Source organism: Staurois parvus, unplaced genomic scaffold (assembly GCF_062004578.1).
Source record: "Staurois parvus isolate SC_StPar_1 unplaced genomic scaffold, SC_StPar_1.0 ptg000030l, whole genome shotgun sequence".
Taxonomy (NCBI): Eukaryota; Metazoa; Chordata; class Amphibia; order Anura; family Ranidae; genus Staurois; species Staurois parvus.
This window is the reverse complement of record NW_028317826.1, coordinates 1,284,567-1,356,655: the sequence shown is the minus strand read 5'-3', so window position 1 is coordinate 1,356,655 and position 72,089 is coordinate 1,284,567.

Below are 72,089 nucleotides of genomic sequence, written 5' to 3'. Positions count from 1 at the left end.
TTTTGTTGCCCATATTTGCCCACTGATCAGCATTGTAGTCTCCATTGGACAACAAAGGGGCACAATTGGACAATAGGGATGAATGTTGTCACCTGATAGCAGGAACTGGTTGAATGAAGACCTGCATACCCAGGTATTATGTTAGCAAAAGTGGTATATTTAAAAATGAGTAAAAATTACTTTTTAAGTCTCATTAATATGTTAAAAACTATGCAAGATTTTATTTATGTGCCATTCATAGCCCCTGCGTGGGCACACCTTTTGCTCTATTGGCGTTAGAGCCCTGTTTTTTCTATTTTTTTTATGTGCAATTGATAGCCCCTGCATCGGCATGATTTGTTGCTCCTGTCTTAAACTGTTAAAAATTAATAAAAAAACATTGAAATACAAAAACTATGCAAGATTTTATTGATTGGGTTGGGGGGGGGGGGCTTGTTGAGAGAAGACAGATGACTCATTATAGTTTAAGAACCATGAACTATCTCTCCTTTATCTTGTTGACTGGTCTGTTGGTCATGTTGGGGCAGGTTTGGAAGCCAATTGAGTACCCAGATGAAAGACCCAAAAAATCAATTTCAATCCAATCCAAAATTAAATATCTATCTGGCTTTCTATCTATCTATCTATCTATCTATCTATCTATCTATCTAGAAAGGAACTATATTTAAGGGCTTGGTAGCCCACTTTTATTTAAAAGAAAGCAACAGTTCACACACAAATGATTTCCAGTGTATAGGGGACCTTCTTTAAGTTCAACAGAAATCCATGCATTGGAAAATGCCAAGCCATCTGGCTCACAAGCTCACTCAGCTTCACTTGCAATACCTCTCCTAGATATCCTATCCTTTAGACACAGCGCCCTGCTGTAAGGCCGACCCCTGGCGTATGGATGGGGGTTTTCCCAACACCCCGATAGCAGCTGACCTGACTCCTGGAACTGAGACCTCTGTCTGTGGCTTCCAGCTGGGTCCTCTGACCCTTCAATGAGACCTTCCATCTCCCCCACTGGGAGCGGTCTCCAACTGGGAGCTCTAAGCTATTCTCAGACCTGAGTATGTAAGGACACCTCACAGCTGTGCACTCCAGATTATAGGTGTTTAGCAAAACCTGGACACAGGATTGATTTTTCCGATCCAGAGCTGCAGAATCCAGAGAAAGCCAAGTCCATAGCTTTCTCTGCCCAGAAACATTATTCTGGGATGTCGCATTCACTCTAAATGAGAATCCTTTGTCAAATGATTCCATCTTCTCTCCTCCTGTCACAATATATATACTGTATATATATATATATATATATATATATATATATACAGTGCTATGGCTTGTCATGGTGTCGAAAGGGGTATATGTCACACATTGTTGTCAATGGTGCAAGTTGAGGGCTCCAGGATGGCTATTCTGAGTGGAGAAAACTGGTTTTACTTTTTTCTCCAGGTTTGGTAAATCCTGGATAGTGTTTTGGTTCTGGGGTTCTGGAGTCACTTTCTACTGGAGATCAGCAGTCTTCTTTCTCTTGGAGACAAGCTGCTACTTCGGCAAGTGATTGGAGAGACACTAGGAGAGGGTCTAACCTGGCCTCATAGAAAGGTGGTCAGGTCTGTCCAAGCGGTGGTCTGAAAGAGATACATTGTATGTGTAACTGGGCAGGAGCCTGTGCAGTCGAAGGTGGTCCGAGTTACGGTAGCCAAGATGGGCTATCATTATTCCTTTAAAATATATTTTCTGTCATGGTGATGCTAAAAACCCCTGTAAAGGTAACCATTTGAGTTTCTTTTTTAAAATTTGCTTTTAAATAGAAGTGGGCCAAAAGCCTTGAAATTGTACTTCCCAGGCTGCTCTAACATTTGTAGAAAAGCACTACATTAGAGCAAAACCCTCACAATATATAATCAGATCCCAAAGACACATTTCTATAGGCCATAGGTCTCGAAACTTTAAACAAGGTGCCAGCTTATTGTCCTTCAAGTTTTAAGAAGATGGTCTGTGGCCAGCAAAAGTAGAAAAATGTCTTGCTGTCAATGGGAGTAAATGGGAGTAAAAGGGAGTAACAGTGTTCCCTCATTGGTATTGGGGAGGAATAGTGCCCCATTGCTAATGTCAGTGAGAAGAATAGTGCTTCATCATTGGTGTCAGTGGGACGAAAAGTGCCCCATCATTGGTGTCAGTGGAAGGAATAGTGCCCCATCGCTGGTGTCAGCGGGAGAAATAGTACCTCATCATTGGAGTCAGTGGGAGGAATAGTGTCCCATCATTGGTGTCAGTGGGAGGAAGAGTGCCCATATATTGCTGTCATTTGGACAAATAATGCTCCATCCTTGGTGTCAGTGGAATGAATGGCGCCCCATCATTGGTGTCAATGGGACAAATAATGCCCCATCGTTGGTATCAGTGGAAGGAATAGTGCCCCACCGCTGGTGTCAGTGGGAGAAATAATGCCCCATCATTGTAGTCAGTGGGAGGAATAGTGCCCCATCAATGGAGTCAGTGGGAGGAATAGTGCCCCATCATTGGTGACAGTGGGAGGAATAGTGCCCCATCATTGGTGACAGTGGGAGGAACAGTGCCCAAACATTGGTGTCATTTGGACATATAATGCTCCATCATTGGTGTCAGTGGAATGAATGGTGCCCCATCATTGGTGTCAATGGGACAAATAACGCCCCATTGTTGGTGTCAGTTGGACAAATAGTGCTCCATCGGTGACATCAGTGGGACAAATTATGCCCCATCGCTGACATCAGTGGGACAAATAGTGCCCCATTGTTGTTGTCAATGGGAGGTATAGTGCCCTGTTGTTGGTGTCAGTGGGGGAATAATGCCCCAAGGGCCAGATAAAAGCAAGCAAAAGGCTACATCCAGCCCCTGGGATTTTGACCACTGCTCCAGGCTTTTGTAGTACCTTTTGGTACATGGTAATGCAACAAGCAAATATGAAGAGGACCGAAGTACAACTGATGAACACTTTAAATTGGTACCTTTGTTTTGACCACACCTGGCCATATTGGGCAATATAATAGGTTCTCTTTATAGCAGGAACAATATGCATTATGTATTAACATTTCCTGCAGAGAAAGGTAGTAATAACATTTTATTTTCGCAGGGAAAAGCAGACAGCAATAAAATCCATGTCAGAATATAAAAACCTTTCCCTCTATGCTTGTGGTCCTTTTCTATTACATTCTGTCCTAACAGGAGAGTAAGCAATGGTTTGTGTCAAAGTGCCCAGAGCCTGTTGGTACAAGCCCTAACCTTTAACAGCTTTCTATCCAAATCATAATCAAAGTAGTTGATGGAGTTGGACTTTATACTTATAACAAGCAGTAAACGGGCTTTAAAATAAGCCATTCCTGAACTCTTTAGCATGTACTGCAAAGTAATTCATCCTCAAAGATCCTGAAAGATCAGATATTTTAAAGGTGGGTGTCATAAGTTTCTAACAGCTTAGAAACATTTGTTGTGTGTTTACATTATAGGGCCAGCAGCCTGCCAAAATTCTGCTCTGCATAGATAATAAAGGGAAGAGGAGCTGTGATTTTAATGCCCCTGTTGGGAACTTTGAAAATTAATTTCTCTGCAATGCTTATAGCTATAGAGATGATTGAGGACTTGTTTTAAAACAGAGTTAATATTTTTATGTATATACTTTGTCCAAAATATATGAATTATATGAACACAGGTTCATTTTACCATTTATATTAACATCTCCATTCCCCCAGATCTAACACTTAAAGCATAGCTCCAGGCTCCTCCCAAAACATGAAAAGTGAGCAGCTACAAATACTGTAGCAGCTGACTTTTAAAATAAGGACACGTACCTGTCCAGGGATCCAGCGATGTCCTCACCCGAGCCCATTCTTCAATCGGCTTCAGTTGCAGGTGCCGGGAGTAAGGGAAACCAGAAGTGAAGCCTTGTGGCTTCACAGCTGGTCTCCTACTACTCATGCACAAAGTGTTCTGTGCTTTGTAAATGGTCCCGCAGTCTTCTGGGACCTGTGAAGTGTCCCCAAAGGCTGCAGGGGAAGGATAGGGGGCAAGCTTCCAGCTGAGATCTCTGTGATGCATCTGACCAGAAGTGGGAGCGGGTACCTGTCAAGACCACGCACCTGCTCCCCCACAAAAAGTGTCAAATATGGCAGTGAAGAGGGGGGGGGGGGCAAACAAGCGGAACGTCCCTTTTTTTAGTGAAGTTTCACTTGAAATACTCTTGACTTGACCCCAATCTGTACACTTATTCCTAACATTAACCCTTATATTGCTCTGGGAGTCTCTGTAGCAGTCCTGTGCAAAGCTTGTACAACTCAAGACAACAGTGCAGTAAAAATCATTCCATGTAAAATTATTATATTATTATTATACAGGATTTATATAGTACCAACGGTTTGCTCAGCGCTTTACAATTTAACGGGAAACAATACAGCAACAATACAGTTCAATACAAGAGGGAAAGGAGGGCCTGATCCTTGGAGCTTACAATCTAGGAGGTGAAATGCTAAGAGGAGGAGAATTGGTTTGACATTGGAACAGTTACTCAGATTTCTTGTCGTCAGTTTAGGTCACATAGGCATTATAAAAGTAAATTTGGATTCATAGAACAGGCTCTAGGCTTTCTAAAATTGTAATAAGATCCTGCTATTAGCCCATTTTTCATACAAATGATGTTTAGTAGAGTAATTCTTTAAGGTAAGAAATTGCAAATTCTCTGCTGCGGTAATCTGATATGGTATTCCAAAGAACACTCTTTTCATGCAAGCTGTCTGTTCTCCAATAATATTGGCTTAAAAGAGATTAATGAAGACTATTAAAGCCTCATTTAAATACTGTAATAGTTTTTACCTTTCAGATGCTAACAGTCATTACATAAATATGGAGCTTGTTTCTAAGCCTATATGACATTTTGCTGCCTAAAATCACAGCCACAGAGCAGTAAATACTGGAGTTTATTTTTTTTCTGGGGTGGTCTGATATGGTTGACTTGAATGTAATAATTCATATATCTTAATAACAGCCAAATCTGAATCTGCAAATTTGCTGTGGTGGTTCTCAGGCTCGGTCACTGTGAAAATCCTGTCTTAGTTCATTAAAAATGTATTTTTCTATTTCTTTGTTCTGCAGTTTTACTTCCCTGTGATATAACTCATCAATCAAGTAAATCAAAGCTTTACATTTATTTAGGATATAAAGTCAGGCTACCAATAGGAGAGCCAGGCAATGCAAAATGGAACGATAAATCTTATGTACAAATTATGCCGATTGTGGCAAATATGATATTGTGATTATATATATAGCATAAAAGAAAGAAGCTAGGAGGAAGGAAGGAAGGAAAGACAAACAAGGGAGAGAAAGAGAGAGGAAAGAAAGAAAGAAAGAAAGAAAGAAAGAAAGAAAGAAAGAAAGAAAGAAAGAAAGAAAGAAAGAAAGAAAGAAAGAAAGAAAGAAAAAGAAAGTAAGCATGAGGAGGAAAGAATGTGAAAAGGAACACATGGAAGAAAAAGAGGAAGGCAGTAACGCTAGGATCGCAACAGGCAACCCATTGTTTCTATTTGAGTTTTAATGAAACATAAAAAATTTCCCTCAGCATCATCAAAGATTGCTAAAGCATGGGGGAAAGACAATATGGGGACTATACCTGAACAAACAATTACATCTTGCAGTGCAGGAGTAGCCCCACTGCTGGGGACAATTTTAAAATTTCCTGGATTTGGGCTTTAGGCATGAAACCCAGATTTGAAACAACAAAGTGATCCTGCAGAGATTCTGCTGCAACATAAACAGCTATGGACATTGACACAGGTTGGTTTTGGAGACAACAAACTGATACAGCACCCTCCTTTTAGGGCATTTTGGAAAATTAATGGTGGAAGACACTCGTTAAATGAGAAGCATGGAGATCCTTGAGGGAAACCCAGGTACAATCTTCTGGACTGCAATCTTTCAATGGAACAAGGTTGCCCTCTGCCCTGTACAGTAGAAATTTTAACTCTCTTGAGCATCAATGCAGACAGGACCTAGTCATGTGGAACTGTAGGAGAACTGGTGTTGGTAGGAAAACATGAAATGAATTGTTGATATAGAGAGACAGAGGTAATTAAAGTGTATAGCTGACTGTGTTAATCTGGACCAATATACTAAAAGGGACTGAAAAGAGGGGGAGGAACTTAGAGGAAGACATTCTTCAGATGAATGCACTTCCTTGTGAGCCAAACTTTATATCCAGGGAAAAAATGTAGAGCCACCCTACCCTTTTCATAAGACCATTTTTTGTAAGGATCTGAAGTTCACTAAATGGTTAAACAAACCTTTTGCCACTATACATTATGAGTGTGGGCCACCAGTTATTACGAGTAGAGATGAGCGAATTATTAAAAAATTCGATTCGGCTGATTCGCCGAATTTGCGGAATAAATTTGATTCGATGCGAATTTATTCGCTGCGAATTTAACTTATTAAAAGGGTTTCTAGGCTTCAGAGAGTCTTTATATTAGTGCAGAACACTGTACCTTTAATTTAAATGCCCTTGGAGTCTGCTGGGGAAGAGAAATAATACTGTCAGTCAGTATGACATGCAGATGAGTGCCGTCGATCTTAGAATCACCGCACACTTCACTCATTTGGGCAGTCACGGGGCCAAAACCAGAGTGTGGAGCCACAGTGTGGCGGTGGAGGCAGCAGCAATGGGAGGCCATACAGCACCCTATGACAAAAATGGAACCCACCAGCAGTGTGAGGAGACCTGAAAGTGGCACATGGCAGAGTGTGGCGATGGGAGGCCGTACAGGGACCCATGACACACTCTGGACCTGGCAGCAGCATGAGGAGGCGGTACAGGGGCCCATGGCAGAGTGGCGAAGCGTAAGCAGCTAAAATTGAAGGCCATACAGAGGCCTATGTTAAAAAGTCCCCCCAGCAGCAGTGTGGGGAGACGACTATCAAGAGTCCAATGGCAGAGTGGCGGAGCAGAAGCAGCTTCAATTGAAGGCCATACACAGGCCTAGGTTAAAAAGTCCCCCCAGCAGCAGCGTGGGGAGACGACTATCAAGAGTCCAATGGCAGAGTGGCGGAGCGGAAGCAGCTTCAATTGAAGGCCAATAGTGGTTGTGAAGCAGAAAGTCAGTTTATTGTACACAATCGGTCAATTGCAGCTTGCCGTTGGCTGGAAACTGTACGTTTGTGTCACTGGAATGCACTAATCACCCAAAAAATATTACCGCCAGCCGGCGTGTAAATGGATTTAACTCTTTGAACGTACAATAGTGGTTGTGAAGCAGAAAGTCAGTTTATTTTGCACAATCGGCAAACTGCAGCACCAACTGTGCACGACAGCCACCAAAAAAAAAAAGGGTGTATGTCACTTTAAATTTTCGATTCTTTGATAGCTGTGGCCCTAAGTAACGATTCTGTGTCCCTGAGTAACAATTCTGTGTCCCTGAGTAACGATTCTCGAAAAAAAGAAGAAAAAGAAGAAGAGGAAGAGGATGAAGAAGAAGAAGAGGAAGAAGAGGATGAAAAAGAAGAGGATGAGGAAGAGGAAGAAGAAGAAGAGGATGAGGATGAAGAAGAAGAAGATGAGGATGAAGAAGAAGAAGAAGAAGAGGAGGATGAGGATGAAGAAGAAGAGGATGAGGATGAGGAAGAAGAAGAAGAAGAAGAAGAAGAAGAGGATGAGGAAGAAGAAGAAGAAGAAGAAGAGGGTGAGGAAGAAGAAGAAGAAGAAGAGGATGAGGATGAAGAAGAAGAAGAAGAAGAAGAGGATGAGGATGAAGAAGAAGAAGAGGATGAGGATGAGGAGGAAGAAGAAGAAGAAGAAGAGGATGCAGATGAGGATGAAGAAGAAGAAGAAGAAGAAGAAGAAGAGGATGAGGATGAAGAAGAGGATGAGGATGAAGAAGAGGATGATGGTGAGGATGAGGATCATGAAGAAGAAGAAGATGAGGATGATGAATAAGAAGAAGAAGAAGAAGAAGAAGAGGAGGATGAGGATGAAGAAGAAGAAGAAGAGGATGATGATGAAGAAGAGGATGAGGATGAAGAAGAAGAGGATGAGGATGAAGAAGAAGAAGAAAAAGAAGAGGATGAGGAAGAAGAAGAAGAAGAAGAAGAAGAGGATGAGGATGAAGAAGAAGAAGAAGAAGAAGAGGATGAGGATGAAGAAGAAGAAGAAGAAGAAGAAGAGGATGAGGATGAAGAAGAAGAAGAAGAAGAAGAGGATGAGGATGAAGAAGAAGAAGAAGAAGAAGAAGAAGAAGAAGAAGAAGAAGATGAGGATGAAGAAGAAGAAGAGGATGAGGAAGAAGAAGAAGAAGAAGAAGAAGAAGAAGAAGATGAGGATGAAGAAGAAGAAGAAGAAGAGGATGAGGATGAGGAAGAAGAAGAAGAGGATGAGGATGAGGAAGAAGAAGAAGAGGATGAGGATGATGAAGAAGAGGATGATGGTGAGGAAGAAGAAGAAGAAGAAGAAGAAGAGGATGAGGATGATGAAGAAGAAGAAGAGGAGGATGAGGATGAAGAAGAAGAGGATGAGGATGATGAAGAAGAAGAGGACGAGGATGAAGAAGAAGAGGATGAGGATGAAGAAGAAGAGAATGAGGATGAAGAAGAGGATGAGGATGAAGAAGAAGAAGAAGAAGAGGAAGAGGATGAGGATGAAGAAGAAGAATAAGAAGAAGAGGATGAGGATGAAGAAGAAGAAGAAGTAGGATGAAAATAAGAAGAATTCCAGTCCAGCAAAAAGTGTATCTGCAGAGAGCTCCGCTATTTCTGACAGTTCTCTGACAGTTCCTTCACATTTACAGTGGTTGAAACATTGTATCTATTTGTTTCCGAATAAAAACATCTGTATCCTAAATGGAAACAAATAGATACAATGTTTCAACCGCTGTAAATGTGAAGGAACTGTCAGAGAACTGTCAGAAATAGCGGAGCTCTCTGCAGGGACACTTTTTGCCGGCTGTAGAAGGGATGAAAATCGGCCGATTGGGGAAAATTCGATTCGCGCATCTGAAGTTTGCTAATTTTCGGATTCGGCGCGAATCGAATTTTTCCTAATATTCAAAACGAATTCCACTTCGTCATGTTCGATTCGCTCATCTCTAATTACGAGAAACAAACGAGAAATAAACTTTGTGCATTTGCTAGTGCTTAGCCACCTAAAAACAATGATCCCAATGTAGGATTTTCTACCAAAGACCCTTGCATACATAAGATCAAACAGAAATGTATGTGCAACTATGAGCTGATGCCCTAACTTCCCCTTGCAGCAAACCAGCACCTAAAAAGTGTTTCACACCAATCTAAACATTATTTCCAAAAGTCTATATCAGTGTGAGTGGCACGAGTTAAACTGAGATTCTGTTCACAGCACTGTATTAAGTATATTACCATTGAGGATTACAGAAGACTGTTGTTTCTTTCTGATGCCACTGATCTTCCTTTAATGCAAGTGGTTTTAATTGCGCTGAGGACCTTTTTAATAAAGTTTGCGGTGAGCCCTATGTTAATTCTCCATTTCCCAAGTTCTTGCTGTGTTTGGAGTGAACTTCTGAGTTTAACGTTATGTACTTAAAAACGTGCTGGTTATGATCAGTCTGATTGGTTGGATGTTATGGACACTTCGTTTATGTTTTTTTCTTTCTTTGTATGATATACTCAAAACAATTTTTTTATTTTTTTTTATATTTCAGTCATTTCACATCTAATTATTTTCCAGTGACGATATGTTTACAGGAACAGACACATACATTATTAGAGTTTACCACTTTATTATTTTGGTAACACTGTATGATTTACTACCCTGTAAAGGAAAGATGTCTATACCTACCTATTTTGAGGGAGCTCTGGTCTTGTCACATGATCTCTCCAGCAGTGGGCTTCAGTGAAGAGGAGAGATTGCAGACAATGGCTACAATGCCTATGCGGCGACGTCACCCATAGGCTTACTACAGGGCATTCATTGTCCCTCCTCTTCACTGGGAGTCAATCATATGACTGTAAAGCCCTCAGAATAGGTAAGTATAGACATCTTTCCTTTAAAGGGTGTAACAAACCCAACCAGGACTGGGGATTTTGGAGGGGACTGCAAATTAGCCTTTTGCCTACTGACCATGGGCCCTGTCATCTGAGGGGGCTCTCTCCTTTGGAAGGTGTAAGCCTTAGGGGGCCGTTAACTTCATATTCAGGTCCATGTGTCCCCCAAACACGCTGACTCTGAAAAGTGGAGGACCAGGACACAGATTTAGGGTTTCTGTGCCCAAACCAGCATTGACTGCTTCAACCCCCCCCCCCCCCAGATTCAGAGACTCTTAGCAGATGCTAATATAATCAGCTCAAAGCAGCCTGATGCTGAAGTCTCTTACTGTAATCTGTTTATTGATGTGTGCCATGTTTCCCATTGTGTATTTGTCCTATTGTTAATGGAGTTAATTGAGTCATCAGTATTGTTTGGTCCTCCTGGAGGTAACTACATGATGGGATTAGTTTTGTGTCAAATTGACCTCATTACCTAATCAGTGTGGGATGTTTATTTTTGTTAATGTTTGTTTTTATTGTTCAAATGGGGACTGCCCCTATTTGTGAAGTGTATTAAAACCTGTATTTGTGTTCAATAAACAGTTCCAGTTTTGTACCTAAGCTTGAGTCGCCTAGTCTTGGGTGCAATGCCCAGCTATAATACCTTGGTCCTGTGTCCCAGTGTCAAGGAAGCAGTTCTCTGACAGTATCATCCAATTGGGGTGATCATCACACTGGGAAGTTAGAATAGGCTTAGAATGGGGATAGGAACAGGTTTAGGTATAGTTAGTATTTTACTGGAATTCCACTTAGCTAGTGGTACTCATCCCCTATGGAGTTCTTTTCATTTGGCAAGAATGTTTTGTTAAAGAATTCCACTTCCAGAAAGAATAGCCAAGAGGTGTTGGGTAGAACAGAATGGAGGCAGATATAAATTACTTCTTCAAGAGTTCAAAGGCCTGAACTGCTTCTAGGGGCCAAATTCTGCAACTGTTTTTCTTCTTAGTTTTGGTGGTGATAGGAAATACTAATGTGGAGTAAAAATTTGTGAAACAGTACATTTTAGGATTGCAGAAACCTTTGCTGGGTTTATGAGTAAACCCTGTGCAAAGACTAAATAACCCATGAAGGGTATAACTGTGAGCTTGAAGAGGCATTCTTGAAGTTATCGTAAAGTCCATTTTTATAACAGATAACATTCTTCTTTGACATGCTCACAATAGGAGGACAGATCTGGAAAGAAAATTAGTATGTCATCTAAGTATACCATGACAATGACGTGCAGAGGGTCTCTAAAGACATCATTGATACCATTTTGGAAATGTCAGGGGCATTGCAGAGACCAAATTCATGACTTGTAATGGACATCTGTAGTATGGAAGGCATCGCCTTTTTTATTGCAGATTGGGTTGTAGATGCCCCACATGTCCAGTTTGAAAAAAAATGGATGCCCCTTACAGGTGATCAAAAAACTCAAGGACCAACACCAAAGTATATTTATTTTGTACTGTGATCTTGTTCAGACCCTGGTAAATATTACAGAGGTGGAGAGAGTTTATCTGCGAAATAGTCAGCTATAGCCTACCATTCATCCAACTGGAAAATTATTGTAAAAGAGTGATACATCTCTTAAAACCTATATATATATATATATATATATATAGTGACAGTGTGAGGTTCTGACTCTATGTGAATTTATGTGCAAAGGGAGGACACAGGATTCTCAAGCTTATGGTTTGAGAAGCTCCAGAGTGTGTTTTAACAGTGGAGAAAACTGTGTATTGAGTTTTCTCCAGGTTCTGTAATCTTTTGTCTGGGCTTTGCCAGACACATGCATCCTGTGCGAGTACACAGGTGTGTAGGGCCATTATCAGCAAGGTCTAAGAACAGCTCATGGCAGTTGTTGCCATATAGAGACAGAGCCCTATTAGCAGAGTCTGGTATTTCTGCCAAATGCCCCATCCCTTGTTAGGGGGACTTCCTTCCCAAGGACTGGGAAAGTCAGGATGGCTATGCAGGTCTGGGAGACCAAGAAAGAGTTTGGGAGGCCGAGAAAGCCAAGGCAGCTAGTGAATCCAAGGGGCTGGAGGAAATGTAGAAGTTCTAAGGGAGTGAACAAACCCAGGAGGGCTGGATAACCCTATTTGAGTCCAGGAGTGGGTCCGTGCAGTGAGGTACTGCACATTGAAACTGAGTGATCCTTAAGAGCCAGGTAGCTCGGCATTTTCATTGTTTGTATTTTGGATGAAGCTGAAACCACCTGCATGGGGATATTGTAAGGCCCCTTTCACATGAACTTTCCAATCGGGTCCGCCTGTCTGTTTTTCAGGTAAACCAGTTTGGAACCTCCATTCTCCTCTAAGGAGCAACAGGTATAAATGGATGTGTCCATTTATACCCACCTACATCCAATCTGATCCATTCTGACAAAAACAGACAGATAAGGATTTGTTCCCCTTCCATCTAGTGGATTGGATCAAATGGCAGTGGGGTATAAACAGACAGGTGGTCCATTTACATCTGACCACCCATAGAGGAAAGGGGCCTGTGTTTGTGTCTGCTTTGCATAAGAAAAGTGGACATAGAGCATATGTGAAAGGGGCCTAAGGAATTTTGTTTTTCCTTTTAATAAAGATGTGCTACCAGCCCCTTAAACACAGTGCCATCTGACATTGACTTCACTAAACAATGCATCTACCACTGAGCTACCAATTCCTCAGATCACTATATATAACAGAGAGTGTTGGTTGAGTGGGAGGCAAGGCAGATGTATATACATGGATGATGCATAGTGATATGACTAATGATTTAATTAATTCAGCGTATGTTTTAATATGTGCTTAATAAAACTTATGAAATTTTAAAAAAATGTTTGTGAATTCTCTCATCCTGTCATAGAAAAATATATGCATCTCAAAAGTCCCCATTTTCTTCAGTTTTCATTATAAGCCTTCATTTTATATATACGTACCTGGGATGTGGTGCTAAGACAAATGGACATATAATAATAAAATATAATATAAGATAAAACAGTATTTTGAATACAAAAATCAGCTGAAAAGGCGGTAATACATCTGATCCAAAGACAAAAAGATTTCACATTCCATGATACTGATGAAGGGCTGAACTGAGCCTATATAATCTAGAGGCTTTTCTGATTATGCTTTCCAGTTACGAGAACATAAAAGTAATGGAACACACATCATAGAAACAACAGGATTAGAACTCAAAATATTCCTGTGATTCATTATTTGGAGAGAGAGTTAAAAACAAACCACACAGTATGGATGGAAAGGTTGAGATTCCAATCTGCTCAATGAATGCTCATCACTGATTTTACTTAATTACAAGATGACTTCCTTCCCAAATTCCATAATAGTTCTTCCAAGTGATCACTGATAGTCATAGATACAGAGCTAGTGTATGACCCTGGCATTGTTTATTGGTTTATGGAGAAAAAGAGACATAATCACAGTTAATTGCTAGGGAATACTAGAGATTAGTGAAGGTAAAGTCTAAATATAAAGCAGATGTTGTATATATTTTTACAAGTCTATAACAAGGTATATCTGATGAGGTGAAAGACTTTCCCAGTTTTTTTTTTCTTTTTTAAGTGGATGGGCAACTTCCTCAAAGAGAACGAGCCATGATTGGGCTTTTTATTTTTTATCTTTTAAAATGTCTTAAAGTATCTATTATGCCTAATGAGGAATAAAGAAGCTCAACCATCAAGAAACAAAAAAGTGTGATGTGAACTTTACCTTTTTTACCTATTAGATCTCCTTAGCCTTCAGGGCTGAGTGATACTCAACGCCATTCACCCTGGAAGCAATACAGTGCAGGTTGTATATATTCAACACATGCAACATATTCAAGGGGCTGCTGACCAATTAGAATCTGCCCAGTCCATACTGGCTGCGCATTACAAGAGGAGATTAAGCAGCAGGGATTTCAAATCCCAGGACTGGTGGAGTGGCATGCGGGAGCCTGACAGCGCAAAGTCTTGGGAGATAGGTACAGTAGGATGGTGGGTGGGGAGAGGGTCCAGTGTTAGGTCACCATACAGATTTGTAATGAATTTTAATGAAAAACACTTTAATGAATATCCATCACTGGAGAAAATCTGAAGAAGAGGATCCTTTGTATCATGCCATCTCCTTGCAACTTTGATGTAACAGTAATGCCTTACTTATCTAGTGTCAGGATCAGTCCTGGAGGTTCCAACATTAGTATATCTGTTACACCAGGAACTGCCTCTGTGTTGTAACCAAGTGGGCTTTTTACCAACTTTACAAAACTGTATAAATCGATTATTTACATGTCACAATAATGAGCAACCAGGGCTTTTTTTCAGCGGGAACACGGGGGAACGCACTTCCAGAACAAAATGTATGTAAGGGCAAGGTGTGCTGGGGTGTGCTGGAAAGTGTAGGTCCTTTGTTGCTCAGGAGGTCTATTGTTGCTGGGGGTGTGTGCTCTTAAAGGGTGAGATCTATTGCTGCTGGGTTGGATCTATTGTTGCTTGGGGTATTTGGTTGCAGGGGGTCTATTGTTGCTGGCTGCTGACAAATCCATTGTTGCTGGCTGCTGACAAATCTATTGTTTCTGAAGGGGGTCTATTGTAGCTGAGCTGGATCTATTGTTGCTGAAGGGTTTCTATCATTATCTGTGTGGATCTATTATTGCTGAGGGGTTAGTTTGTTGTAAGGGGATCCGTTTTTGCTGGTTTGGATCTATTGTTGCGGTGAGGTATTTTGTTTTGGGGGGTCTATTATTGCTGGCTGCAGGGAATCTATTTTATTGCTTTTTGTTATCATTAACAAATTCCAAACAAATTACTTAGTGCCACAAAATGATACTTTGTTCTGTATTTTCTAAAAAGGGTGGTACTGGAAGGTGGGTAGGGGGCGGGGACAAGGAGTGGCTTGGAAGGGGGGAGTTCCTGCACCTATTCTCTGAGAATAAAAACCCTGTGAGCAACAATGTTGTTTTTCTAAAAAAGCTAAATCTTCAATTTTAAAAATCATTCCTCCAGCTCCAGTCAGGTGACTTTTTCTAATCTGAGATTATATCATCTGTCTGCTGTAGCCACAAAAGGAACATTTCTTCAGTCTCTACTCTCCCCTGACTGCAACATCGGAACTTTATAGAAAGTCACAAGGTGGTAGCCTGCAGTAGGGGGCTGGTGTATATCAGACATTTGGGAACGCAGCCAAAATCTGCACAGGCACCAGGATTTATGTGACCATTTTACCTCTAAACCAATATTTAATTCCAGGGATGATCTGCATAAGAAAAATGCACCTACACACATTTCCATGACAGTGTCATCTATGGGCAAGCATCTTATGGTGGCTATAGACAAACAATTTTATATACAATTGTATTGTTTGATTTACTGTCTAGGAGAAAAATACAATCAGATGATCAAAAGATCAATGAGAAGATCAATGCACCATGCACTTAACAATCATAATGACCTACTTATTTTCCTCAAGTTATTATTTATTTTTTATTATTATTTTGATAAAATGTTCCATCCAGACTAAGCAATAACATTGAATGGTTTTCCTCCAATACTGTGAAGAATCATTTGATCAGATCATTACATGGATGGGTACCATAGGCTAGCAGGTAGGTTCTGACCAGGGGCGGACTGACCATTCGGGCACTGCCCGAGGGCTCAGGGTCAGTAGGGGGCCCCATGAGATGGCCCTGTTACCTTTCATAGGCTTTTTTGGGTGTGGTTTGAGTGTGGTCGAGGACACAGGGGCCCCATGATCCCCTATTTCCTTGGGGCCCCATGAGTTGTCAGTCCGCCCCTGGTTCTGACTGTAGATTCTGACAGAAAAGATGATACTGTACTTTTGGAGATTGAAGACATTGTCAGGGGGGAGTACTGTGATCTCTTACAGAGGTAATAAATAGCTGCAAGTATTAAACTTACTACATTACTTAGCATTCAGGAAATTAACATGAAAAACTCTTGCAGCATCCTATGGAGCCACCCTCACATGCAGGGTCTAGAGTGGTGCCTACACTGTGTGCATCAATAGAAACACACAGCCCAATCACCTAGAATGGCAAGACACTCCCCTGCTCCTCCCTCTTCTTCCCCCTCCCTTCTCCAAGCTAACAGATTGGCTGGGGACTGTACTGTCCACTTTGAACTCTTTCCTTTGAAGACTGGAAGTTCAAGGAAGCAGCATTGAGAGAGCAGAAGGCAGCAACGTTGAAAATTGTAAACTGCAAGTGTTGGGTTTACCATATAGTTTACTGAACAGTGTTTATTATACAGTACTGCGCTCTATTTGTTAGGCTAAAATAAATGCAGAGGGTTTAATAACACTTTAACTTTTATCTATTTATTGGTATTATTTATATATATTATTAAAAAAAAGTTTAATATGAAATCTTCATAGCTGTATATATTTTATTATTATTACCATAGATCTTCACAAGGGGTCAAATATTAAATATACTATATTTATTAGTATATATTTATTTATTTTTACTTTTTTTTCTTTGATATTTTAAAATATTTTTCACTTTTTCAAGCAAGTATGGAAAAAAAAAGAATACAATATATAACTTTTATTTATTTAAGGCAGCACTGCAGACAAGAAAACTTTTTGTGTGATTTCCAGCAGCCAGATTGCTTCCTCCTGTCTTCTGCCAAATATTTACAGGGGAGTTCCCAGACCCTCTTCTCTACTTAGCAAACTGTGGGTCTCTCGTGTGCTGTAAAACACTAGTCACCGTTATGTCAGAAAAGCAAACAAGTGTTATAATTTGCCATCTGACAGTAGGAGAGCATTAAAAATGAGAATATCACACAATCTAATGCAGATCTTGGATTGTAGGACTCCGGGGAGTTCATATAAACTGTCACTCTTTAGTTTATGCACCTTTCCTGGTTACCATCACCCATAAAATAAAAACAACACATGCTCGCTCTTTCCTAGGATCATTACAAGTGCAAACATGCTGCTTACAAATATTTAGGTGATGAATAAAACATGAGGACAATAATATGTATTAATGCAGACATTAATAAAGTGCACTTCCAGGAAACAAGCCTTTTAAATGAGCTGCTAATTCTGTAGAGGTAATAAGGTAACACTGCAAAGAGCATACTTAGTTAACCTTTTATCCATCCTCAATTTATTTAAAGCTGGAGTTAAGCTTAAAAAAATCCTCCAGCTTTAGTCACATCACTTCCCTGTAATGAGGTGCGGCCCATGTTGTGCAAGAAGCTGAATCCTGGAGAACTCTTCCCTGCAGGGGTGCCCCGTCCTCTTCCTGTCTCTGAACATCTGGTGCTGCAATGGTTAAGAGCAGGACTGGTGCTAGACTATTTTGCGCCCTATGCAAGTCCAGCTGCTTGTGCCCCCCCCCCTTCAAAAAAAAAATAAAAATAAATTAACAACAATTCTGAAAACAGTAGAAAACATTACATCAACTTAAAAACAACAAAACATAAAACTACTACATTTCTTTTAATTTGCAAAAGTAAGTGCCTTAAGATGCCACCAGCACCAATATTAAAGACAAAATATATATTAACCAAATATAAATTAACTGTATTAACCAATCATACAGAGAAACAACAAAAAAAAGAGACAGAGTTACAAAACTCCACAGTGATCAGCAGTTGCCAGCCGGCTTGCAGTAAGGGACTGAGTCTGAGAGGAACACTGGAAGGAGTGTCAGCTCAGCTGCTACACTGGCCCCAGACACCCATCATCTTCCTCTGTCCTTTCATCCCCCCTCTTCCGTCCCTCCCCTCAGCTGAATGATCTTTAATGACAGGGGGGCGTCCCACATAAGCAATCAGCATCAGCTCCCCTCATCCCAACCATTGTCTTCCCCTTTCCTCTTCCCGTCACCTCCATGACCTGCCATCCTCCTAGGCTCGGCTCTCCTGCGACGGCTCCTGCGACGGTGTGGAGTCCAGGCTGTGACTCTCAGTGAGGATGGCGACCTCCCAGCACTACACCGTTTCCCTCTTGTACACATCAGGCCCCGATCATCCTACTCACACAGGGTTAACCCTGCAACCAGAGGACACCCCCGCCAATTGATTGGCTCCAGCTGTGTAGAAGGAGGCGGAGCCAGCACTGGACACACCCCATTCAGTCACTAGCCGGCTCCCTGTCACAGGTGGAGGATTGTGTGTGCCAATGTGTGTACCGGTGATGTACGGGCCAATCCTCCGATCAGAGACTGCTGACCACCCGGGGTCCTGGGCTAATGTCATCACTTCCCATAATAGGGGGAGCCGATACTTCACTGCTACATGGAATACTGTCATGTATATACTGTAAATATATATATATATGTACTAACTGGTCATGTGTGTGAACAGGCTGTGAGACAATTGTGCAAAGTAAAGATATCATCATTCCCTCATCATTCCATGTGTAGGAGGAGAGGGAGACTCTGCAGAGAAATGAAGAATTCTTGTAGGTCCATAGGCCACACAGAGAGAGTTCCAGCCTGTGCTGTGCCCAGGCGCCCCTAAGTGGCAGTGTGTCCTAGGCAGTTGCCTAGTTTGCCCAGTGTAAACCCTGGTTAAGAGCTTCCAGTCTTTAGGCAGAACAGCAGTACAGATAGTCCAACAGGTACACATCCCCTCCTTCCTCCTCCTTCACTGAAAAAGTTCTTTCATTGCAATGCCTGTAATACAATCTGTAAATAGAGGAGAGTCCCATCCATCACACAATTCTCTTCCCTATTCACAGATCCAGTTATAAGAAGTTAATCAATGAAAGGACTTTTCTTAGTGGAGGAGGAGGAGGAAGGAAGGGGCATATCCCCGTCATATCATCTTTACTCTGCCTAAGACCTGAAGCTGTTAACCATTGCAGCACCAGACGTTTGGAGAAAGGAAGAGGATGGGGCATCCCAGCAGTGGGGATTTCTCCAGAATCTAGATGCCTGATCAACACGGGACACATTTCATTACAGGTAAGTGACGTGACTAAAGCTGTATGGATTTTAAGGTCACTGTAGGGTGACACTCTGATCATTACTTAAATTGTTGAATTCTTTCTACTGACCACCAATGTAAGGGGCTTTTTTTACATTGAACCCTAATAAATTGGGGTACCCCAAGACCTGAAACTGATTTTAAGCTTCCTCTGATGTAAAAATATTGACAAAGGCTCCCTGCTGCTGAGATTTTCCCCATTACTGACTAAACATACCTTGATCATTTTTTGTCGAGGGAGGATCTTGGCAAAGGCAGTGCTCTGCTTACTCATGTCGGAGCTGAATTTATGAACAGAATGCTCAAGAAGCGTCAGGAAAGATACAAAAAACACAGATCCACAGAATGTACAGTATGAAGCAAAAGCAGGGAGATCCTTGCACAGCAGGTCTTCAAATACAGCTTCATCTCCAGCAAGGAGAACAGTGAGCAGCACAATAGCAACATCATAGAAATCTTATGAGACTGGCAGTCAGTGGCAGCATTGCCTTAGATCTCATAATGCAGATATACAGCTATGCAGCTGTAATCACTGGACCACCTAGGCACAAGAAGTGCTTTGCTATTTTTTAGGACTGCAAGAATAAGAAAATATATTATTTAGTCCAAGCAAAGCATAGGTTCTTTTTAAATAAGGATGACTCACCTGTTTTTTTAGGTTTGTGATGGTAGGTTGACAGGTACAGTAAATATTTTTGTTTATAGCTTTTAACATTACTACATAAAATGTTAATGCTAATTAAACAAAAGCCAAAATATATCAAATAATCAAATATAAAAGTCACATCCACTGGTGAAATAGTCCAATCTGTGAGTAAATTCACAAAAATAAATGTGTCAAAAGAATCTTGAATTGTGTTCCCACACTAGAAAGAATCTCTACCACCAGATAGCCACAATTGAAGGCATACCAAAAATATATGACTCTCTTGCCAACAAGAAGTCATAAATAGCATGTGATGCCAATGGTCAACGTAAGGCAAAGATTCCAACTTAATGGATGGCCAGAGGCATTATTGTCTATATATATTCTCCATCCACTTCCACATCTCCATGCATGCTCAGAAAAAAATACAGGAGTAAATGTTCCACAATGTGTGAAAGCCATAAAATGCATGTACAAATAGAGAACAAAGTACTGCGCAGAAAGAAAACAGTTCCAGCCGGCACAGAAGCTCACTTTCATGTCACTTTTGGTTAGGGATGCACCAAAATTCCGGTGGCCGAAACATTTCAGAAACGTTTCAGAAATAAAAAAAGTACCAATACAAGTGCCGAAAAAACCTCCGCCCCTCACTACCGCCCCCCTTCCGCCGGGCCGCTGCTTGGTAGTTCAGTCTTACCTGAGAAACCATCGATCCCGGTGTTGGGCATAGAGATGAGAGAAGGAAAGATGGCTGCCACACATCTCTATGCCCTTAGAGGACGGAGCGATGTCACTTCCGGTTGAGGCCATTTTTTTTCTTAAAGCACTAGATCAATGCTTTCTTTTGATCTAATGCTTTACATTGCAGAGGAGAGATGTGGGGTCTGATTGACCCCATATCTCTCCACAAAGAGGAATTATTTCTATCAAAAAGGATGCATGCATTTCGTATGATAAGAATAAAAATGATTACAATTTTTCTTTAAAAAGAACAGTGCAAAAATAAAAAAAAACATAAAATAAAAAAAAAAAAGTTTAAAGTGCACCCATTCCCCTGTGCTTGCACATAGTGGTGAACGCATACGTAGGCCATGCCCACATATGTAAATGGTGTTCAAACCACACATGTGAGCTATTGCCACTACCGTCGGAGCAAGAGAAATAATTCTCGCACTAGATCTCCTCTGTAACTTTACACTGCTAACCTCTAGACATTTTTAAAGCATCACCCATGGAGATCTTTAAGTTATGCAGTTTCACGCCATTCCACGAGAGTGCACAATTTTAAAGCGTGACATGTTGGGTATCTGTTTACTCACTGTAACATCCTCTTACATATTTTACAAAACAATTTGGGTATATATTGTTCTTTTAATCAAAGTGTATTTTTTTCCCAAAAATATATATTCATTTTAAAAACTGCGCATTTCGGTGCACCACCACTTTTGGTAGCATGATGACGTCAGCATTTAGTACCACCATTTTTTTAAAACATTAGTCTGTAGTTCAGCTTTAAATCTATAATGTTTTCTCATAAATTACTTATTCTCTACTGATTCAAATAGGCTGTGATATATTTATGATGGTTCCACCCTAAAAAGGCAATGGTGTTCCTTGCTATATGTTAATTGAAACTGCACAATCAATCTCCTTTTTTTCCTTTTGCAAAATAATGCTCATAGTCATCGCATAGGACAGTAAAAATTACTTATGTAACTGAAAAATCAAAATCCATTTTGCTCAGTTACAGGAAAAATAAAAGCTCTTTTCCACCGTCTTTCTTTCCAGTTAACGTTGTGATGCATGGGATAGCATTCAGTGTCAGCAAGCATTGTAACACTTGTAGATATCCCAGCTGGATGAGCAAAGAGTGGCATAAAAGGGAATTTGAAGTTGCGCCTGAAATTTTGGTGCTGAGCCTTCCACAGTAGGATGTTTTCAATATTTCCACACTGTACATTATTTATCCAAAACCACCTGATGTGCCTGTCAGATGGTAAATCAGGAAAATTACTCTGGATGAAGCTTTCCATTTCATGTGTCTTACAGCTTGCATAGAGGAAATGGCAAGAATTTAAATCCATTCTGAAATACAGCCAGTGGTTTGAAAAAAATTACAATTGGTTAAAAATGTCCAATGCAATTCTTTTAGCACGATCTGAAGTTTCTAGGAATTTAATGCAAGCTGGTTTGTGAAATGTGTAAAATAAAATAAAAACAGCACATAATGAATAAATACTATATGAATATTCAATTTAAATCAAAATGTTGCTTTACTATGGCAACATATGCCGGCATTCTGTACACAGAAAATGGTCTCTTGATTTTTAATTTAAAAATTTATTTCACGTTGAATTGTTGCTTTTCTAGATTTTAGTCTAATAGAAAAACAACTTTTTTCTGCTCCTAGATGCAGAAGCTCAAAAAATCCTAATAGCCTGAAGTAATGTGCAAAAAAACGCCACTAACAGCTTCTAGGAGTTTAAAAAACACTAGTGTGCATGAAGCCTAAATCCTAAAACCGGGCTGTCGGCACGGTGCATTTTTGGAACCCCTTTCTAGCTCTTTTTTTCTAAAAAAATAGTTGCAGGAACTCTCCCCTTCTGAGTCACTTCTTGTCTCCACCCTCTACCCACCTCCCAGTACCTCTCCTTTTAGAGAATACAGAGCCGAGTATTATTTTGTGGTGGTAAATAATTTGTATGGAATTTTCTTAACCACTTGCCCTCCAAACTGACAATTGCGTGGTCTTGCAAAACTGCACCCAAATGTATGTCCCTTTTTCCCTGCAAATGGAGCTTTCTTTCGATGGTATTTGATCACCTCTGCGTCTTTATTTTTTGCGCTATAAACAAAAAAAGACCGACAATTTCGAGAAAAAAACAATATTTTTGACTTTTTGCTATTAAACATGTCCAGTAAAAAAACTAAAAAAATCAAATTTCCTCATAAATTTAGGCCAAAATATATTCTACTCCATGTCTTTGCTAAAAAAAAATCCCAATACGTGTAAATTAATTGGTTTATGTGAAAGTTATAACGCCTGCAAATGGCGGTATATATGCAGAGCCATACAAAGCAGTGTGCAGGAGCTGACGGGAGAGATCTGTGTTGTTTATGCACAGGTCTCTCCCCATCTGTAATACTCAGAGATCACCTGGTGGAATCCTGTGATTGACCCTGTGATTGACATCCGAGGCTGTGAATGGCGGCACGGGTAGGGCATGTATATATATATATATATATATATATATATATATATATATATATATACAGTATACCAGTGCCACCCTGTAGCAGGAAGCCGTTAATAATAACAAGAAAAGGAGAAAAATAGATCCCCAGCCAGCAAAAATAGATCCCTCCAGGAACAACATCCCAAAAACAAAATATCACCACAGCAACAATAGACCCTCCAGCAGATAAAACAGATCTCTCAGCAGCCAGCATCAATAACTCTCCACCAGCCAACAACAATAGACAAAAGACCCCTCCCAGCAACATTTGAGCCCAATCAACAATATATCCCGCACAACAATAGACCACCCAGCAAGAATGGACCACCACACAAAATAGATCCTTAGTGACAATAGATCCCGCAGCAACAATAGATCCTCCAAAACACCCCAGAACTCCTTGCTTTAAATACATTCAGTGTTGGAGGTGCCAGAACTGTGCTCCCCCCCCATTCCCGCTGAAAAAAAGCCCTGCTTCTTTCACTCAGGGCAGACCTGTCAGAGGATCCACTTGCTCAGCGGGGGGATCTGTGTGCTGATCCCCACTGAGCAAGTGGATTACAGGTCTGTGTCTGCTCCAGTTGTGCAGAGAGGACACGGACACAGACCACTGTCCTCTATGGGCAGTTGGATGGAAACGGACCCCCTGTCCATTTCCATCCAACTGCCATCCAATTCAATAGACAGAAGGGGAACGATCCCCATCCATCTCTTTTTGGTGGATCGAATTGTCCGACATGTCCGTTTACTCCTTCCACTCCATAGAGGAGAATGGAGGTTCCGGTCAGGTCCACCTGAAAAACGGGCAGGCAGACACAATTGGAATGTCCATGTGAAAGGGGCCTTAAAGTCTTGCATGCTGCATTTTTGGGGCATATTTAACCCCTTCACACCGGCACCTCTTGGCCCTTTAAGGGGTTTCTGATGCCAGGAGGCGGGGTTTAGGGTCATGTGACCACTTGGATTGGCTATCATGGCAGTCACATGATCGGAAAGGTCCCGATCACAAGGAGAGATTGGGACCTTTCCGTGGGACACCGACATGTGCTGGGAGAACGCAGGGCGTGCGCTCTCAGCACATGTTTGTTTACAAATGGAATGCAAATATGTGTCCACTTGGCATCAAGGCCTAGCCACCGAGAGGCTGCATATTTCCATACGCTCAGCATGAAGAGGTTGAAAAGCACACCAAAAAATGCAACTCCTCATTAAAATCGATGGAAAGTGCATTTTTGGTGTGCTTTTTTAGTCACATGTCCATATCGTAATGATGCATGATTAGAATCAGGTAACCAGAAAAAGCACCAAAAACACATAAAAGATACAAAAAAAAAGGTATCAAAACCGCAAATGCATTTTTACAGCATTTTTTAAATGGAGCAGTGTGAAAGGACTCTTATATGTTCACTGTCTTTGCCACTTTGAATGGACAGCTTGGTCTGCATGTAAATGTGAACACAATATAAAAAAGACATGTAATATAAAAAAAAAGAAAAGAAAAAAAGGAATTCTTTTTTTCTGATACCATAATCATAACACAATGTTTTTTATGTTTGTCATTTTATCAATGCTGTGGATACAGGAAGGGTTTTTATGTATACAACATGCAATTCATTTTGAGAGGTGATCCAGCCACTGCTATGCCATATATTGGTACATTCCTGGTCAGCCTCATGTAGTTATTATACATCTTCATGTTTTCTGCTGTAACTTATCATATTTCTGGCTGCTAACATATGTCATTGTCACTGGATGCCTAATGTGTATCTGCTAATGAACAATTTGCATGTTTGCTCTTTTATGCCATCAGTGTGTATGTAGATATCCCGCCTGCATCAGTGTAAATGCCACATCCTTATTAATTTCAGTGACATGACAAAGAACTCATGTTTGCCTATGTACGGCACAACTGTAATTTACAGCCAATCTGTCTGTAAATTGATTTTCAAGTTGCAGTTTTAAAAATGTAAAACTGATCCTTTATACAGTAAAGCTGAACACCGCTGATATCTTAACTAATAGTTAAAACAAAAGTAAATTGTATCCTTATTCTCCAAAAAACTGCATACACATCCAACACTCAATAACCCTCCAATCTGCTTTTCACAGAAATGTTTCTAACCGTGTTTTTTGTCTCATCCTTCATGCACTCCCAAACCCCTCCTTTCCCCCCTCACTTCCATTGTTTAGAATGAGCAGTGCACTTTAGTTGCTGTCATGTGCACTGCTCTATGCACCTTACAAATCCATAGACCATCTGGTGAAGGAGCAGGAGAAGGTGGCTACATTCCTACATACAGTGGGACCATGGAGAATGAATGTAGCCACCCTCTAACAGGAAGTCAGATCCAGAGGCGGACTGACCATTTGGAAACTCGGGCAGTGCCCGAGGGCCCGGGGTCAGTAGGGGGCCCCATGAGATGCCCTTGGTACCTTTTTCATAGGCTTTTTTGAGTTTGGGCAAGGACAGAGGGGCCCCATGATCCCCTATTGCCTGGGGGCCCCATGAGTTGTCAGTCCGCCCCTGGTCAGATCACAGCAGCTAAAAAGGATTTTAGATATTGTGAGAAGGCCAAGAGCAGTAGAAGGTACTTTTTTGAATTAAGAATTCATACTTGAATAAAATATATTTTTTAACCAGAATTTTGTGTCACTTTAAGTAAATAAAGAGTTGATGTCATATAAAAAGATTCCTGGTGAGGCATTCAAGTCATAATCCTGACACGTGGGTGATGTTGAAATCTTGCACTAAGAACTTTAACCGGTTATGGACATTGAGCATATTACACTGAAAAAATGACCAAAATACCTTGGTCATGTATAGCACGCCCAGCCCATACTCCTCATCCACAGCTATCTATGTGTTTATTGACAATTCCCGGCTGTCATTTTGACAGCTGAGACTTGTTTTCATACACTGTTGCAGATCTTTGTGCTCCTACACACAGATCAGCATCTGCAGTGTCAAGAAGAGTTACATTGTAGCAATGTTATTATTTCTTTATTGCAAGTTCTCTAGTTTATCCATAGCACATCAAAGTGGTAATCTTTATTCTGTAACCTTGCAAGTAAAAAAATTAAAAAACAAAGAAATACATTACCCTCCCTGGCAGTATTCCCGAGTGTAGCTCGAGGTAAAGTTTCAGTACCAAAAGCAGTAACCCCGAGCTACACTCGGGCTTACCATGCGGCGTTGCACAGGGATTCCCTACAGTGGTTACCTTGCCCTTCACTCCCGCAATGCGTCCCCTGCAGCATCCACGGCCATCTCCTCCGGCCGATGCCGGCATCTGGCTTCCGTGTTTCAGTCCCTGTGACGTTGGGACATACGGCGCCGGAACCGGCGGCAAATTTGAAATTTAAAAAAAATGACTTTTTTTTTAAATGATTATTTCATAGCAAAACATTCCTGTATCAAAGCATTTCACATACATTTTGTCCCTACTGCTTTGTCCTGTGCCCTGCCTGCATTTTGACTGTTCTTTCTGCCTGGAAACTTAGAAAAGTCCACGGTGTCCAAAAAGCCTCCCTTTAGGTCAAAATCGGTTTTAGACCGGCTAGAGAACAGGGATAGTAAATCAGAACCACTTGCAGAATTGAGTGATAATGATTTGTAGGGAAATTTGTCATCAGACACTGAAAACGATTTTGCGACTTTGCTCAGTGATGTGCAAACTTGGCGCTATATTTCAAATTTCTGTGTTTTTGGTTTGATTATATTATTGAATTAAATTTATTATTATATTATTATTTTTTATGAGTATTTATTAAGTAAGTAATTACTAAGAATTGCAAGCCTACAATTCATAACACCAAATTTCCATGCAAAAAAATGGTACCGCTTTTGGTACAAAATTCCTGACATAATCATACCGCCAGGGAGGTTAAATAATCTGTGTTTATATATATATATATATGTGTATATACTTATTTACTTTATATATACTTATTTTTTCTCCTCCTCTCTTTCATATTTATATCTATAGGTGTGTATGTGTACACTCACTGGCAACTTTATTATGTAAACCTTGCTAGTACTGTCTTTTGCCTTCAGAACTGCCTTGATTCTTTGTGGTGTAGATGTTGGAAACATACCTCAGAGAACCTTGGTTGATATTGACATAAGTTACTGTTGCCTTTCTATCATCTCAAACCAGTCTGCCCATTCTTCTCTGACCTCAACAAGGCATTTTTCATCCACACAACTGCTGCTCACTGAATATTTTATCTTTTTCGGACCATTCTGTGAACCCTAGAGATGGTTGTTTGTGAAAATCCCAGTAGATCAGCAGTTTTTTAAATATTTATACCAGCCTATCTGGCCCCAACAACCATGCCACATTCAAAGTTACTTAAATTCCCTTTCTTCCCCATTCTGATGCTCGTTTTGAACTTCAGTAAGTTGATTTCGCCACGTCTACTTGCCTAGGTGCATTGAGTTGCTGCCATGTGATTGGCTGGCTGACATTTTGTGTTACCAAGAAATTGAACAGGTGTACCTCATAAAGTGGCCGGTGAGTGAAGATTTCTGTTCAGATAGTATTAGTAGTATATACCATTATATTACAAAAACGTAACCGCGTATGGCCAGCTTTAGGGTGAGATGTCATCAGTCTGCTGCAGGTGGGAGGAAGCATTGCTGAAATCTCCTATCTCTCATTGGGTCAGAATTAGCTGTTAACAACATGAAAGCATGGATTCATATCGATGGTTCAGGCTGCTGGTGGTGTAATGGTGTGGGAAATATTTTCTTGGCACTAGCAAGGTACCTAATAATGTGGCCAGTGAATGTATATTATTGTGTTATCTTAACGGCCTCCCACCCGCATAAAAGGAAATGACGGGCATGCGGCAGTTCTCTCATTCTGGGAAGACATCATATGATGTCCTCCCACTCTAACTGCGCGTACGTGCCCTCGGGGGCGCACGGCATGGCGATCAGCTGTGCGCTGTGTCCCTGGGACATAGTAGATCAACGATCACTGTAAAAAGCTGATGACACAGGCTATGTCATGTGATCAGCTGTGTCCAATCACAGCTGATCACATTTAAATAGGAAATGCCAGTTATCGGCAGTCCTCTCCTCCCGCTGACAGCTCGTGAAGAGAGGAGAGCCGGTAATTGGCATTACTCAGAGCTGACATCTACACTGATCTTCAGGGCACTGATGATCAGTGCCCTGATGTTGAGTGAAGCCCCATCAGTGTCACCTGTAAGTGCCCATCAATGCCACATACCAGTGCTCATCAGTGCACATCAATGCCACATATCAGTGCCTACCAGTGCACATCAATGCCACATATCAGTGCCCATCAAAGCTGCCTTTTAATGCCGCCTATCAGTGTCAGTCAGTGCTGTATATCAGTGCCAGACAGTGTCACCTATCAGTGTCACCTATCAGTGCCCGCCAGTGCCACCTATTAGTGACTGTCAGTGCTGCCTAGCAGTTTCAATTAGTGCCAGCTAACAGTTCCAATCAGTGCCACCTATCAGTGCTGCCTATCAGTGCCATATATGAGTGCTGCCTTTCATTGCTCATCAGTGATGCCTGTCCATGCCCATCAGTGCCATCTATCAGTGCCTCCTCATAAATGCTGTCTATCAGTGCTCATCAGTGTTGCCTATCAGTGCCCATAACTGCAGCCTCACTAGTGCACATCAGTGAAGGAGAAAAATTACTTATTTACAAACTTTTATAACAGAAACTAAGAAAAAACATTTTTTTTCAAAATTTTCAGGCTTTTTTAATTTGTCTAGCAAAAAAAAACCTCAGTGGTGATTAAATACCACCAAAAGAAAGTTCTATCTATCTCAAAAAAATGATAAAAGTTTTGTTTTGGTACAGTGTTGCATGACCACGCAATTGCCATTCAAAGTGTGACAGTGCTGAAAGCTGAAAATTGGCCTGGACAGGAAGGGGGTAAAAGTTCTCGGTGGGCAAGTGGTTAACGAAGACCTCTGGGTGAAGGTTTGCTTGTTTTGTCCAAGAGTGCAAGGAAAAGCTATATTTACCCAGTCCTTCTATCCTCTGAAAAACAGCGCTCCCCCACTTCCAGCGGTGGACATTTCCTGCCATCCTCACATCCAGAGCTGGTCTATGAGCATAAGGATGGTAGAAACAGCCCATTCACAAGACCTTTAGTGTGTGTGTGTGGGGGGAGGGCAGGAGTGGCGGGGACTGGTCTTGCATTTGGAGGATTGGCGGCTTAGGTAAGTGTGTATCTGCTCTGCAACCTCCTAGACAAAAACGGACAGGCAACCCATGCAGTGTGGGCACCTCCCCACTGCATGTGAAAATAAAAATGTTGTCAGGAGTTTTTCTTCAAGTATTATCAAAGTGACCACCAATCAATAGACGCATAGTTAAAATGTAAAATTTGTTCTGGTCCATAAGGGGTATACAGATGTTAGAGCTGAAGTGGTTAAAGTAAATCTAAATACAGTTACTGAAATCTCATATAACCTCAAATTTGGTAATATAATTCCAAAAGTAATTTTTCATGATTTTAAATACGGTATGTCTCTTTTAGTAACCCCGCCATGAAGGTCTTTGTTCAAGTACTTCCAATTTCTAGTTGTGCTCCTGCATTGCCACTTTGCCATACTTCTCCCTGACGAAGAATACTAGAGATGAGTGAATCTGCTTGGGTTCATTTTGTGGACAATATCACTAAATGTGCCGAGAAATTTCTGGCAAGCCCTATTTATTCTGTTCATTTGTAAGCCTAGTGAGCAATCCATTGTCCAACAAAAGGCATGGGAACCTGAGCCCTGCCATGGGGGACATGTACCATTCTCAAAATTTAAAAAATATAAAAACTAAAAATAAAAAAAATTCCAGAATGGTGCCTATGAGACATGGCTGGCATTCATGCAGTGACACTAGTTCATTTAATTGGCTCTGAGATTACTAATGAAGAAGAAGCAAGTGTAAGAAATGTAAAGTATATGTGTCGGTTAACAGCTAAATACATTTAACAGTTGAACTAGTAAGAGTTGAAATAATTATCTGTGAACTGTTGTACTTGTTGAAAATGTGTATTTTTGGTCAATTCAGGTTTTTTAATCCAGAAGACCCCGTACAAGCTCCTGACCATTTACTTTTTTTCCCTGTTGTCAATTCAATATGCTTGGTTAAAGTGTTACTAAACCCACAACAGTAAAATCAGTCTGTATATGCAGTAAAGCATGCTTGTTATACTCACTGAGGAACCTAAGGGGTTAATCCTCTGCCTTGTGTAAAAAGGCCATTTGATACTGTCTTCTCTGCCCCTCCTCTTGTTCAAATGTTCACGTCTTATCTCCTGATAAGACAGACTGAACCAGTAACCATTCTACACATGCTCAGTTTGGTGTGTATTGATAGAGAGTTTTTTTTTTTCCTTGGGAGAATGCATGTGATCAGCACAGGGCCAATCAGCACTGTCCAGACAGAGGTCAAGGGTTTTGCATCCTCCTAGCGCAAAATGAAAACTCCTCCTACAAGCCTTAACCAGTGCTCTGCTGGACGCTGATAGAAGTCACACGACTGCTCTAACTGCTGATGAGAAAAGGTATTTAGCAGTTTATATTTACTAAAATAATTGCACTTCCATGTTCTGTGTACTGTGGGAGACCAGATATAGAGAAAGCAGGGTCCTGGGTTTAGTTACACTTTAAGGATGTGATTGACTAGTGATGGAACAGCGGAGCACTAATTAGATTACCTTGACTTCTCTTCCAAGCTCCATTTGATACACAATACTATACAAGGCAGTCAACTATGGCTGGTTTTCAGTTCTGCACCTTCCCCTCCAAGTCTACCTCTGATGCAGCTTCTCACCGTGTGACTTCCTTTCAAGGTTACAATGTTGCAGTATGATCAATGAGAGAGGAGATTTTGGAAATGCTTCCTCCCACCTGCAGCAGCCTGATGACATCTCACCCTAAAGCTGGCCATACGCGGTTACTTTTTTGTAATATAATGGTATATACTACTAATACTATCTGAACAGAAATCTTCATTCACTGGCCACTTTATTAGGTACACCTGTTCAATTGCTTGGTAACACAAATTGCCAACCAGCCAATCACATGGAAGCATCTTAATGCATTTAGGCATGTAGACGTCGTATACTTGACTTGCTGAAGTTCAAACCATGCATTAAAATGGGAAAGAAAGGGGATTTAAGTGACTTTGAACGTGGCATGCTTGTTGGTGCCAGATGGTCTGGTCTAGGTATTTGAAAAACTGCTGATTTACTGAGATTTTCATGCACAACCATCTCTAGGGTTTACAGAGAATGGTGCAAAAAAGAGAAAATATCCAATGAGTGGCAGTTGTGTGGACAAAAAATGCATTGTTGATGTCAGAGAGGGGCAGACTGGTTCATGTTCAACATTCAGATGGTAGGGTCAGAATTTGGCATAAACAACATGAAAGCATGGATCCATCCTACTTTGTATCAATGGTTCAGGCTGGTGGTGGTGATGTAATGGTGTGGGGGATATTTTCTTGGCACTAGCAAGGTGAACCTAATAAAGTGGCCGGTGAGTGTATATCACTTAAACCACGTGTATTAGACTAAACTTTACCACAATAATAAAAACATGGGGTGCTAAATATATATGTGATATATATTTCTATCCATGCAAACAACATCAGCACTCAAATCAGGATGCTGGATGCAGTCTCAAGGGATGGATCACTGGTGTAGGTGCTGCCCTCCTCAGATCCGGGAATCCTCCAGCTACTAGAAAATTACACCACTTCTTGTGCATTACCATGATACAAGAGTTTTATTAAAAGAAGACAAATGGGTATTTACAAACTGAACATAAAATCAGGCATAAAACACAAGAGCTTCAGTGTGAAGTAGTGGGGTCCCGTCCTGGAACCTTCTGGTTGAAAACTCTGACGCATTTTGGGAGCTGTACTCCCTTCCTCTAGAGCTCAAAGGAAGGGAGTTCAGCTCCCAAAATGCGTCAGAAATTTCAACCAGAAGGTTCCAGGAGGGGCCTCCACTACTTCATACTGAAGCACTTGTGTTTTATGTCTGATTTTATATTTCGGTTTGTAAGTACCCATTTGTCTTCCTCTTTTAATAAAAAAAAATGCATCAGAGTTTTCAACCAGAAGGTTCCAGGAGGGACCTCTACTAATTCACACTGAAGCTCTTGTGTTTCATGCCTGATTTTATTTTCGGTTTGTAAGTACCCATTTGCCTTCTTCTTTTAATAAAACCCATGTATCATAGTAATGCACAAGAAGTGTGAGCCCTCTTGTGTGTTTTTCTAGTTGCTTGAGGATTCCCCGATCTGAGGAAGGCAGCACCTACACCAGTGATCCATCTCTTGAGACTGAATCCAGCATCCTGATTTGAGTGCTGATGCTGTTTTCATGTTTAAAAATATATATCACTTAAACCATATATATTAGACTAAGCCTTACCACAATATTAAAAACATGAAAGACGTCAACGATAATGCATGAGAAGTGTGCGCCCTCTTGTGTGTTTTTCTAATGATATATATTTCTGTTTAGAAAGTATTAGTAGTCTATACTATTATAATTCATCTGATGTTGTACATTTTAGATACGTACACATATTGTTCCTGAAGAAGCAGCATTCTAGGCTGTGAAACGTATTGAACTTGGAGCTCTTCGGTTGAGATAGCACAAGGACATCAAGTGACAATTTGTAATATAGGCTGTGTATGGACTCCTTTAAATGTCAAAATGGTGCATTGTTACTGTAGATTACTGTGATTCATTTATTTGTGGGGAATAACAAATACAATTATGTATGTTTTTTACAATGAATTTTGATGAATACATTTTGTATATTTTATTTTCTTATTTGTGTTCTTGCTACTTTTTTTTGTACAGAGCCTTTAAAGTCCACTTTTTTTTTCTATCCATAGCTCTTTCCTTCCGTTGTAGGTTCCTGCAGCCTACTGAGGCTCTTCTCTGCTCTTGTAGGTCACTCTTTTCTGGTTGCAACAAAGACTGCTCGCTGTAGAACAAACCTAGTCTTTCTTTTCCCTCAGGCAGTGATTTTGGTTAATACATACTATAAAATGTATCCAAAAGATTTCAGAAAGCTTTAATTCTCCTGTGGAAACACACTTCCAAACATATAACTATAGGGCCTTTTGCTTCAGCTGGCTTGATTTAAGAGCGCTCCAAACCCCATGTTATGTCTTGTGTGTGGTGTTTCTCCGAGGCGTTAACAGTAAATTGATTCTCCACACATGGAATACAGTGTATCCAGTTTCGTGAACAAATCTATTAATAAAGAAATGTTATTAAACTATTCACTAGGTTAAAACAGACAAAATAAGACTTTTTTTTTTACTTTTTTTTTTTTGCTTTAAACCGCCCCTGCAATGTAATGTGGTCTCTTTGTGCCTGGGATTCAGTCAGCACATATTCTAATAGAAAATCTGTATGCTTTGACTGCAGGATTGGCTTATCTCCTTGCCAGAGCTTTATACTGCCATGGCCTCCATTAAAACCTTGAGAAGGTATGAATACTGGATTTATGACCAATTAACTGTTTGCTCCCAAACCATCTATAATAAGTTACAGCTTTCCTCCCCCCCCAATGTTGGAACTTCAATTTTCAGAAGCATAAACCCTTTTCTTTCTTAGCTCCAGCATCTGCATTGAGGAAAGATGGAGAGTTCTAAGCATATGTATTTTATCATGTACTCCCACGCGTCAGCTCCAGTCTTGTTTCTTAACACCTGGAATTCATATCTTGGAATTACATGGAACAAAACTAAAATTGCTCCTAGAAAGAGATGAGCATTACCATCACATTAAACTTTTAGGGCTCAGACACATTTGCAAAGGCAACATACGCGATTTGATATCTTAGGAGAATGCATATGTAAAACATACAATATGTGAAATATTTATTTCAATCTAATAGGCAGTGAAACATATGGCTACAGGAAAATGTGTGAAGGGAACATGCAATCGCTGCATATTTTAGCTGATACGTATCGCTTAACCTGGAACACTATGCTTCTGAGAACAAAATGGAAAATCTTCCTGGTGTAGAGGCTATGAAGGACATTGTGAAAGTGTTGAAGGAGCTGAAAATTGTAGTGTCATGTTAACATAAACAATTCCGTACTGTCCGTGATACTTTTTTTATTTGCATTAACATACAATTTTGAGGACAAGCTTTCTGGGAGTGTCCCCTTCTTCAAGGTCCAAGCAGTACTGTTACAAAGTTTTAGCAGAATGTTAGAAGATATGTGGGGGAAAAAAAAGTAGAAAGAAACACAAGCCTAAGGTTAGCCTACAGATAAGAACAGCAAAGCAAAAAGCAAAGACTGGGGTGGGGAACAGCACTCACAGAGGGAGTCATAAATATGTTGGATAATGATTGAGGAATCCCATGTCCAAATTAAGGCCGTTATCTCTTGTGTCAAATAGAATTATCATTCTTAGTTCAAAAGTTTTTCTTTCCTGGATGGATTTGAAATTTCCTTTAAGAACTAAAACATTGAGGTCTTCCATAATGTGGTCTGGTTGTGCGAAATGGTGTCCCACAGGTGTGCAAAGGTCATGTTCTTTATGTTCCTTGATGGTACGTCTGTGCAGATTCATCCTTGTTTGCAACTTCTGTCCTGTTTCGCCAACATAAGTTCCTTTGCTACATTTTCTGCACTGGATAAGGTACACAACATTACTGGAGGTGAAGCTGTATGATCTGGAGATATTGAAGATCCCTTTTGAGTGTACAATCACCTCAAGTGTCATGTTAAAAAAGAGTAAAAATTCTAGGTCATCTAACTTTTATATGCCAATACCATTGCTCCAATCTGTGCAATGTTAGACCTGCCCATGAGCAAATATAGAAGAACAGCCAAAAGAAAAAATATTTTCAAGCAGCCCTTTCAGTATGATCGCATTAAAGTGTTACTAAACCCACAACAGTAATATCAGTCTGTATATGCAGTAAAGCATGCTTGTTATACTCGCTGTGCAACCTAAGGACTTAATCCTCTGCATTGTGTAAGATCCTGACTTCTCTGATCCTCCCCTTCTTCCAGTGTCCCCCTCTTATCTCCTGATAAGATATATCATGTGGGGACACTCTACACATGGTCAGTTTAGTGTGTATTGCTAAAGAGGTTTTTTTTTTCTTGGGAGAGTGCTTGTGATCAGCACATGGTCAAACAGCACTGTCCAGACATAGGTCAGGAGTTCTGCATCCTCCTAGAGCAGAAAGAAAACTCTACCTACAAGCTTCAACCAGTGCTCTGCTGAACACTGACAGAAGTCACAAGACTGCTCTAACTGCTGATGAGAAAAGGTATTTAGCAGTTTATATTTACTAAAATAATTGCATTTCCATATTCTGTGTACAGTGGAAGACCATATATAGTGAATACAGGGTCCTAGGTTAATAAGGCTTAAAATCTGAACCCCAGACAAAACAGTTAATGACACTGATAGCATACATACATAGGATCTAGTTTACCTTACAAAGAATTTTTATTTTTGTCCATTACAATTTTAGACTGTAGACAGTGAAGTTCTTCTTTTTACCCCAGCTTGCTAACTGGACAATGGGGGCAGGAGGGCAGCAGGAGACTGATGAGGTCGTCACTTTGCTCACTCTGTTCTCTACACCTGTCAGCATGTTTCTTGTCAGTATATTTGCATGTCACACAATTAATTGGTTCTCAGTGTTACCCCTTTCTCCCCCAATGTGAGTGGGGCTGTATACTGGATTAGAAGCATCTGCTACCAATTAGAATTCTTACACTAGCTGCATTAAAAAAATGCATATAATGATTTGTAACATGTTACCATATTCAGGGTGTAACATGTAACATGTTACAATTGGACTGACCCCCGCTCCACCTCAAGCCCCATTGTGACAGCTAGCAAGGGACCTTCTCCTCCCCTCTAGCTGTCATCATTTAAAATTATTGCTAGCGGCTATAATAACATGTACAGGCTGGTTGTACCCAAGACCCGAGATTCAAAACCGTTTATGGCCTGCTTCAAGTAAGACTGTATACAGCAATGGTAATTTAACTTGGATAGTTGGTGAGATAAGGAAAGGAGGATCCTATAATATTGAAGGTCCCTTTTGTGTGTGTGACACTTTTTTCATGGATTGATTTGGCTGCACAGTTTGCAGTGTTTTTTTAATTTCAAGACTTGGTTCCTTCACCCAGAATGGTGCCTCTGTGAACAGAGGGGAGTTTCTTCCTGGGAAATTAACCAGTAATCTAATCAAAATAATTGGGAGCAAAAAAAAACTACTGCAGCCAGTATATAGTATTATCAATAAGCATAAGAGTTTTATATAATACATTATTAATAACAGTATATACATCTAATGTACAAACAGGTAATATCAACAAAGGGCTCTACAGGAGTCCTGGTGGAATTGTGCACATATATCCATGTACCCATGTATATGTATACATTAATAATGATATCTCCAGGTGAATGTTGCAGCTGCAGGGGCCTCTGAGGATAATCATGATGTGGCATCTAACTTAGTTTCAAAGATCTGAAAACTGGTTCAGTGATGATGGGGAGATCCTTCAACCTTCATTCAACCAGCCTGGAACATAGCTTCTCATTAGCAGAAACTGTGGTGTGATACCGGAACTCAGAGTCAGCCTAGCTACTCTGTGTCTTAGTCACTAGTAGTCTCTAATCTGCCTTGAAACAGGATCTGGGACTACCTAAGTGGGCATCAGTTTCCTAACCTAGCTCTAACCTGTGCTGGTTATTGAGCCCTGAGCTAAAACTAGCTATAGAATACCATACCAGAAGGAACAGGGTTAACTAGAATAACATGAGATCCATATAAACTTTATTTTATTAAACATGTTTGCTTACTAACATACAAGTTGATCACTATGCATGCACACTGTGTCACAGATTGTACTATCTGGTATAGTGTATGTGCGATAACAACAGGGGGAACAGATATACTTCTGTCACCAGTCATTAGATATATACATACTGTACACCCAGAAGCTATGGGCAACAATATCAATCTATTAAACATAAAAACACTTGCCTAATAATTCCTGCTTCTGGTCTGGATTAGCAACAGTCCTTCCATGGGGACATGTGGTCTCAGTCTCTATTTACTGCTTCCCTCTAGGGATTTTAACCCAGACCCAGGGACAGCAAGTGATGTACGTAAAAATGCTGTGACATTAAGTAGCACAGCCACTTACAAATACAGACAGTAGAGGGCAGCGGATCCCAACACCAGCACTGGGTGATGTTGGAAAATGTATTTCAGTGTTTCATCCTCTGTTATGATGAGCTCTTTGATTAGCTCTTTTATTATCTTTCTTACCCCTTCTAGTGCTGGATTGTATGTGGTTACTAGAGGCACATGGTTATTTGTTTTCTTCTCTTTGTATTATAGCAGGTTTTCTTTTAGGATTTTCAAGTCACTGTTTATGCATACAGTATATTAATGGTTTTGTTCTTACATTTGTTCTTATGAAAGGAGTCTGCTAGGATTCTGAGATGTTTATTTCTGTCTTTTGGGTCGGAGCATATTTGGTGGTATCTGGTGGCCTGGCTGTGTATGATAGTCGCTTGGTGTGCTGGAGGTGGAATCTGTAACTGTGGAGATAGTTGCATCGGTCAGTGGGTTTCCTGTATATTAAGGTGCGCAGCTTGTCATCCCTGATGTGGTGCCTGGGAAGTTGACATGACTTTTTTAATAGCCCATTTTTAGTTTGATTGATAATTGATCAAATTTATGAGTTAGGTCCTGGAAACATGGTGACATGGAGCTGCGCTGACATGGAGCTCGTCAGTAAATATCTGCCATTTAATTTTCCAGTTTTTGCTGCACATTTAGGCACATTTTGCATTTTAGATTATATGCTGCACTGAAGACACTGTTGGAGCAGAGTACATTTAGTTTTATCAAGCACATTATTGTGGTGGTGCTATTATACCACCCTTCACTGGGAGTGTTATTCATATTGTTTGATTGGTTGCCTGTTTGTGGTTTTACACTATGGACGTTTTTGTCCATTTTTATTAATATCATATTGAGAGAGATAACAGGCAGATAACTGGAGACAACTATACAAATAATTTCTAAATTATATCTATACTGCATAGTGCCAACACCTCTACAGTATATGCATAGAAAGTAAAGGACATTTGTAGTTGGGCCTTTAAAGGCACAGAAGTATAACCATAATATCTAAAATTTGAATATTTCTGTCACAGTTAGGCTTGGAGATCAGTAGCTATAGCATTAGAGAGGCTCCCACTGACCAGCAGGTTATGTACACAAGCAGGATGACACTATCTTACCCCAGGGGTGGGGTCTGAACACTAATCGGTAGTCATCAGAGTTCCTGGTGGCGGAGATGGATTTTGCTGAATGTTAGTACCAATTTGGGGTCCTCAGGATCTCCCCACCAGGAGATGAGCAAGCCTGGGTCCAGTAGCAAATATAGCAGGTAGGGATCAAGTAGAAGTGTAGTCAGTAACAAGCCAAAGGTTGGTAACAAATGGTTGCAGGTTGGGATCAAGCAAAAGCATAGTCAAGGAACCAGTCAAGGTCAGTAACAGGTGGTAGTGAAGTTACAGACGACAGCAGGAGCAAAAGGAGCAAGATATTGGCTGGAGAAGAGCACAATAATCTGGCAAACAGGAAGTACAAAGGCATGGCTTAAATAGGAAGTTCATGGGAGAAGCAAGGAGTTCAATGTTCACCAGAAACAAAACAGAAAGTAAGTTCATCCAAATAATCAGACAAGGAGCTGTCCAGCATCTGAGGTGGCTCAGCAAGATGATCTACTGCCCAATGCAGCAGAGGTTGTGTGTTGAGATCCTGGTCTGACAGTGGTGGAGACAGACAGCATACCATATGGTATGGATTGATGATCTTATGTGCATATTGACCATTGACTATAGTGGTTTACAGTATTTAGTGAGTCTATCCATTTTAGAGCTTAGCTGATACATAGATAGTTTCTGGAACACTTTTGTGGAGGATTGAGCACTTTTTTCATTGTAAAGCACTGAGGATATGATTGGACATTTGATTGTTGGGATTGATACAACTTTGAAGGACTTTTATTTCTTATTGGTATTCTATTTGTGTTAATTTCATTTTATGAGTGCAGTACACCTTAAGATTATAGAGCTTTTAAATCATGTTGATGGAGGATTTCATGTTTACATACTTTCTGTACCATACTGTATTTCTATTACTCTATTGGCATTATTGGAAATTCTACTTCTTGTGGTTATCCATATTTCACTACAATTAGCCTGCTTACAGATGCAAAGATACAATTTTACCATGTAGACTATGCATTGATTTCAAACATCAAGGTCTGTTTGGTAGAGTCGTATAAAGCAAAAGAAAAAGTAAGGCACAGTGGGATTTATTTACTAAAATGGGAGAGAGCAAAATCTGGTGCAACTCTGCATAGAAACCAATCAGCTTTCAGGTCTTATTTCCAAAGCTTAATTGAACAAGCTGAAGTTAGAAGCTGATTGGCTACCATGCATAGGTGCACGAGATTCTTGAGTGCACTGGTTTTAGTAAATCTCTGGTACCTAACTGTTAACATGAATCCTAAAATGTATATTAACTCCTATAACTGAACCCTAACTTAAAGTTAATATTAACCCTTAACTTATTCATTTAATTTTACAAGGATTTTCTCCCCCTAAGCTTACTGAGTGAAGTGAAGTGCTTCTGATTTCCAGCATACATACAGTATACAGGATATGCAAGCATACATTTGAGTATTATTTCCAAAGTGAATTTTTACCACATTCATTAAGCTAAGGGAAAAGTTAACTGCCTAGTTACCTTTAGAAAACCAAACCCCACTGATAAAGAAAAATATGCAGATAAAAACGGAAGAGTAGAATGAATTTGGCTAAATTGATTTTGCTGTTGGTGAAATTTTGTCAGTTTTGCTAACAAATATGATAAAAAATTTTTTCTTTTTTTCTTTATTAAAAGGATTTGTTTTTGGGTGTAGTTATCGTTGTTTAGTTTATTTCATTTCGTGTTATTTTATCCTTTTTTTTAGTTAATATTCTGTACTGTTTTTTCAATCTCTTAGTTTTACCTTTTTACTTTGCTGTCTGTGTTTTCTTTCCACTATTATTATTATTATTATTATACAGGATTTATATAGTACTAACAGTTTGTGCAGCTCTTTACAATGTGAGGGCAAACAGTACAGTCACAATACAATTGAATACAGGAGGAATCAGAGGGTTCATTAGATCTTAAGTTAAAATACAGTAATAAAGTTAATGAGGAGCAGTAGAACAGGTCCAGGATAGGTGAAAGGAGCTATTGTAACCCTCAGAAGCCAATAAAACCCACCATACCCTTAAAACCATCAAAAACACTTAAATTTTGCCTGCCCTAATGACCCAAATGCATTTTGCCAAGGTGAAAAAATTCATAGAAATCCTCCTGATTTTCCTTATAAAATATTTATGTGGTTTGGTAATAATAATATGTGCCTTATTGATTAATGTGAAGTTTGAATTTTAATGATAGGTCCCCTTATACAGTGCATAACTATTGTGCTGCATTTATTTGCATCTATTTATATTCATTGGAATAGGTGGTGATGGAGTGAGCAAGAGCAATGAGCAAAAAATCACTATCCGCTAATCCATTTATCATACTCTCATGCCCTCCAGTTATAGTGAACATTTAAAGCCTTGATTGATTTTTATGGTTGGTTATTGATGAGGATCTTGCAGACTAAGATGAATTGCAAATTGTACTACCTAAAGCATAATCAAGAGTAGAGAGGAATAGACGCATATCTATGCCTTTAAGGTATATTTAAAGGAAGCATTAGGAATACCACAAATGGTTTCCATGTTGGCTAGTCTTATTGCATATATTATTACATATAAAGTATAGTATAAAAACAAGGTAAAATCAATATAACATAATATAATATAATAAAATAAATAATAATATAAAAGGCATACATGAGAAACACTTGCATTCCTTTTTTTTTTATCTTAGGTTATTATACCCCAAGGATAATTTTTATTTTGTCTCCCTTCAATTTATTAAAACTTATGTACAATCTCAGAACAGAAAATATAAATACTAAAATGTATTTTACTGAACTTTTATAAAGAAAACAAATTACACGTAGGAATATATAACAATTCTCTGTCTAGCACTGAAAGCATGTTACAATTTAAGTAATAACTGAATAATATCAAACCTTACAAGTGCTATTATTTTTGCTATGTTTTTCAATATGCATAATAGCTCATAAGAGTTTTTTTATTTCCCTTTTGCTATATATTATGGAAAACCTTTTTTTTTTTAGACTTTTTTAACTTTATTGCCACGTTTTTTGCTATTTCATATTTCTTTTTTAAGTGTACTGTATTATTTATTTTTTCCTATGTTATCTGAAAACTGCTTGGTTTTCTTAGAAGTGTTGTGAGATTTGTAAGCATTTTTCTAGCTATGTTGCTATTTATTTTTCTATGTCCACAATTAAATTGTGTTTTGTTGTAACCTGTTATTTAAATGTGTGCTTAGTTTAGTGTTTTTGCATATTATATATTTTTTGTTTATATATTTGTTAAACATTTTGTATTTTATAATAAGAAAAACCTTTATGAAATACCACTATTTGAAGTTGTGTGAAAGAGGATTAGTTCTATAAAATGGTGTATTTTCACATGATCATTATTCTTATCATTAATATTACTATTTATATTATTATTGATATTATTTGTATTATTGTTTTAATAGACTTTATACTTTAGACTTTATTCATATCCTCAGGGTTTGATTTATTTGAAATCTGATTTTATCACAATGCTATGTCTCGCGTATTAATTTATCTAACATTAATATTCTTGTCTGAGAATTCACATCAGTCTCATATTATGGAAAAGCTTAATCAACTTGTGATAGGAAAAAAGGCTGTAAATTAGTTCCTGTATTGCCTGGGGAATGCATCAAGGTGTTAAGAAACTTTGACAGATTATAGTGTACAGGAAATATTTACGATCACAGAAGTGATACCAGTCTATTTTGTAGATCCCACATCAGGAATTTATCTCTCTGAAGTATTAAGCTAAAGGTTTGTACTGTAGAGCTGTATTTTAAAGCAGTATCTTTAATGGCACTTAATGCTTTGCTAGCATAATTTAAAAAAAGGGGAAAAAAAATCAAGATTTGAAAACAATTATATTTTATATTTATGTCAACACATGCAGTCCATATGAATATTCACACCAGTGACATGGCATGTTATAATACTTCAACCTTAATGATCAGGGACAGCTATGTGCTCATAATTATCTGAATTCTCTCCCACTGAGGTTGATATGTTTGCGGTAAAAACCAAGGGTAAGCTTCCCACACAGACAGTCTTACAAAAAGCTATATGAGTTGGACTTACATGGAACAATGTAAAACCAGCAAAAATTGAGACATTAATTACACAATTTTTCATAGTTTTAAACATTCATCTAATTAATTTATATGTGCCTGTCCTAAAACAATTGTTTTACCCATATAAACTTGCATACTGTAAGTAAGCATTACCATTAACCATCTCTTTGAGAGTGTTAGAATAATACATCTTCCTGCATTGCAGCAATTTTATGAACAGTTTAAATATAAAATAGAATAAAATAAAAGGCTCTGATTGGTAACAGAAGAAAAAAGCACTAATTCTACCTTCAGGTTCATAAAGAGCAATTTGATCTGTTAAATCAGTTCCCACTTTGGCATTTCTTCAAAATGTTAACAAAAGGACATAGATAAATCTTTTGAGAAGAAAAAGTATTTTGTATCAGCTGAAAGGTACAAGATATTATGGTTTAAATACTTTTTGACATCTAAAGCATTGTTTAATAAAATGAACCAAATATGTGGCTGTTTAGTAATTATGTCCTGATGCAGTAGGCTGGGGGTGTGGTCTAGTCACAAATATGTTGTTATCAATGTAATTAGGGTGGATACAATGTCACTGTGGGCATGGCCAGGCTCAACAAAAAGTGTTATTATGTAAAAGAAAACATATAAAAAAAGAGTACATTATAGAATAATGTATGAAGAATACAAGCTTTGTCCACTGGACATACCCAAGCAAATATTTTCTTATTTGTTTGTGTCTATTTATGAAATTTGTCTCCACAAATGTATCCTTTTAATTCCCTCTGTGTCTAAAAATCACTACGAAAAACACAAAAAAAGTATGAAATAATTAACTTTCTTCTGGTGAGATTTACTGTATATTTTCTTTTTTTGTACATTTGAAAGCCAGGATCTGCATGCTCTGTATCTAATGAAACACTCTCATGTTATGAAAGAAATTTCTGTGCAAACAGTCTGGAAATTCTGATGTTTTGAATTACCATTTCATCTTCACTGAAAGGTTTTTAATTTTATTTGCAAAGCTTCAATGTTCCTGTGACGGCAAACAGCAGAGACGCTTGGTGGCTGCTAAATATCAGACTTTCACTTCTCATTAACAAAATCAAAACCAGGACAATTAGATACTCTCTGTAAATGATTTTCTTCATTACCACCAGAATTCTTGAAATGACACAGTGGTGGCTCCAGTTTCGTTGGTTCTGGAAACATCAAAGACTGCTTTATATTTACAAATTCAAGACCATAGCAATATTCCTGAGTTTCATTTCAGTAGACTTTGGAGCTCCCAGGATCATTTTATTAACTTGAAAAAACATTAAAGTATATCTAAACTCAAAACTTTTTTGGACAGAGGAGGGAATGGTTTGAAACCCTAATTTTCTGTTTCTGACTGCAACCGGTTGGGAAAATTTCCCTTTATTTCCTGTCTAGTAGATGTAACAGTTAGTGGGAGGAAATTTCTCTAAAGTGAGGGAATCCTCTCTTAGGTGTCCGTTTATGACACACAGAATAGCTGAGATTCAGAGGATCACAGCTATTCTCTGGTCATTCACAATTTATGACACCCAGGAGAATATGTTCAGCCCTTCTCTGGAGATCTGTGTTCTCCCTCCAGATTCTCCAGCCCAGAGCTGGAGAATCGGAGGGACCGAAAACTAAGCAGAGATAATTTACCTCTGCTTAGTAAACTGATCTTTTACTGTAATCTCGCGAGATTATAGTAAAATCAGCCATTTTCCAGTGTTTGTAGACCGTTCTCGCTTCGTTTGGAGAACTGATCTACATATGCTTCATAAACAGCATTCACAGGAGAACTGTGTTCTCCGAGAATGCCGGAGAACTGAGCAGCGATCTATTACTGCCGGTTCGTAAACGGACACCTATGATAGTTGTTTTCTAAACAGGTAACAGGTATGCCTACTAGAAGGTGGTTTTCTCTATTCTTTTCCTTGCGACAACTGTAAAGATGTGTATTTACCATTAAATTTCTGTTATGATGACAAAAGCAATTGGGAAAGTACATTAATTAAACCCAGTGGGGTCCAAGATAACATTAAGAACTTGATCAACATTCTAACCATTAACTACTCTCTCATGTATTTTATTACTTAACTATACTTCCTTTAACCTTAAGAGCACTTTGACAAGTTGTGTGTAAGCACATAGAAAATCATAATTGCACTGTAAAAAACTTTCCATAACATCTCTGTGTACTTTACCCATTCGAAAAATACATGTCAGCAGTGTCATACCAGACTGATTTAGTAAATGCATAAAGTGCACACAGGGGCAGACACATGACACCAGTGCTGGTGTCAATAATTGTTGCAGCTCTGGTTTTGGGGGAAGGCAAAAGTACAACATTTATTAGATTGTTTTATGTTGTTGGATAAAAAGGAAAAATGTTACATTGTGGAGCCAACTAGATCAATACACCTGTAAACCAGTGGTGTAGATAGGATTTAGGCAGCATACAATTTACCGTCCTGGAGAGAGCCTGACATTGACCAACAACACTGCTACCCCCCTCCCCCACCCGAGAGAACCTTCCACTACCATCACCCCTATACACCAGCCACTCCCCTCCTAGACACTCACCTTCACAGCTCTAGACATCCACGGAAACGAGAGACAAGCAGCCTACAGCCTCTCTCAGATCCCATCTGGACCCAAACTGCATGTGTCCCTTCTTCTGTTCCTTCTTCCAAGAGGGTGGTGCTGCCCCCCTGAAAAATGCCACCCTAGGCAAATGTGTTGTTTGCCTGGCGGTAAATACGCCCCTGCTGTAAACGTATGTATAACAGTGTTCAGAGTTCCGTTTAAGATACATTTTTACATTCACATCCCAAACATACTTGCAAACAAGGAAACACCTGACTCTTTTTTTGGTTGAAGTCACAATGACAAGAAATATTGCTTTTAAAGTAAGACACTACAATGAGACCTCTGATAGAGGTTGAAAAGCTGACTCCATAAGACCTTTCAAGTCAATGTAAAGGTTCCACTTTGGAAAGTTCAGTATCCTGGGTGGCCTTAACCCCAAAAGATCTCTTAGAATTTGAACCACTCGTGACTCTGTAGCCAGTCTCTTATCCAATAATGAGGAGAGAGCATATATTTGGGCCTTGATGGTATTCTGTGATATGCCCAAATACACTCCCTTCTGGGGAAAATTGAGAAAACCTGTTACAGAATGCCTGAGTTTAAAGTAAATAACATTAGATGAGGTCTTCCTAGCCCTCAGCAGAGTGACAGTTACAGCATCTAAAAGGTTTTGAGACCCTAGCTTCCGCCTTTAAACTTTTTAACTTTAGCCACTGTGGGCAAGGGTAAACAAATATCCCCTGGATGACATAATCTTTAATCATGGGAAGCATCCATCGATCCAAGAGTCTAATATTTCACAGCAGTGGAAACCAGAGCCTGCAAAGCCAGAATGGTAGGCGCTCTTTGCACTGGATTTTCTGGTGCACTCTCAGGATCATAGGGAATGCGTAAAGTAGAGCAAATTACCGCCTCTAAACCAATGCATCTATTCCTAAAGCCCATGGATGGAAAGTCCTGGAAAAATATATCAGTGGGTGATAGTTGCAAATGGATACCATGAAATATATTGATGGTAACCCCAATTTATGGAAAACCCATATTAGGTACTTTATGTTCAACTCCAACTCCTTTGCATCCAGAAAGTTATGGTTCAAAGAATGCACTAAAGTATTGTCCACTCCTGGGATCTGGGTCACAGAAAGATTACTTAGATGCTGTTCCCCCTCTGGAATAACAAATCTGACACTTGCAGAATATGCAGACTACAGATTCCTCCTTGGCAGTTTATAAAGTGGATATAAAAAGTCTATGCACCCCTGTTAAAATGTCAGGTTTCTGTGATGTAAAAAAGATGAGACAAAGATAAATCATTTCAGCACTTTTTCCACCTTTAATTTGACCTATAAAATATACAACTCAATTGAAAAACAAACTGAAATCTTTTAGGGGGTGAAGTAAACATAAAAAATTTAAATAATATGGTTGCATAAGTGTGCACACCCTCTTAAAACTGGGGAAGTAGCTGTGCTCAGAATTAAGCAACCACATTCAAAATCATGTTAAATAGGAGTTAGGACATGCCTGCCATCATTTAAAGTGCCTCTGATTAGCCCCAAATAACGTTCAGCTGTTCTAGTAGGTCTTTCCTAACATTTTATTAGTTACATCCTACAGCAAAAGCCATGGTCCACAGAGAGCTTCCAAAGCATCAGAGGGATCTCATTGTTAAAAGGTATCAGTCAGAAGAAGGGTACAAAAGAATTTCCAAGATATACCATGGAACACAGTGAAAACAGTCATCATCAAGTGGAGAAAATATGGCGCAACAGCGACATTACCAAGAACTGGAGTCCCTCCAAAATTGATGAAAGATGAGAAGAAAACTGGTCTGGGGGGCTGCCAAGAGGCCTACAGCAAGAATATCTGGCAAGTACTGGCTGTGAGGTACATGTGACAGCAATCTCCCATATTCTTCATGTCTGTGCTATGGGGTAGAGTGGCAAGATGGAAGCTTTTTCTTTTGAAGAAAAACATCCAAGCCTGGCTAAATTTTGCAAAAACACATCTGAAGTCTCCCAAAAGCATGTGGGAAAATGTGTTATGGTCTGATGAAACCAAGGTTGAACTTTTTGGCCATAATTCCAAAACATATGTTTGGCGCAAAAACAACACTGCACATCACCAAAAGAACACCATACCCACAGTGAAGCATGGTGGTGGCAGCATCATGCTTTGGGGCTGTTTTACTTCAGCTGGAACTGGGGCCTTAGTCAAGGCAGAGGGAATTCTGAACAGTTCTAAATACCAGTCAATATCAGCACAAAACCTTCAGGTTTCTGATAGAAAGCTGACCATGAAGAGGAACTTCATCTTTCAGCATGACAACAACCCAAAACATACATCCAAATCAACAATGGATTGGCTTCACCAGAAGAAGATTAAAGTTTTGGAAGGCCCAGCCAGAGCCCAGACCTGAATCTGGTCGAAAATCTGTGGGGAGATCTGAAGAGGGCTGTGCACAGGTGATGCCCTCACAGTCTGACAGATTTGGAGTGTTTTTGCAAGGAAGAGTGGGCAAATATTGCAAAGTCAAAATGTGCCATGTTGATAGACTCATGCCCAAAAAGACTGAGTACTGTAAAGTGGGTGTGCATACTTATGCAACCACATTATTTAAATTTTTTATGTTTACTTCCCCCCCTAAAAGATTTCAGTTTGTTTTTCAATTGAGTTGTACAGTTTATAGGTTACATTAAAGGTGGACAAAGTTCTGAAATGATTTATCTTTGTCTCATTTTTTTACATCACAGAAACCTGACATTTTAAAAGGGGTGTAGACATGTTATATTCACTGTATAAGCCACAGCCAGAGTGTTGTCTAATTCTAACTTCTTCCCCTCCAAGAGAGGTTGGAAACTGAAGAGCAAGGAAAGTCGCCTTTATATGGCAAGACAAACCCAGAAGTACAGATCATCTTCCCTGTGTCATCTTGTGATAGCAATGTACCCACCATCCCTGGAGACTGGCTTCAGAAGTAATCATAATCCAGGGCACTCCCCAACAAAACTGTAAGGCAATATCCACCATGTAAGATGAGATCTTAATTCTCTCACTCAGAGATCCAGATTAAATGAGGGAGAGATTTCTTGTTCCACTGGTTGGAGATTCGCCACCTAAAATCTAAAAAAGCATTGTGGAATTGACAGGAAAGCATGATTCTAGAGCCCCTCTGTCTTCTGATAAATCTAACTTTTTCCTGAGGGAGGTACATTTCCCCATAACAGTGTGGAACTGCAAACCTAAGCTGCATTAAGATCTGAGTTGGCTCTAGGTGGTTTTTTTGATATTTATCCACCATCCAAAAATTTCCTGGTTATAAAACATTCAATCCCAACCATTAATTAGCTTGTCCCTCATTGACCCGATAATGAGGTGATCATCCAAAAAATGATACATCTGGCTTCTGGATTCCTGGATCACTGCTAACAAGACTAACATAATTTTTGGAAAAGTTTATGGAGTGGTAGTGATACCAAATGGCAAGCAACAAAACTGAAAGCTTTGGTCCTGAAGGGAAAATTGCAGGAACGTTTGATGAGGTGGGAAGACCAGAATGAGCAGAAATGCATTTTAAAGATTTATAGGAAGACGCCAGTGATTTGTGTTGATAACTTTAATGATCCTTTTGAACAGATTTTATAAAATATTATTTGCAAGAACTAATTGAGTGCTTTGACATCCAACACTAGCTTGTGGCCTTCCCATACCTTTGGATCTAGAAATAGAATGGAGTAAAATCCTTTTTTCTTCTCTTGGGACACAAAAGAAAGAAATGCTACATCAATCCTCAAGAAGTCAACATACTCCAAAAAAAAAAATCACTCTTTTACTGAAGAACTGGAAAATTCTGGTCATCGCAAGGACATTTTCTGAATGTAAGGCCTCCAAATCCAGTGTATAGTCTCCTGAAATAGTGGTTGCCAAGCATATTTTCCCTCTTATTCTCTGTGTATATATATATATATATATATATATAAATTAATAAAATTTACAGTGTGTGTGTGTATAGTGTGTGTATACACACACACAATTTTATGTTATCTTGGTATAATAAAAAATAAGGTTCTGCAGGGAAATGTACTGAATAATTAATTTAATTTACCAATTGGTATGCTCTTTATCAAAGCACAGGAGAAGAAGCACATTCATGTAAACAAATTTATGGGTGGTTAAATGCCGTTGTACACTAAAATTAAATTTGATTGTTATCAGACAGTATTATGCACACACAGATGTTGCAGCCCCGAGATGCAAAACACACTGTTTAAATGTAGCAGCTTCAGAAAAGAAATGATTTTGTTCATCCTGATCCAGCTTTGAATAGCTCAGCATTCTCAAATGCATATATACACATTTAAAAAAAAAATGTAATGAAACATCTGTGTTGGAGAAGCTCCGTTTGTGATTACACTGGCAATAAAGTCATGGGTGAAGAAATGCATTACCGTGGATGTTCTAGGAAGGAAAGTGGAGCAGTCTTATTTAATAAGGAAAGTGAAAAGCAATAATGATGTGCAAGGTTCAGTCTCTGCAATGGCAGCCAAGGGCTGTGACAAAGGAGCTATGGAGTGGAGCTCACATGAATGAGCTGTAATAACAAAATGTATTTATGTGTCTGTGAATGCAGCTGGCCAGTGTGTTGAAAGACTAGTTTAGATGTCCCATCACTTTCATACACATGCTTGTGACCCCAGGCAAGACTAGTAGTACTTCAGATGTATGCAAAGGGAACCTTTTTTTTTGTTTTGGATAGAGTAGGGAAGGTTTAGACCCTATTTCAAATTTGTATTGCTGCCTGGGTCTCTGCTGAGTAAGAGCACTCCCACTATTTGTAGCGCAGTCTTTACACTAAGGTAAAAAAAAAATTACCTACCCTAGCCACCTCCATTCCTAAACACGTATCTGGCTCCAGTCACTGCTCCAGTGCTGTTCTGTTGCAGCACCACTCCTCTCTCTTCCTTATCACACAGGAGACACCAAGGGCAGCTCCTGCTACTGTCAGTCCGGTGAGGAGGAGGCTGGGGAATGCCCTACAGATACTGTGTGTGGATGCACACAAGCTGGCTTGGGAGTGCACACTCATGGGTGCTTCTATTGCACCTGGCTTGCTAAGGAGACACCAGGTTGAAGGAGAAGCAGACAGCGCTGGCAGGGGATTGCTAAGGAAGAGGTAAGGGACATCCCTATGTAATATTCCCCCACTGAGCAGGTAAGTATAACAACTGTTTTTCTTTTTTTAATGAACCTGTGGTACCACTTTAACCCCTAGAAGCCGAGTGCGCACAAATATGCGGGCTCTCAGTGTCTGGGCCTTGACGCCGAGTGGCCGTATATTTGCGTACCATTTGAAAATACATATGTGCTGAGAGCATGCGACCTGTGCGCTCCCAGCACATATGTCCGTGACTCATGGAAAGGTCCCAATCTCCCCTTGTGATTGGGACCTTTTACGATCATGTGACCACAGTGACAGCAAATCACGGCAGTCACATGACCCTAAAACCCCGCCCTGCCTCCCGGCTTCTGAAACCTCTTAAAGGGCCGAGAGGCACCTGTGCAAAGGGGTTAATTAGTGCCACATCAGTCAGGCCCTTGTACTACACAACTGCTGGTAGATGTAAATGAGCTTGTACGATCAGATTTGGAGACATTTCCTTTCATTTCGTACTGAGTTTCTTGGACAGGAGAGGGAAAAGTCCCCAGACAGACACAGGAAGTAAAAAATAACCTGATAGGGGTTTTAACCCTTCCGTTTGCTTTCAGAAATGAAGTCTTTCCACCTTAATTCCTACCCTTCACCTTTTGACTTTAAAGGAAACCTGTAGTGAGGAAAATATAGACCAACCACGGTCAAACCTGTCCTGAAAATGCAGGCTTACTGCCTTTCTTTGGTTTTAATACTGGTGAGGTCTGTTTACAAAAAAAATCATGACTGTCCACTTAGCAGAACATTTTTTTACTTAGCAAATTAAATTTTTAATGAGCCGGTAAATGGGGCAAAGTGGTTTTCACTTTAACCATCCATTCATGTGCAAGGAAAAATATATTTTTTTTTATTTTGCACATAATTAGATATTCAAAGTGAACACAGGTTTAACGTACAGTATGTGTTCAGCTAAAAGAAGAATCACTTTGCAAAGTAAACTTTGCCTTGGCTAAGTGTACAGTATCTTCTCTCTCAATCAACATGGACTATTTTTAATTTTTATGCTGCTAGCATTCGGAAATCAATAGGAAAGTATATCATATTTACTTATTTTAACATTTGTTTTCCATTTTTCAGTTACTTCCTGGTTCCCATGGCTAGGCAAATGATGTCCTACATCCCAGCAGTCTTCAGGAAGGGAGGGAGGGTTTTCAGCTCAGCCAATGGCTGAGCTAAGGGCAGATGGGTTCCAGGAAGCAAATGCTACATGAATCATGTGCCCTTACTCAAGATGGCCACTGCTAGAATTGCTGGGGAGTGTTTTTCAAAATGATTTCTCAGCAAAGTAAAGCATGGAGACATGGATGGATTGGGGGGGGGGTTGCTTTGAATATTAACAATGTATTAAACAGTATTTTTGGCTTGTGGTGCTCAGATGCAGTGCAGTTCCACTCTAAGTGAAAAGTCAGAATTCTTTATCTGCATACTTGTTCTGGATCAGTGGATCAGAAAGTATTGAAGCCACTGTTTCAGCATTTCACCATAGTGTGTTGCGCTCCTTATTAATTAATATCTCTTTAAATACTTATAATCTCTTATTTATACCCAAAATAAATAATCATATATTTCCTAGTGAGCTAATTTGCAAAAATATTTAAACATGGGTTCATACCTTTAACCAAAATTCATATATAATAATAACTTAATATACTTTAAAAAATAAATAACAATCCTCAATAAATTATATTATTAATCCATATCCGTGTTTATAAAATTAATTATAATTAAACCAATTGTGCATCATGATTAGTGAAAATAATAAAATATCAAAAAAATGTGAATAAATACTCATATATAATTAATTAATTTTGTGCAAAAACAATGTCCCATTAATCATAAAAATAGTGACTCTGTGCTTAATTTAATCTTCAAACCGTGACTGATTGTGAATCCGTGACTGTTTGTGAATCCTCCAATTAGTGCAGGTGTAAGCTCACCTCCTTATCTGCCTACAATTAGGCTATATGCGCTTTTGGTTCACCTCCTTTGGAACCTGCTTGATTAAGATTTCTCCTCTTTAGATTGTGGAATAGGGATATCCTTTATCACTGATTATCCCCTCTGGGATTAATCCCTCCTCACGATGATACAAGCCCCTGTACTCTCCTCTCCATGCGTCTCTCCACATTCAGGGAAAAAATGCCAAGCATAGTGTTTTATCCTTTTAAAACACTGCTTTATTCCTTCCAAGTAGTACACTCACATTTACTGCAATCAATATAAGGCAATTTCGTGTATAACAAATCCTCCGCCGACCATTAAGTCATGCACCCGCCGTCTGTCAAACAATCTGGCTATCTCCGAGTGACGCTGCAGCCCCACCCCTACGCGTTACGCCACTGGTCACGTGGCTTCATCAGGGGGTTTGTTTCAGCATGACATCCAAGCAAATATCATCTTACAAGAAGAGGTACAGGTTTCCTTTATTTTTTTCTCAACATGAGAGTTTTATCCGGTGAGGCCAGTTATGTAGCAAAAGTATTTCAGTTTTAGTTCCAATCCTTCTGGTTTCTTACCACTTATCTGTTCAATAATTGATTAACTTTTTTTCAAAGTTTCTGTTCTAAAGGTTTTCATGCTTTCAGAGACAGACCATCTAAACCCCATATCACTATTGGGAAGACGACTGCTTTGGTGACCAAAAGAAATCACTGGGTTAAAACACCCACGTTATTTTTTATGGAAATCCAAAGAAGGGCAATTTGTAAATCTGTTCACTGTTTACCAGGTTTGATTTGCATTTGAATTTTTGTAGAATATCTTTGTTGGACCTGGTCTCAACCATTCTCTTTCTTTTCTTCCTCTAATTTTTCCTCTTTATGCTTTCTTTTTCTTTAAGCTATATTTTAGGAATGTTTTGCTTTTTCAAGGCACATTTTTGTTTTGGGGATCCTTGTTCCTAGGCCTGATGAGTGAAACATGATTGATGGACCCTCAGGCACAAGGTTCTTTAAACTTTTGGCAAGGTATACTTCCTGAGTGTCTAAGTGCCCCATGAAAACATTTCATATATTTCTACCCTGCTTGTCAGAATGGAACTCCTATGGGGGTGCATTTCTTTATTGACATGTGTTAAGCACATTTGTGCATATACTTGTCTTGGAAAGACTTACCTTGTCTTGTTTGAATTGCATTGTAAGTTGTCCTTTTATATGGAAATTGGAATGACACAAAACTATTGCAGCTATGCTTTCCATGTTTACTCAATAAAAATTTACTGAAACAGAAAATATATCTCTGCTCTTCACTAATTTGTCCACGTTTGTACAACCTAATGATAGTGGTATCGCAAACATCTGCACTACTAACAAGCTCCTGGAGCTTCTACAAACTGTAGATTTCTGTAAATGTATATTCATCAAGAATCATTTTCAGAAATGACTCTGGGACATAAATTAAATGTAATATGTTAATTAGAGTGGAACTAAACTATTTTAATCCTAATGCTGCTAGCATTAGTAAATAGATAAGAAGGTATATTATATTTACTTGTTTTAAACTTTTTTTTTTACATTTCTTCAGTTGCTTCTTCATTTCTGGCCAGGGCCAAAATAATGTCAAACATTCCAGAAGTCTTCATGGGCATTTTTTAAAGTTTGTCTGGAGGTTGGAAGAGAAGCTTTTCTCTGTCCTAAATAGTATGGTAATATGCTATTGGGTGTTAGGTCCCATTTCAGACAAGGCCTTCCTACAGTGATGTAATGAGTGGAGTTAGTGCCCATATATATGCCAAGTTAGGAGTAGCCTAGTGCAGTTGGAGCATGGGCTTCAAACACCCCCCACACCTGTAGATGTAGACAGCTACTACAAAGGCTCTGGACAGGGCAGAATGTCAGCGTGAGATCGGCCTACACTCAGAAAAGCCAGCTGTACTTGTCCTGTCTCACGAAACATGGTCTAAGTGGACTGGGAACATAGTCTAACTAGACTGGCCCTTTAGGCCAGGGTAGGAATTCTCTGGTGTGAGTGCTAACCCACCTGGAGATCCTGGGAGTAGTGTGTAGAATTAAAAGGTGCAGCTTCAGCAGTCATGTCTCTATAACAACATGAACAGAGTTGTGAGATGGAGGTATACAGCCTAATGGGCATGTTAAAGCCACCTAAGTGAGTACTAAAGACCCTGGGACTGATAATGACATTTGGGAGCATACCCAGCTTGGAAAAGCTATGGGGTGGAACACAGAAAGAGAGTCTGGTATACTATAGAAGGCACCTTACTAATCTCGGCTGACAGAGCAGGATGCTTCACCTTGTGAATCTTGGTTTCAATACAGCAGAATGTTACAAATGTAGTATAAGGGAGATGGGTCCCAACACTGTGATGCTCCCAAGGAGAGGAGAGATATGAAGGAACATGGCTTATCCGTGATGTGCAATGTGCTGTTTTCAAAATGACTGATATCGACCATCCACTAAATGTGATTGGAAAAGTATGCCAGTATCACGTACCTTACTTGTGAGCCTGACGGCAGAGGAAGGCCTCTCATACGGCTCCGGCTCAAGGGCCACTGAAGGTGGTACAGCAACCACAAGAGCACGACCACGACAAGCACGACCTGATCAGTCCTGTAGTCTGTGCTGGAATTGCTGCCACTTTGCTGGCAGATGGGATGGCTGGACCGGCTGGCAGCAGAGCAGGCTGGTAGCAGGCAGACGTCAAATCTGGACTTGCTGGTGACAGAGCAGACTGGTAGCAGAGCAGGCAGAGAGTGGAGCAGGCAGGTAACAGACTGTATGCAGGGTCAGACAAGCCAGGTCGATAACAGATAAGCGGATCAGACATGAACGGCAGGCAGAAGAATGGTCGGGTCACAAGCCAAGGTCGGTGATGGTGGGAGCAGATCAGGCAGATACAGAAGGCAGAAGCGGAGTCGAAGAAGCAAGCTGGGGCCAACACAGGTATCAGTCACAGGATCGGGCACAGGAATATGGGAGGGAGCTGCAGATCAGACAGCAATTCACTAGTGCAGTTGCTGCACCTTTATAGGCCAGTGGGCGCCATAATTAGCCAATGCACATTTCCGTGCACATATGCTAGCGCATGCGCATGGCCACGCAAAACAGTACGAGCGCCTGCAGGCTTGTTCCTGCACATTCACGTGCGGCTATGAGCCTCAGCTATGCCATGGCCAACATGTCTCTGATAGCCAGAGATAATGGACAGTATGTCTATGTTATGTGATGTGTCATTGCCATCTTTGAGAAACATCAGTAAAGTGTGGAAAAACCTATTACTTGTGTCGACATTCCTTTCTTATGAATAAAAAGGCTAATAGCCAGGGATGTCATGGGAAGGTCTATGGCAAGGAATGTGGGACAGCTAAGCAAAGGCTAAGAGCTACCAGCAGTGGGTTATTGTCCTATCCAAGAAGAAGCTTGGGTGATTTAGTGCCAAGTGTCAGTCAATCAGAAGCCCCCTTACTCAGCTAGAAATTCTAGGGAGTGTTTTTCAAACTAATTTCTCAACAAAATAAAGCATGGAGACATGAATGGATGGGTGAGCTTTCTTTGAATATTAAAAATGAGTTAAATAGCATTTTCGGTTTGTGGTGCTCAGATACAGTTTATTTCCACTTTAACCGTGATAGGAAAAACATGCAGGAAGCATAGAAGTACTTTTATTTGACTAACTCTTGTTCCTATACATTACTTGAGGACTAGATCACAGAAGAGCCTTCCCAAACAAAGTTTCACTCTAATATATTTCACCCAAAAAGGGATTAATCATAGACGTCTGTGATCTAGTCCTGGAATGAAAGGGCTGATGTCATTGGAGAGTGGCCAACTTGTTTGTTCATTTCCCATGGGCAGCATTGATGAGCTCCATAGGTCACCTGAAACCACAGACATAGGCAGATTGGGTGTTGTAAGTGACAGTTCTCTTTGATACATGAGGTAATGTAGTTAGCTCTGTGGACTTGCACCAGCCATTTTAGCCAGTGACAAGTTTCCTAAACTACCATGGGCCATAGATTTTGTCTTAAAATAAAGGATGAAACATGTAACCACTTCCCTTGACCACTGTTATATGTCGAAAACAGTGACACACATTGCCACAGAAAGGACAGAGGTTTCTGATGTGTGCTATGGTGTGAGAGGTACAGAATGGTGGTGCACAGTGGAGGAATAACTAAGTCTCGGGGAACAGAAAGAAGCAGAGTTTCTGTTTTCCTATTAGTAAGTTCTTTATAAGCTGAAAAGTTGGTGAAAGCTTAAAAGCAGAAGAGGTTTCTTTAAAACATTGAAAAAGGAAATAGTTGCTTTAATCCATATTTTTCTATAAAGTTTTAAGTATATCCTTGCTGAGCTGTCATTCTGAAAGTGCTGTTTTATGTAGTACCACTATATTTTGATGACCCAGAGAAGAACAGAGACACATAAAATCCTTGATAATTTAACACAGGGCTTTGCATTAAGAACAAGATAGCTTGATACTAAATGACAAAATGACAGGAAAGGTGCACCAGCCTTGTGTATTACCTTTAGATACTATTTATTTGTAGAATAAAAATAATTATATTCAGAAACACATTGAAACCAAAAACTCCTTAAGTCCTTAGGACACCAGGCCTCAATACAGATACCCCATATAGTAGACAGACAGGGACGACACTTCATGGCAGATACAGGAGCTGCTGTCGGGGTCAACCTACTGTATGGTGTCCTAGCGACTTTTGGGGTTTATGATTTTACTGTGTTTTTAAGTATAATGTTTGATCCTGGGACCTTAGAGTTTCAAGGCTCTGGTGTGAGAGCTACTATGAATCGAAAGGATGCCCAAGAAATTCAGACGTGTGCTTTAGTAGCCCAGATAGGGTTGTAGGAATTAAATCCATTTTCTTAGAGTTCCAAGGCTGGGACCAATATAGCTAAGGTAACCCGAGAGTGTTTCTAATAAATATTTAAATGTTATATAGCCACCATTGGGCAGCCAAGGGGACCTGGAATAATGACAAAACAGGTGGAGCAGATGGAAGAGTGATGGAGATCATGGGTAAGGATAGGAGGCTGTGGCAGGTACAGTAGACTGGAAAAGACTGAGTAAATGGAGAAGGGAATCCAAGGTTTCACTGTGAGTCCATAGGAGCTGCAGGAGGGTGCATGTGGATTCTGTAGTATGACATATTTGTCCAGAAGTCAAAAGTCTATTTTCATTAACTATAGGAAGCCACTGAACCTTTTGCTAGAATATATTGTGTGTGTGAAAGATACTGTCAATATACAGGAGATTGCTTATTAATACAGCCATGTCCATGCCTGCCAAGTTTACAGGATAGCAACAAGGGACATCTAAATTATTTAGACAAAAATAGTGTATTCTCTAAAGGAACATATGGAGATGTCACTTCACACACAGGAAATTCAGCTCACAGTTGGGTCATGGCTAATATGGTAGGACAAAGTCGGGTGGAGATTTTCTCACCAAGGTCTCTGCCAACAGTAAAGGCAGGACAGGTGAATAAAGCTTTACTAATTCAACTGTAAATGAAATTACACTTTTGAGATTTCCATTGCATAATATGATGGATTACGCAAATCACTGTAGAACTATAGGTAAAACATTTTTTTTTTCATTTTGGATAGAGTAAGGGAGGGTTATAACCCATATCAGTTTTTTTTTGCCATCTGTGTCCCATTGGACATTCTGCCCCATAGCCAAAACAGGAGAAAGTGAGAAAATCCCTGTAAATTAGGGTAATTCCGGGGGTGGGGGGGGGGGGTCAGGTCACCAGAACTAGTGTCCCCATTGGAAGATCCCCCCCCCATTACTTTTCTGGGGACAACCCAAGATTTGGGGTTTTCTTTACTTTCACTTTCGATGGTAATGGTAAAAAAGACAAATGGAGAGGATGAATCTCTCTAACACACAAACAGCAATAAAAACCTAATAAGTGTTCTATTCCCTCTCCAGTCTCTCCAAAACTTAAACAAGTTTTGCCTTTAGTTATACTTTAAACCTTAAAACTGTATTAAACCCAAAAACAAAAATGTGTTATATTGCAGCTTACCAATCCTTAAATTGAGGCTGCATTGCTTTTTCCCCCCTTTATTTTCACCTGGCCAGTTATCTGGTCAGTAAGCCTGTTATTTTTCAATCTTTTTAAATGTGGTTGCACCCCTTACAAATGCCCATTGAAGTGACTTGCCTCAGGTGATACGCAGAAATGAAACTAATCCTCCTACATACGTTGTACCTGTTAATCTGCAGTCTTCTCTTCTCTACGTCTGTTGAATTTACAAGCTTGTCTGAGAGTCTAGGGGGAACAAAGGGGGCATGGAGCTGAAGTTACACTCTATAGAGATCAGTGAGGAGAGCTCTGAGAGATGATTGGAGGGACACATCCTCCTCCACAAAGCTCACAGGAACAGAGCTAAGGCTGTCAATCTGCTGGAGGCCCTTCCCCGTCACCATTGTTCTCTTGGTATCAGGAGTACTTTGTTTGAGAGGACAACTCTATCTATAATTTATCCACATAAATGTTAAAGTGCATGTGCATCAAAAATACCACCCCTTGGGGATGTCAAATGATGAAACGCATAGGACAGGGCCTGGACGTGACATCACCACGCATATCGGGTCCGTGCTCGTGGCTAGAGTTTGTAGCCAGAGCGAACTTGTGCATATGGTCACATACACTATACTGGTGTCAGTGGAGACACTTTAAAATGTAAATGTTCTGGAGTGATTTTAAAAATAAAACGTTTTAGGGATCTCACACTATGCAAGCGCTTTCCTTTTTCTTCTCCTTGTATAATATGATGGAGTGCATCCTTTGCTGATCTTGAGGACTTCTAAGAAAATATTTTTTTGGGGGGCGCTACAGGTCGTCACTCCCAGAGGGGAATTCTCTGCTAGCTGGTTTATCATATTGCCAGCATTGACCTCTTGTGAGTTTATTTAGCACATTTGGTGGTAGTACACAGTGCATGGTGGTGAAATACGATTGAAATTTGTTACTCTCAGAGTGAAGTGCTTTGTGGGCTGGTTTATAATGTTACCAGCACTGACGTCTGGTGAGTTCATTTAACATACTGTATATATTGACTCAACACATTGTATTGTAAATAAAGATCTTGAGAAGATTTATATTTGTTTTTTAGGAAATTTGGGAATATTATCATATGAATTTATTTTGCAAATTATATTATATGAGGATTGCTTTTACATCTAATATTTATATAGATATATGGCACCTTGAAACTAAGTTTTTTTAGGTTGGGGTGTATAGAACAAATTAATGTTGTACTTTTTTATTTAAGGCAGTGGTTCTTAACCTGGGTTCGATCGAACCCCAGGGGTTCGGTGAGTCAGTCTCGGGGGTTCGACAGAGGTGACCCACACCCGACTCATATGATTTGTGATGACATGCCCCGCTTGTCCATCATTGGCTGCAGGTGGTCACGCAACATCGCTTAGCCCAGTGGTCGGCAAGCCGCGGCTCTTGTGTGTCGGGCGCCCGCTCCCCTCCCTCCTCTCGGGTGGCAGGGACTCAAATGCAATGATTGGCCAGTCTCGCTGCCACTCACATCCTGATAGCCAGTGATTGGCTGTCAGGATGTGTGTAGGCGGGGCAGCGTGACGAACGTGAGAGGAGCTAGGCTCCTCTCACAGTCCGCCCTGAAGACCGGAACGGCGCGGGAATACAGCGAGAGGAACGCGCGGAGCAAAGGTAAGTGAATTGACACAGGGGGGACTTGGGGACTTAATATGGGGGATGAATTAATATGGGGAATGAATTACTATAGGGGGGATGAATTACTATATGGGGGATGAATTACTATATGGGGGATGAATTATTATATGGGGGATGAATTACTATATGGGGGATGTATTACTATATGGGGGATGTATTACTATATGGGGGATGAATTACTATATGGGGGATGTATTACTATATGGGGGATGTATTACTATATGGGGGATGAATTACTATATGGGGGATGAATTACTATATGGGGGATGTATTACTATGGGGGATGAATTACTATATGGGGAATGTATTACTATGGGGGATGAATTACTATATGGGGGATGAATTACTATAGCGGGGATGAATTACTATGGGGGATGAATTACTATATGGGGGATGAATTACTATGAGGGATGAATTACTATGGGGGATGAATTACTATATGGGGGATGAATTACTATATGGGGGATGAATTACTATGGGGGATGAATTACTATATGGGGGATGAATTACTATATGGGGGATGAATTACTATGGGGGATGAATTTTCATACCGTTTGTTACAACATATCTTTGCGAGCAATCCTTTTGGAGGATGCTGGACATAAAGACGAAGAAAAGGAACAGACTTTGTTGCGAAAATGACATGAGAGTGGCACTTGCCAAGGTAATGCCGCGCATTTCTGAACTAGCCTCTGAAAGACAACAGCAGAAGTCACACTGATTTGCGGTAAATATTCATTATTTTGTTTTTGTGTGAAAATCATGTTTTAGTGGTTTTTTTCTTTGTTCTTAATGGTTTTGTTCATTTTGTGCACCTATGTATAAATATATACCTATGTTTTGAATTTTAAAAATCATATTTTATTTTTCCAATTAAGAAGGGTTCGGTGAATGCGCATATGAAACTGGTGGGGTTCAGTACCTCCAAAAAGGTTAAGAACCACTGATTTAAGGTGATGAAAATGCACATTTACTTGACACTTTAACATGTATGTAGATAAACTATAGATAGCACTGTCCTGTCAAACAAACATTTTTAATTGGTATACGTATCATTTAATACATTTTTTTAGGGTATGGTTAAGGATAATGTGGCGCAGTTCTATCATTCTCTCTGTCAGGAGAACTTGTCAGAAGTGATTCATGCAGATAGCAGAGAAAGAAAGCAGCAGACAGAAATTACAATTAGGGTGAGATTTACTAAAACTGGTGCATTCAAAATCTGGTGCAGCAGTGCATGATAGTCAATCAGCTTCTAACTTCAGCTTTTTCAATTAACAATTGACAGTAAGGCTCCATTCACACTTGTACGATTTCAAAATCGTGTGATTTTCATTGCAAATTTTAAAGTGCGACTTGATGTGGCTTTGATGCAACTTTGGATGAGTGCGACATTGACCAAGGATGATTGTTTCTGCTATACAAAGTTGCACACACGTTTCATGTATATCATTCAGGTGCAACTTTCATGCAACTTTGGAGGGTTTACGTTGAAGTCTATAGCCCTCAAGTCACATGAAAATCAGACCAAAACAGTGCAGGAACTACTTTCAAGTTACTGCGACTTGAAGTTGCACAGATTTGTATGGTACTCATTGGGAAACATGGTGCAACTTGTCATGCGACTTTGGACTCCAAAGTCGTACGACAAGTTGCACAAGTGTGAATGGGCTCTAAAACCTGGAAGCTAGTTGGTTTCTATGCAGAGCTGCACCAGGTTTTGCTGTCTTCAGGTTTAGTAAATAACCCCCTTAGTGTTCTCGATTGAGACAAGTACACACTATAGAGGGATATTCTTTGTTCATATTTCATGTCTAAGGTTTACAACCACTTTAACTGACCAATCTGTCCAGCAAAAGTGCCAATTGGAGAGTCAAGACAAACCATTTACCTTTGACAGGTGTGCAATGGTCATTTATTTATGTAAAACTGAGCTACTAGTCAGGACTTAAAAGTTACTCGCCACCAGTTGCCCCACTCAACCCCTACCCTGTCCCGCCCTTAATTCTGCCCCTAAACATGCCCTCGTAAATTATCTCATGAAATGGCACTGTTAAATGTTTTATGCAGAATGTAGGAAGGGAAGGGAAAGGAAAGAAGGAAGAAAGAAAGGAAATGGAAGGAAGGGAAGAAGGGGTAGACAGAAGGAAGGGAGAAAGGGAGGGGTGGAAGAAAGGGAGAAAGAAGAGGAAGGGAGGGAGGGGTGGAAATGAGGGAGGGAGGAAGGGAGGGAGGGGTGGAGGGAAAGAAGGCAGGGAGGCGTGGAAGGAAGGAAGTTAGGGGTGGAAGGAAGGAAGGAAGGATGGGAGGAGTAGAAGGGAGGGGTGGAAGGGAAGGAAGGAAGGGGTGGGTGGAAGGAAGGAAGGGATGGGTGGGTGGAAGGAAGGAAGGGAGGGAGGGGTGGAAGGAAGGAAGGAAGGAAAGGGTGGAAGGAAGGGTGGGTGGAAGGAACAAAGGGGTGGGTGGAAAGAAGGGAAGTCCCTCCCGCGGCTTCCAGCTGCTTCATTGAAAGTCATACAGGAGATTGCTGCTTGTAACTACCCCCACCACCACCCCTCCCACACACCCCTAGTTTCAGCGCTGCACGCCCTCACCCTGTTTCCATTCGCCCAATGTGAACGGGCGAGTGGAAATTTCGAGGGCTGTATATATATATGAGTACACCCCTTTTGAAAAGTAATCAATATCTCAATGAACACAAGACTGAGTTTTATAGAAGATTTGTTTAGTTCATTAAATTAAAGTAAGGTTAACAATATAACTTAGATTACAAAATCTTAATTTTTACTACAGTTAGTTGATGCAAAAATGAATACACCCCACAACAACAAACTACTCCATCTAGTATTTTGTATGACCTCCATGATTTGTAAGGACAGCACCAAGTCTTCTGGGCGTGGAATGAACAAGTTGGTGACATATTGCAACATCTATCTTTTTTCCATTCTTCAAGAATGACCTCTTATAGAGCCTGGATGCTAGATGGAGAGTGATTCTCAACTTATCTATTTTGAATTCCATATTCCATAGGTTTTCGATTGGGTTCAGATCAGGAGACATACTTGGCCACTGAATCACTTTCACCCTGTTCTTCTTCACAAAAACAATAGTGGCCTTAGTTGTTTGCTTTGAATCATTGTCATGTTGGATAAGTGCATGACGACCAAGGACCCGGACTGACTGTAGCAACTTCTCTTTCGATAAAAAGCAATATATCTGTGAATTCATGATCTCATCAATGAATACAGCTCCCTAAAACCAGCAGCACTCATGAAGCCCCACAGAAGGACACTGCCACCACCATGGTTCACTGTAGGCACCATGCATTTTCTTTGTACTCTTTGCAACGCCATACAGTTTTGAAGCCATCAGTTCCAAAAAACATTTATCTTGGTCTCTTCACTCCAGAGTCCCAGTAGTCTTCTTTTTCAGCATGGGCCCTGTCAAATTCTAGGCAGGCTTTTTTGCCATGGGCTTTAGGAGAGGCTTCCTTCATGGACAACACCATTTCATGCCATTCCTCTGCAGTGTACCCCATATTGAGTCCTGGGAAACAATCATCCCAGTTTGGCTTTCTACTTCTTTAGCTAACTGCAGTGAACTTTCATGGTGACTTTTTTCAACTCTTCTCAAAAGTCGCTACTGTTGAGGTGTTAACTTCTGTGGACAGCCTGGATGTCTCTGTGAGATGGTTGCAGTTCCATCTTTGTTAACGTTTTTATCATTTTTGCTACAGTATTCTGACTGATAAGTAAAGCTTTGCAGATATTGTAGCCTTCACCTTTTTTGTGTGAAAAAATTATTTTCTCTTTCAAGCCTTTTGACATCTCTCTTCCTTGTTCCATTGCTAACAGCATGAAATGGGAAGGGGTTTTCTTTGTTAAGTAACACCCTTTTATAATCAACTGTCTGCTGGACACCTGTTTAGTGAACAATTAGACTCACCTGTAGTTGGATTCTTGTTCATTAGGATTTTGTTGTCTAATTTTTAACTTTGCTCCTAAGACTTTCATTGGGGTGTATTCATTTTTGCAACATGGTCTTGAATGAATTTGTTAGAAAAATATTTTTTGTGTGTACAAATTAACAAATCTTGTTTGCAATCAATAGCCAGCATTTTTGGGAGTATTTTGTAGTATAGTGTCCCATAGAAAATGTTGATTATGAAAGTAAAATAAAGGTTTTATGACAAATCTATTGGGGTGTACTAATTTATGCTGAGCACTGTATATATAATTATTTTAAATTTATAGACACAGACACCTTTATGAGCAGTGGAAGAGAGAGGGAAACCCAGGACCATTGAGAGGCCTAAATATAATCCCCAGGGAGTGGGAGAAGTGTTTATTGACCTGTTATAATTTATAAGTCAATACCTGAAGGTATACATCTTGAATCAAAGGTTTGTTGATGCATTTTGATACAGTATATAAAAAGTCGTACAGCACTGGGATAGTGCGTTCACTCACCAGTAGGAGGGCTACAACAACTTGTTGATTTACCTTTTAGATTGGAGTGGAAGTAAATTTGGGGACAATTGCATGCATCCTTATAGACTTTATATATGAGTGCATTGTGTTAAGTTGGTTACCATAGTGGCAAAATATTACATTAGTTCAGCAGAGCTGCATATAGGCAGAATAATTCTGGGTAAATATCAGTCAAAATCAGGCTGTACAGTAGAAACTGTCCTCCTTTCAGCCTGTGTTAACAGCTCCCTGTCTCATGACCAGCTTCTGTAGACCAGGCATGCTGTAAAAACCAACATCCGATTGACATCTGATCAGTGCTCACGGCCAATGGCTGTGTGTGCTGACCTGTGTGTTCTGGAGGGAAAGGGGGGGGGGGGTCCCCTTGTCAGAATATAATAACACAGTAGGGGAGAGTGCTGTATTAAAATTGTTTGTGTTTGTACAGTGATCTGTCATTTTTTTTTTTCATTCAGCCCTCTGGGTGTACCAAGTGTAAGACTCAAACCCGTGGCAGACCCATCAGTAAACATGTCTTATTTGAACAAATATGATTGTATCTATAAATCACATCTAAAGGCAGTATGTGATCACTGCAGATGGTACCTGGCTCCTTGATCTCAGGGGAAAAAAATAGTAATGTAAAATGGATTTTCTGGTTGATTGCTATTGTTCCTTTGAAATAAGGGAAGGTCCTGGCCATGAAGAGTTGCTCATTTTTATGCCAGAATTATTCTACAGAATACTCTTATAGATCTTTCTACTTCTGTCTTGTGTCTATGGGTAGCACAAGGGTGATCTGCTAAATTTTAAATCACCTGAATATTTTCTTGCAGATCTGTCTATTGTCTAGTTAGTCATATACTTCAGGATTCCAGGCAGTTGTGATTCATGAATTGTATTATCTTACATATCTTATCGTTTATACATTTATTCATGCAAGTAAAATGCAATTCACACTGGATAACCAACATTATCAAACACAGAAACCTCTCTAAACCTCTATCACATTTTGAACATACATTTCTAAACTAATATCAGTTCTGTACTCAACTGAAATTGCTGCCACATTATACAATACTGTATATTGGTAGGTGTGAGACAGATCTAAAACAAATTAATTCAGTTGAGGACTGGACAACAATCTAGGAAAGCTTGGCAAAATGTTCCCTAATAGTTATTAACACAGAAGTGGTGTACAAGGTCATGAAGAGGTAGTATATGGTCCTCTTCACAAAATCACAATAATCTCAAGTGCTCTTACCAATGCTAAAATGGTTGCTCAGCCACAGGAAATATGCTGCATATCTAGTGATCATGCCCCTTTGCTATGACTTCTTAATCAAAGGTCTTCACCTACTTCAATCCATAAACACATTCCTGAAAATCTATGGCAAAAAAATTACATTGTAAGATCAATGCCTTGACTAAACAGCAGCAATTACACCATATTCACCATATTCTAAAAGCACCATCCCTTTCCCAGAGGTAAAACCCAGAATTGCTAATATCATATTTAGTAAAAAAAAATATTGAGGGGGAGTGGCTTGCACACATGGAAGATGGCCGCCTAAACTGGGAGCTTTTCACTGCTTTATACTGCATGATGGGCAAGGTAGGGACCTCCCTACCTTTCATCAAAACTCCCCACTCACAAATGGGGTGAAATTTGCTGGAGATTTTCTGCACCCAACCAGCAGACATTCCAGACTCTTCTCCCTCTGGGTTCTCCCCAGCTTTGGTGTTCCGCATGCACAGAAGCTTCGCTTCTTGCCTGAAGCTCAGAATGGATTCAGAAGTTATTATGAACATCATCCTATCATCATATGTCTAAGATCACTGACCTGCAGTCCATAGCTTCTGACATCAAGAATGCTCTCTCTGATGAGGGATTTGTTTTGAAAGAAGAGAACGGGGAGTAGCAGATCGCCTCATAGAGGTTGAGCAGGCTGCAGGGCGTCATGATGCTGACATCCACAAACTCCAACACTACATGGCTCAACACAACCTTATCCTCATAGAGATGCAAATTGGAAGACCTGGATAACAGAAAGCACTGAAAGATTCTATGTATCAGGAGTATATTGAAGTCTATTTAGCATGATCAGCTGCCAGGTGCCCTCCAGACCTTTTTCAACAGGTTGTTGGACAGGCCACAGAACTCCCCAGTAGTCCTGGAATGCCCTCATAGAGCTCTTCATCTGAAGGGATGAGAGGAAGACTCACCGAGTGTTATAATGTGTTGTTTTGCGGACTTTCATCTTAAGGAGGAAATCTTGCAAAGGGCCAAGGAACAGGATGAATTTATGTTTAATGGCTCGGAGGTCAGAGTGTATCAAAATGTCTCCCAGATAATGCTCCACAATAGAAGAGCTCTCAGGCCTCTTTTACAAAGTCTCTGTAACTGGAATATCACCTACAACTGGTGATTCCTGTTTGGCCTTACAGCCACTTACCAGGGCAGGTCACATTGCCTCTATGTGCTGGGAGATCTGCTGCAATTTTTTGAAATGCTAAATATTTCCACTGTCCCTGTTCCTGAGTGGCCTCAAGAGTCCCAGATCCCTGAGCTTTGGAGAGAATCCCTCCAAGGTCCTACATATCAGTGCACCTTAAGACATAGAAGATCATCCACCCCATATACAGGAGAAGACATTAAGATCCTCCGAGAATGGTGGATGCAGTCTAATCACTTCACTTATCTACCAATCGGACACAGATGGCAATAGGTGATTTGCTAACACATTTGCAAAAATGTTGGTGTCGACATGTAAGAAAAAGATAGGGTGATAATTTTGGACATGTACACGATCCTTGTCTTTCTTGGGCTTCAAGGAGCTGCTTAGGAGAGCAATCTAGATCATACAGAGAATTAAACGGTCTAGTGAATTGAGGAATAGGGTGTTGCAAAACTTTTGTAATATTGAATGGTAAGACCATCAGGCCCAGGGCTCTTGCTGGGTTTCTTGTCTTTGAGGGTAGTAGTCATATCTTTCGCCAAGATCAGATTGTCTAGGGAGGTGGCAGCTTGGTTGGGATAACGAAGGCATACCACATTTGCTAGGATAAGCTTGTATGGTGTGACAGCGTTCAGGAATGGAGTGAGAGGCTTGCTCCTGGGATCTTACATAGATTCGATAGTTGCTTTAGCCATATATTTTAAGTTTGGCTGAAAGACAAAAATATGGTCTAACCATAAGTATTTACCATGGGAATGAAAGTAAAAAGTGTAGTCCTTGCAATTGGGGTAGCGAGTCCTCCACATTTTATGAAGGAGGAGAGGGGACAATTGGAGTTTGATCTGTCTGAGAGCCCTATAAGGAATTGTGGAGGAGCCTGTGGATGAATCCAGTAGGGGGTTTAGAGGTACATTAAAATCCCATCCTAGTATTAGTGTCCCTGAGAGGAACAGAATCAGCAAGTCTACAATCTGGGGAATTAATGGAACCGTTGTCATTAGGGCAATATATACTTGTAAAGTAACAGAACGATTAAACATTGTGCCCTTCACAAAGATGTAGTGACCCCCAGGATCAAGTAGTAGGCCAGAGAAAATGAAAGGAAGTGATTTTGCAAAATGAATTGCAACACCTCTGATTTTGGAGTCTGAAAAAGAAGCTTGATAAATAACAGGATATTTGTGATTAGTAAATCTGGGTATCGTTGACAATTTGAAGTTTCCTGAATATATGCCATTTGTGCCTTATGTTTCGACAGCTCCATCAAAACCATCAACCATTTCTATGGAATATTAAGCCCTTTGGCATTTAAGAAGATCAATTTTAAGGTTTGGGAGAGAGGCGGAGCAACGACGGGAGCCATGATGGTGGGTAGGAGCTGGTAACAGAAAGAGAACAGTGACAGCTGACTTGATTGGGAGAGGTAAGTGTAGATAATATAGTGATCTATTATCGGGTTTTGAGTATTGCAGTGGTGCCAACTCCTCTTTGTCCTTTCAGCAAACTGGTGATTAAAATGATATTGAAGGCTCAGCTTTAAAAAAGAAAAAAAAAACATGTCAAAACATGTGAATGATTTTGCGTAGAGCAGTCCCTTATCCTCTTCTTCTCAGGTCGAAATACAAAGAAAATCAGTTATTCCCAGTGCTCAGAGGTCCTCCACAGTGAGGTAGGACATTCATAAACACCCAAGATGCCAGGCGACCACAGCCCTCCACAGATATGGGGAATCCAATTGTACTGCTATTTTAAACACGCAAGGAAAAAAAATAAAATGATCATAAGTATATATGAATGAATGAATCAATCGATCAATTAATTCATTCATATATAAGTATTATCATTTTTATATTTATTTTTATTCATTTCTTTTTTTTTGTTTGGTGTGCGAGGTGCTTTGCTTGCTTGTCTGTATTTATGCACCTGTGCATAAAATGGCTGGTTAGTTTTGCTCTGAGGAAGGGGATGCACCCCTGAAACGCATTAGCTTGCCAGCTCAGTGGGGTGTGTTCGTGTATACATATCCTGCACCGACACATAGACACATACAGTAGAACCGTGGCTCAGCCCTGCCCCTGCTCTCTCCTCATCAGCTCACTGGGCTGTGATTGACAGCAGTGGGAGCCAATGGCTCCCACTGCTGTCTCAGCCAATGAGGAGAGGGAGTCCACAGGACAGTCCAGGCTCCTGTGCACATTGCTGGATCAAGAGGGGGCTCAGGCGAGTATTAGGAGGGGCTATGGGGTGGGAGCAACATACAGAAAGTTTTTACCTTCATACATAGAAAAAACCTTCAGTCTATACAACCACTTTAACTGATTAATAGCTACTAAACAATTAACCTGTTAGCTGCACCTCTCTTCATTTCTTGAAAAGTTCAAATATATTTTATGGCAAATCTTTTTTTTTCAATTTAGATTGAGTAGGAAAGGGTTAACCATGTATATATATATGGCCTCAGGTTGAAGTTGTTATACCAGGATCATGGCTGCAGCCATAGCCATGATCCTGGTACCATTCTTTTCAGCTGATGATTCTTTTTTAGGTAAGAGTGATCTGAGCGGCTATACAGAATGTGGTCCTACAATATGATCAAATGTGTATCTCAGTTCTGTGTCAAGTTACCTGTATGGAGTTGGGCTTTAAAGTGGTATCAAACTCCAAACCAAAAATGTAATATATTGTGGTTTACCACTATTCATATATTGTGGCTGTATTAGTTTTTTCTTTTTTATGCTTCTTTTCTCTCTGTGTTCACCTGGTGATGTGGTTAATAATGAACCTTCTGTATTAGAGTGCCATCACTCTGGATGAATGAGCACAGGGGGCACCTTTGGACATCAGCATCGTCAGTCTGTGGGGGGGGGGGAGTCAGATTTAGATACACCAACAGATTGAAGCTGAACTCCAGCTAATACATTATAAGCAATTACAGCAAAATGTTTTTTTTTTCCTTTTGGGATAAAGGATCTAATCATTGTCAGCACCCTTGCCAGTTTTAAAGGAGAATTCTAGGCAAATCCCATATTTCTCCTGTGGGTCACAGGAGTGCACTTAGGTCTGCACTCCTGTGACCCAGACTCAGCTGCGTCCACTGTCGACTGCAGCCACAGCCAGCCCAGGCTCTGCAGGGATCCAGACAATAATGTCGGAATCCATCCAGATGCCTGACCGAAAGCTGGCAGCCTGTCAAAGCCTCTCAGTGCACCACTGACAGCCTAAACCAGCCGCTCCCACCTCCTCCACAGCTTGGAACTCCAGAGAGGGATGGAGAAGCTTAGCACAGAGCAGAGCACAAGGTGGTGACTGACAGTCAGAACAGACCTGGTGGAGGACAGCTACAGCATCGGATCAATGCAGCACTGGTGAGTATGTGTGTTTATTTTTTTTTAAAACCCATTAATCTCACACTTCCTTTTTTAGCGGTTTGTCTCATCCCTGTAACTTGATACATCTGCAAGAGAGCTTGCATAACAGATTTACTAGCCAGATCACCAGGGAAATTTAAAGGAAAGAAAGCCTAAAACAGAAACGTAGCATAACCACCACATCTAAGAATTGGTGTGCTGCAATATAATAAATGTTTTCTTTTGGAGTTACTACCACTTTAAGGTCTTTTTCATATCATTACTAAAATACTGTCGCTTTTTCAGCACCTCCCATGTACCCGCAACTGCCTAATCTGAAAATGTGAACTGAGACCGTTCTTCAGCATCCATTGGCGTTGTGTCATTTTACGTTAACATGCTTGGAGCGTTTAGAAAATGTTAAACCATTTTTTGCAATGGCTTCCCCTGACAGGTCTTTCTGTCTGTTATGAGATAGCAGCTCAGAACTAACAGAGGCTGAGTCATAATCCAATGTCTTGTGTTTAGCCTTAAAAACAACCAATGTTTAGCTTTAAAAACAACCTGCGCTAGTTCTACGTTTTTTAATATAATAGTACTCAAGTGCAGGTACACTGTGGGCCTGCAAGCACCTGTGGACTTGAGCCTCTTGCTCAAAGTCAAATTAACTTACCACTCCTGCTGTAATGCCTGGGCAAATGACATTCAACTGCCAAAAACGAGGACCTCCTTTGTCCATTTTTTTCGAGCCCCAGATGCATCGCGGTGTCGATGATGAGAACATTAACAGGAGACTATTTTTGTATTTTTTGTAATTGTGGCAAGTGAATTCATACAAGAAAATTACATGGTATGTAGTGTGGATATATTTACTTGATTTTGCTGTTCCTAATGATGTAATTGTAGATTCTTATCAATATCCAATGGATTCTATAGAATGTTTCTTGGCCATCCCTCCCTTTCAGCTTACTCCTGAAGAAAGGATGTGTTCTGAAACGCGTCGGGTCAGCATATTTCAGCCTACAGCAGATTTACAGCCTTTCCTGCCATTATTTCTACGTGTGATTTTAATGTCTGCACAATGTGTTCATCTAATGATGTTTTAAACGTTTGTAATAAAATAATTCACATGTTTATGCTAACGTGTTTGAGTTGCCTTTAAAGTCCCAGTACAATTTTTAGGGGAACATACCTTTTGGTACCCTTTTTCCATGAAAGATATGGCATTTGTTAGTTGATAAGGGTGTAGGTTGGTACAAAGAGACAGAACTTACTCTAGATTAATTAATTGATTTGTTTAACCATTTTCCAGGAGCAAGCACTGTTCTGGGAGGATGTTCCCATACATCTGTTGGTGTCCCTAGTGGACTGTCAACATCTGTCGATGTCCCTAGTGGACTGTCAATATCTGTCAGTGTCCCTAGTGGACTGTCACCATTTGTTGGGGCCCCTAGTGGGCCGTCAACATCTGTTGGTGTCCCTAGTGGACTGTCAACATCTGCAACAAATAGGAGTTTTCATGGGCATTTTTTTTTCATCCAGAAGAGGAAGAAGATTCTCAACTAAGCACACCCTCCTGTCTTCATGCATGAGCTAAGGGAAGATGGATTCCAAGAAGTAAATGCTACATTCATTATTTTCCCTTAAAAAAAATGGCATTGGCTAGAAATGGTGGTGGTGGGGGGGGGGGGGGGGCTTTCAAATGATTTCTCAACAAAATAAAGCATGGAGACATGGATGGCTGGAGGAGTTTGATTTATATATTAAAAATGAATTAAATTGCAGTTTCAGTTTGTGGTGCTGAGATACAGTTTAGTTCTACTTTAAGAAAGCTATTTGAAGCTTGGGCAATTTTTGCAAATGCTTGTTGAGGCTTCTACTTTTCAGACTAACATTTATAAACTAAGATGAAACAATTCCCATGTGTTACAGGTCTGCTACTGCTATGGCTCAACAAAAATGTCTCTTTCTGACAAAAATAAAAAAGATATACATGTAAAATATCTGAATTTTTTAAAAAA